The 72,089-nt window shown below is 45.3% G+C and overlaps 1 protein-coding gene and 1 long non-coding RNA gene across 3 annotated transcripts; both read right to left on the bottom strand.

The window, feature by feature from the left end:
* Positions 1–31,167: 31,167 nt before the first annotated feature.
* LOC124686039 lies at positions 31,168–32,822 on the bottom strand. Of its 2 annotated transcripts, XR_006997700.1 has the most exons (3): positions 32,643–32,822; positions 32,248–32,474; positions 31,168–31,497 (listed from the first exon to the last, which is right to left on the bottom strand). It is a non-coding gene; the product is annotated as an uncharacterized LOC124686039 (long non-coding RNA). The 2 variants fall into 2 exon arrangements; XR_006997699.1 differs by lacking the exon at positions 31,168–31,497 and having other exon boundaries at positions 32,086–32,474.
* Positions 32,823–34,070: 1,248 nt separating this feature from the next.
* LOC124686029 (preprotein translocase subunit SECY, chloroplastic-like) lies at positions 34,071–46,579 on the bottom strand. The gene is made up of 8 exons (XM_047220039.1): positions 46,374–46,579; positions 46,104–46,279; positions 45,337–45,722; positions 44,263–44,562; positions 44,085–44,174; positions 42,421–42,544; positions 42,139–42,302; positions 34,071–34,584 (listed from the first exon to the last, which is right to left on the bottom strand). The coding sequence occupies exons 1-8, from the start codon at positions 46,544–46,546 to the stop codon at positions 34,354–34,356; spliced, it is 1,644 nt and encodes a 547-aa protein (XP_047075995.1). The 5' UTR covers positions 46,547–46,579; the 3' UTR covers positions 34,071–34,353.
* Between the last annotated feature and the right edge of the window lie 25,510 nt (positions 46,580–72,089).

Genomic DNA, 72,089 nt, shown 5'->3' with positions numbered 1-72,089 from the left:
TTATTCTTACTTGATTACTTCGACAGATCCCTATAGCTCCCGAACGTTCGCAAGACCTGTCGAACAATGCTTCTGAGAGAAGGGAATCTTCGGTCCCTGTAGAATCCCATACCGAAGGAAATGCAAACCCAAAAGATGAACATGATGATCCAATGAATCCTGAAGCTTCTTTCATCGACCCTCAATCCTCTGCCGATGATATAAATGATACAGCGGGGTGGATCCATGATGAAGACGCATATCGTGCTGCCTTTGTTGATGCAGCTACGGAGAAGGCCGACGCACTGCCTTCAAAGAGATCATCCGGCGGCTTTGCCGACGAAGACGATCTTTACAATTTGTAAGTCCTTATTACTTTCTCTAGGATTAGATTCTGATGGGGTCCGTTTGTATTCGATTTTCACCTTGTCAGTTTCTCACTCTTGTAGTGAAGAGGGTTTCATCGAACCTCCTTCCAAGAAGGCTAAAATTTGCGCCAACAAGCCAAACCCGGCGGCCTCCGAGGCTTCGACTACTGCTGCAGCCCCCATGGCTCAAATTTCGACAGCTTCTTCCCTTTCAAAAGGGAAGGAGATTCCTTTGACTGTCGCGGCTACGACTTCTCCTCCTGATAAGCCTGTAAGCCTTTACTACTTCAATAATATATACATCTCCGGTAGCTCCCGAGTGGGTTTTTAAAACTTTCTGACGGTTAATTCCCCGTTTAATAATAATCATCCTTTCTTATTTCCCCAGGATTTGCGAGCCGTTATCTCTTCACTGGAGGCCTTCGCCTCCCAATATACTTCTCTTGAAGTTGACAAGTCCCAGCTACAAAAGGAGGTCAAGTCTTCTTCTTCAAAGTTGGAAGGCGCAATAAAAATAGCTGCCGAGGCACGCCAGGAGGTTGATTCCTTAAAGGATGAACTCGAGGAGCTGAAGAGGAAGCTGAAGGATGAAGAAACATCCAGGCTCACTGCCGAAGCTCGAATGATCGAAAAGGATGATCTTCTTCGCCAATCTGCTTTGGCTTTGCTCAGTAATTCCCATTTGGCTTTCTTTTTGATTTTTACCTTATTGACTCAACTTTTAGTTAATGAACTCTTCTGTTTTAGCTCCTTGCAGAAGGTGCCGACATCCCTGCCGAAGCTTTGGATAAACTCCCGAACAATTCTCTGGCAAATGCTTTGTCGTTGACCCTTGAATCTCACAAGCTTGTTCAGGACCTTCTTCACAAAAGGTAAGGGAGCCATGGCGAGGATGCATTCGATGATCTTCCCCAAGATTGACCAGAACAAGACCTTGGGGCAGCTGGTCGATGCTTTTGCCATCAACACAAAGGAGGTTATCGAGGTATTCAAACGTACTTCGCGCACCTACGGTTCCCTCCTAGCTTTTCAGCATATGATGGGTCACGGTTTCAAAGCCAATACTGAAGAAATGTCCAAGGAACTGCCGAAGGACCAAGATGGGTGATTTGTTGACTTGGGTGCCTTTAAAACCTCAGCGCTTAAGTGTGCTCGCCAGCTTCTTGAGTTGGTCTCGGCAAAGAAATCGTTCGTTGGACCAAGCTTGTCAAACCAAACCCAAGCCCCTTGATTTCATTTTTGTAATCCTGCTTGATTGAAACAATTTCCCGTTATAAGACCTCTGTGATTGTAACAGATTTCGTACTGGCAATGTTGCTAGTACCCTCTTGCTGTAACACTTTTATTTGCATGCTCCCGATGGGAGTAAATTCCAGTGTTGAACCCATATAATCCATCATGCTTTTGAATAAATTTTTGCAGGTTTTTCATGTGCCTTCGTTTACCGATGATTCTTCGGGTGCTTGTTCTGAGAATGATCGACTCCAACGCATGAAGGATCGAATTTCTCGGATGGAAAAGGATATGCACAGTACTTATGCTTTGGCTGCTATTATCAGGAAGAAGAACGAACTTGCGGCTAACGCAGAACGCTATGCTCTTGCTGAATTGCATAGAGCCACAGAAAGTTTGAACTGTAAGCGCCCTTACCCTCTTGCTCCTTATTTTCCATAAAAGGTATCTTCTCATCTTCCTTCGTTTCTCCTTCTAGTCATAGCTCTGAACCCAGCTGAGGAGAACAAGAGTACCCATGAGCACGTAAATGCGTTGACCCAACTATCATCTTTAGATGAGATTTTCTGGAAGGATCAATCAAAGGCTTCCACTGCCGCGAAGTTCCAAGATCAGGTCCAGCAGGTCCACCGTTTCTTCGACAAGTACTATAAAGGATTGAGAATAGTCTGGAAGACAATGTTCCCTTTGAACGGGGTTCCTCCCACGTTGTTGACTTTAATGTCAGAATTCAGTAATACCAGAAAGGTCCGAAGCTTGGTTCGAGCACAACTTATCGCAGGAGCTAAAGCTGCATTTGCCCTTGTTCTTGTACGTCATCCCTCAGCAGACTTGATGGCAATTGCCAATGCTGTAGGTGAATTAAGGCCGCTGTACCCAAAGGTGGAGGTTCCTGCCGCCATCGTTATCGAAAGGCTTGAAGAAGCCTCAACAGCAGCCGAAGAAATAGAGGCTCCACAAGAGTAGTTCAAAAATATGCTCCTGTTGTAAGGGGAATGCCCCGATACTTGCTGCATCCGAATGTTCGGATGATTAAGGTTAACCTAATTTATCGACAGGTGTATATATATGTACCTCCTTTGTGGCAATGCCGTTGGCAAAATTTGAAGGAGTAAATCTTAATTACTCATTTTACATATGTATTATGATGTATACGTATGTTTGTCGGTAGCAAATTATTTGAGTGATCAGCTCGTGTTGCGGGTCTTGCTAAACCCGTTGTACGTGCAACTTTGCTTTCAACCGATGCATGACTTGACAACAGCTCCCGAATAAATCGGTGGAACTAAATCTGCCGATGACTCCGTCGCTCTTTAGTACTTATGTAGTTTAAAGTACCGGACAAGGGTCGTTTTCATACGTGTTTCATGATCCTTGCTATTTTCGGTACTCTTTGAGGCATCTATAGCGAAGGATAAAGAGCAAGATTCCCGTCGATGTTGCATCATAGCACTCGTAATTTCAGAGGCTTTTTTGGGGTGCAATCTCTGGGCGTATTTTCATTTAAACCGATGTTCGCTGTAGTATACGAACAAAGTCCTTGATGATTTGGTTCGGGTGTCCCGAATTACTGCAATACTTCAGAGAAACAAAACTTGAGTCTTCATCAATAAAGTAAGCAAGAACTAAAGGGCTAAAAAGGGCCCTATTGAAAAGAGAAAAAACTAAATATAATGCTACCCATCCTTTTAAACAAGAGGAGGGTTCTTCTTATCTTCGAGCTTATCCGACGTGCCAGTGGCTTTGGAAGCGTCACTGGTTTCATCAGGAGTTCTTGCGGCGAGTGCCGGAGTTTTGTTTTCTTCTATAATGGTCTTGCCGTTAGCTACCGAGGTTTTTACTGTCGAAGCTTCTAGAGCAAGATCGGCCGGTTTCTTCTTCAGTTTCTTGACGCGTTCATCTTCCTTACTATCGAATGCTGAAGATTTTGAAGGGAAGTCGTCAGTTTCCTGTTTTAGCCCGAACTTAGCAGCAATCCTCTGAAACTCGCGATCACAATTATCTGAGCGTGAAAAACTTCCATAGACTGTGATGTTTGTTCCATTGTTCCCAGGCATCTTGAGCTTGAGGTACGCGTAATGTGGCACAGCCATAAACTTGGCATAAGCTGATCTCCCGAGTATAGCGTGGTACTGTGATTCCCAGTTTACTACTTCAAACTCGATCTTTTCCTTCCTGAAGTTGTTGGGTTTTCCAAAGACAAAGTTAAAGTAAACTTTGCCAAGAGAGTACGCTGGTAAGGTGGGGAGAATCCCGTGGAAACAAGTATCTGTTTCTTCTAGCATCTGATACGTCCCAAACGTATCTATAATTTCTTATGTTCCATGCTACTTTATTGATGATACTCACATGTTTTATACACATTATATGTCATAATTATGCATTTTCCGGAACTAACCTATTGACGAGATGCCGAAGGGCCGCTTCGTTGTTCTGCTGTTTTTGGTTTCAGAAATCCTAGTAAGGAAATAGTCTCGGAATCGGACGAAATCAATGCCCAGCATCCTATTTTTCCACGAAGCTTCCAGAACACCGGAGGGGGACCAGAGGAGGGTCATAGGGGGCCCACACATGGTGGTGGCGCGGCTAGGGCCTGGGCCGCGCCCCCCTATTGTGTCACCGCCTCGTCAGCCTTCCGACTCCGCCTCTTCGCCTATTTAAAGGTCCCTGACCTAAAACCTCGAGACGGAAAAGCCACGGTACGAGAAACCTTCCAGAGCCGCCGCCATCGCGAAGCAAAGATCTGGGGGACATGAGTCTCTATTCCGGCACGCCGCCGGGACGGGGAAGTGCCCCCGGAAGGCATCTCCATCGACACCACCGCCATCTTCATCAACGCTGCTGTCTCACATGAGGAGGGAGTAGTTCTCCCCCGAGGCTAAGGGCTGTACCGGTAGCTATGTGGTTAATCTCTCTCCTATGTACTTCAATACAATGATCTCATGAGCTGCCTTACATAATTGAGATCCATATGATGAGTTTGTAATCTAGATGTCATTATGCTATTCAAGTGGATTTTACTTATGTGATCTCCGGAGACTCCTTGTCCCACGTGTGTAAAGGTGACGAGTGTGTGCACCGTGTGGGTCTCTTAGGCTATATTTCACGGAATACTTATTCACCGAGTTATGATTTGAGTTGGATGTCTCTATGAAATTGTGGTGTGTTAGTACCTCCTATGAATGCTCACAGTGACAGCGTGGGGTGTTTATTAGTACTTGGGAATACATCTTTAAGGTTTGCCTACATGATGAATTAGTGTTCGTTATCTTGCCAGAGAGTAATTCAGGATAACATAGTGAAGTGCTTATATTTATATCCAATTATGATTGCAATGTTGAGAGTGTCCACTAGTGAAAGTATGATCCCTAGGCCTTGTTTCTAAGCATCGAAACTCCGTTTATTTACTGTTATGTTGCATGTTTACTCGCTGCCATATTTTATTCAGATTGTTATTACCACTCATATACATCCATACTGCTTGTATTTCACCATCTCTTCGCCGAACTAGTGCACCTATACATCTGACAAGTGTATTAGGTGTGTTGGGGACACAAGAGACTTCTTGCATCGTGATTGCAGGGTTGCTTGAGAGGGATATCTTTGTCCTCTTCCTCCCCGAGTTCGATAAACCTTGGGTGATCCACTTAAGGGAAACTTGCTGCTGTTCTACAAACCTCTGCTCTTGGAGGCCCAACACTGTCTACAAGAATAGAAGCACCCGTAGACATCAAGCACTTTTCTAGCGCCGTTGCCGGGAGGAAAGGTAAAAGGCACTTATACTCCGGTCCCAGGTAACTAAGTATTTTTCTGTTGCCGTTGTGTGTGTGCTCGAAGCTATTTCCTTTAGATCCTGCAATTGCATCTTTTTGTTTCTTGTTTACACTAGTAAGGCATAATGGAAAACATCTGTGAGCTTTTTGTACTATTTCCTGAGTCAAGACATGAATGGTTTAATGCGAAAATTAAAAAACCTATGGAACCTTATTTGCATGCTGGTAGTAATATTAGTATGAACGCTTTGAACACCATTGTTGATAATGATATAGAAAATGCTAAGCTTGGGGAGGTCGGTTTTGATGAGAATGATCTCTTTAGCCCACTGGGTATTGAGGAGAAAGTTTATGTTGATTATGATATGCCTCCCATTTATGATGATTATAATGATAGTGGTCTTTTGGTGCCACCTACTATGGAGAGTAAATTTTATTGTGATTATACTATGCCTCCTACACTTGATGAGAATAATAATGATAGTTACTTTGTTGAATTTGCTCCCACTACAACTAGTAAAATTGATTATGCTTATGTGGAGAGTAATAATTTTATGCATGAGACTCATGATAAGAATGCTTTATGCGATAGTTATATTGTTGAGTTTGCTCATGATGCTACTGGATATTATTATGAGAGAGGAAAATATGGTTGTAGAAATTTTCATGTTACTAAAACACCTCTCTTTTTGCTGAAAATCTTGAAGCTGCACTTGTTTTATCTTTCTATTCTTGTTGCATTATGCTTCATGAATTTGTTTATTTACAAGATTCCTATGCATAGGAAGCATGTTAGGCTTAAATTTGTTTTGAATTTGCTTCTTGATGCTCTCTTTTGCTTCAACTACTATTTCTTGCGAGTGCATCATTAAAACTGCTGAGCCCATCTTAATGGCTATAAAGAAAAAACTTCTTGGGAAATAACCCATGTGTTTATTTTACTACAGTACTTTTGTTTTATATTTGAGTCTTGGAAGTTGTTACTACTGTAGCAAACTCTCCTTATCTTTATTTTATTGCATTGTTGTGCCAAGTAAAGTCTTTGATAGTAAAGTGAATACTAGATTTGGATTACTGCGCAGAAACAGATTTCTTGCTGTCACGAATTTGGGTATGATTCTCTGTAGGTAACTCAGAAAAATCTGCCTATTTACGTGAGTGATCCTCAGATATGTACGCAACTTTCATTCGATTTGAGCATTTTCATCTGAGCAAGTATGGTGCCTCTTTAAAATTCGTCTTTACGGACTGTTATGTTTTGACAGATTCTGCCTTTTTATTTCGCATTGCATCTTTTGTTGTGTTGGATGGATTTCTTTGTTCCATTACCTTCCAGTAGCTTTGAGCAATGTCCAGAAGTGTTAAGAATGATTGTGTCACCTCTGAACATGTGAATTTTTGATTATGCACTAACCCTCTAATGAGTTTGTTTCGAGTTTGGTGTGGAGGAAGTTTTCAAGGGTCAAGAGAGGAGGATGATACAATATGATCAAGAAGAGTGAAAAGTCTAAGCTTGGGGATGCCCCCGTGGTTCATCCCTGCATATTTCAAGAAGACTCAAGCATCTAAGCTTGGGGATGCCCAAGGCATCCCCTTCTTCATCGACAAATTATCAGGTTTCTTCTGTTGAAACTATATATTTATTCGGTCACATCTTATGTACTTTACTTGGAGCGTCTGTGTGCTTTTATTTTCGTTTGTTATCTTAGTTCTCTGAATAAATTCATGCTTGTGTGGGAGAGATACACGCTCCGCTGTTTCATATGAACACATGTGTTCTTCGCTTTATCTTTAATGTTCATGGCGAAGGTTGAAACTGCTTCGTTAATTGTTATATGGTTGGAAACAGAAAATGCTGCATGTGGTAAATGGTATAATGTCTTGAATAATTTGATACTTGGCAATTGTTGTGCTCATATAGATCATGTTTAAGCTCTTGCATCATGTACCTTGTACCCATTAATGAAGAACTACATAGAGCTTGTTAAAATTTGGTTTGCATGATTAGTTTCTCTAGAGTCTAGATATTTTCTGGTTAAGGTGTTTGAACAACAAGGAGACAATGTAAAGTCTTATAATGCTTACAATATGTTCATATGTGAGTCTTGCTGCACCGTTTTTTACTTGAGTTTGCTTCAAACAACCTTGCTAGCCTAGCCTTTGTAGGATAACGTTGCATAGAAAACAAAAAATTTCCTACCGCGAACACGCAATCCAAGCCAAGATGCAATCTAGAAGACGGTAGCAACGAGGGGATATCGAGTCTCACCCTTGAAGAGATTCCAAAGCCTACAAGATGAGGCTCTTGTTGCTGCGGTAGACGTTCACTTGCCGCTTGCAAAAGCGCGTAGAAGATCTTGATCACGATCGCTTCCGGTGCCACGAACGGGCAGCACCTCCGTACTCGGTCACACGTTCGGTTGTTGATGAAGACGACGTCCACCTCCCCGTTCCAGCCGGGCAGCGGAAGTAGTAGCTCCTCTTGAATCCGACAGCACGACGGCGTGGTGTCGGTGGTGGTGGAGAAATCCGGCGGAGCTTCGCTTAAGCGTGCGGGATGTGGTGGAGGAGAGAGACCGCTAGGGTTTGGGGAGAGAGGGGGAGGCTAGGGCGCCGGCCAAGGGCAGCCCTAGGTGGTGCGGCCAAGTGTGTGCAGCCCCCTCCCTCTCCTCCTCATTATATAGGTGGAAATCCCCAAGTGTTGGTATCCAAGTCTTCGAATAAGACCCCAACAATGAAACCTCCCATATGTAGGGAAACCTACCCAAGGTGGGAATCCCACTTGGGGTGGGATTCCCCCTTCCATGAGGGGGTTGGCCGGCCACCCTAGGGGAGTCCACCTTGGACTCCTCCCCTTTAGGGTTGGCTGGCCATGCAAGGTGGAGTCCCTCCGGGACTCTACTTTCCATGGTGATTTCTTCCGGACTTTTCTAGAACCTTCTAGAACCTGCCATAAATGCACCGGATCATTTCCAAACTTGGAATATGACTTCCTATATATGAATCTTATTCTCCGGACCATTCCGGAACTCCTCGTGATGTCCGGGATCTCATCCGGGACTCCGAACAAATATTCGAACTCCATTCCATATTCAAGTTCTAGCATTTCAACATCCAACTTTAAGTGTGTCACCCTACGGTTCGTGAACTATGCGGACATGGTTGAGTACTCACTCCGACCAATAACCAATAGCGGGATCTGGAGATCCATAATGGCTCCCACATATTCAACGATGACTTTAGTGATCGAATGAACCATTCACATACGATACCAATTCCCTTTGTCACGCGATATTTTACTTGTCCGAGGTTTGATCTTCGGTATCACTCTATACCTTGTTCAACCTCGTCTCCTGACAAGTACTCTTTACTCGTACCGTGGTATGTGGTCTCTTATGAACTCATTCATATGCTTGCAAGACATTAGACGACATTCCACCGAGAGGGCCCAGAGTATATCTATCCGTCATCGGGATGGACAAATCCCACCGTTGATCCATATGCCTCAACTCATACTTTCCGGATACTTAATCCCACCTTTATAACCACCCATTTACGCAAGTGGCGTTTGGTGTAATCAAAGTACCTTTCCGGTATAAGTGATTTACATGATCTCATGATCATAAGGACTAGGTAACTATGTATCAAAAGCTTATAGCAAATAACTTAATGACGAGATCTTATGCTACGCTTAATTGGGTGTGTCCATTACATCATTCATATAATGATATAACCTTGTTATTAATAACATCCAATGTTCATGATTATGAAACTAATCATCCATTAATCAACAAGCTAGTTTAAGAGGCATACTAGGGACTTCTTTGTTGTCTACATATCACACATGTACTAATGTTTCGGTTAATATAATTATAGCATGATATATAAACATTTATCATAAACATAAAGATATAAATAATAACCACTTTATTATTGCCTCTAGGGCATATCTCTTTCAGCCTTGTATTGAGAGGAATTCTTCTCGTGCATCCAAATCCTTGAGCCAATAACCATGCCATTTGTGTCCACCATACCTACCTACCACATGGTATTTCTCCGCCATTCCAAAGTAAATTACTTGAGTGCTACCTTTAAAATTTCTATTCTTTGTCTTTGCAATATATAGCTCATGGGACAAATAGCTTAAAAACTATCGTGGTGAAGAATATGTACTTATGTGTCTTATTTCTTAATAAGTTGCTTGTTGAGCGGTAACCACGTTTCTGGGGACGCCATCAACTTTACCTTTGTTGAATATCATGTGAGTTTCTATGCATGTTCGTCTTGTCTGAAGTAAGGGTGATTTTCATGATCATATGGTTTGAGTATGCATACTGTTAGAGAAGAACATTGGGCCGCTAACTAAAGCCATGATTCATGGTGGAAGTTTCAGATGTGGACAACTAATCCTCAATCTCTTATGAGAATATTAACTGTTGTTGAATGCTTATGCATTAAAGAGGAGTCCATTATCTCGTTGTCTATGTTGTCCCGGTATGGATGTCTAAGTTGAGAATAATCAAAAGCGAGAAATCCAATGCGAGCTTTCTCCTTAGACCTTTGTACAGGCGGCATAGAGGTACCCCTTTGTGACACTTGGTTGAAACATATGCTATGCAATGATAATCCGTGTTAATCCAAGCTAATTAGGACAAGGTGCAAGCACTATTGGTATACTATGCATGAGGCTTGCAACTTATAGGATATCTTATACATAACACATATGCTTTATTACTACCGTAGACAAAATTGTTTCTTGTTTTCAAAATGAAAAGCTCTAGCACAAATATAGTAATCAATGCTTCCCTCTGCGAAGGGCCTATCTTCTACTTTATTGTTGAGTCAGTTTGCCTATTCTTTCTATCTTAGAAGCAAACAATTGTGTCAACTGTGTGCATTGATTCTTACATGTTTACTCATTGCACTTGTTATATTACTTTGTTTTGACAATTATCCATGAGATATACATGTTACAAGTTGAAAGCAACCGCTGAAACTTAATCTTCCGTTGTGTTGCTTCAATGCCTTTACTTTGAATTTATTGCTTTATGAGTAACTCTTATGCAAGTCTTATTGATGCTTGTCTTGAAAGTATTATTCATGAAAAGTATTTGCTATATGATTCATTTGTTTACTCATTATCTTCATCATTGCTTCGAATCGCTTCATTCATCTCATATGCTTTACAATAGTATTGATCAAGATTATGATAGCATGCCACTTCAGAAATTATCTTTGTTATCGTTTACCTACTCGAGGGCGAGTAGGAACTAAGCTTGGGGATGCTTGATACGTCCCAAACGCATCTATAATTTCTTATGTTCCATGCTACTTTATTGATGATACTCACATGTTTTATACACATTATATGTCATAATTATGCATTTTCCGGAACTAACCTATTGACGAGATGCCGAAGGGCCAGTTGCTGTTTTCTGCTGTTTTTGGTTTCAGAAATCCTAGTAAGGAAATATTCTCGGAATCGGACGAAATCAATGCCCAACGATCCTATTTTTCCATGAAGCTTCCAGAACACCTGAGGGGGACCAGAGGAGGGCCACAGGGGGCCCACACATGGTGGTGGCGCGGCCGTGGCCTCGGGCCGCGCCCCTATTGTGTCACCGCCTCGTCGGCCTTCCGACTCCGCCTCTTCGCCTATTTAAAGGTCCCCGACCTAAAACCTCGAGACGGAAAAGCCACGGTACGAGAAACCTTCCAGAGCCGCCGCCATCGCGAAGCCAAGATCCGGGGGACAGGAGTCTCTCGTTCCCGCACGCCGCCGGACGGGGAAGTGCCCCGGAAGGCATCTCCATCGACACCACCGCCATCTTCATCAACGCCGCTGTCTCCCATGAGGAGGGAGTAGTTCTCCCCCGAGGCTAAGGGCTGTACCGGTAGCTATGTGGTTAATCTCTCTCCTATGTATTTCAATACAATGATCTCATGAGCTGCCTTACATGATTGAGATCCATATGATGAGTTTGTAATCTAGATGTCATTATGCTATTCAAGTGGATTTTACTTATGTGATCTCCGGAGACTCCTTGTCCCACGTGTGTAAAGGTGACAAGTGTGTGCACCGTGTGGGTCTCTTAGGCTATATTCACGGAATACTAATTCACCGAGTTATGATTTGAGTTGGATGTCTCTATGAAATTGTGGTGTGTTAGTACCTCCTATGAATGCTCACAAGTGACAGCGTGGGGTGTTTATTAGTACTTGGGAATACATCTTTAAGGTTTGCCTACATGATGAATTAGTGTTCGTTATCTTGCCAGAGAGTAATTCAGGATAGCATAGTGAAGTGCTTATATTTATATCCAATTATGATTGCAATGTTGAGAGTGTCCACTAGTGAAAGTATGATCCCTAGGCCTTGTTTCTAAGCATCAAAACTCCGTTTATTTACTGTTCTGTTGCATGTTTACTCGCTGCCATATTTTATTCAGATTGTTATTACCACTCATATACATCCATACTACTTGTATTTCACCATCTCTTCGCCGAACTAGTGCACCTATACATCTGACAAGTGTATTAGGTGTGTTGGGGACACAAGAGACTTCTTGCATCGTGATTGCAGGGTTGCTTGAGAGGGATATCTTTGTCCTCTTCCTCCCTGAGTTCGATAAACCTTGGGTGATCCACTTAAGGGAAACTTGCTGCTGTTCTACAAACCTCTGCTCTTGGAGGCCCAACACTGTCTACAAGAATAGAAGCACCCGTAGACATCATCATCCTCATCATAATTCTCATGCTTTTGATTGTCGAGGAATATCAGGTTTAATCCGCTTCCACCGTCCATGAAGACTTTGCTCATTTTAAACCCTCCAATTTGCGCTTCGACTACTAAGGCAGCGTGCCCTGGCTTTGGAATTGTCATCGGGTGATCTGCTCTGCTGAACATAATGCTCTGAGATGACCAGTCGATGTACTCAGGAATATTAGTCATGATATTTTCTGCCAGGTTGATTTCTTGGGTGAGCTTCTTCATCTCCCTTCTCGAAACACCAGTTCTGTGAATCATACTCATTTGTCCACGTGGTGGTGGAAAAGACTCGTTAGAGTTGTGGGGCTGAACCTGGTGCTGAGGTGGTGGTGGTGGAATTGGCTGCTGCTGCTGCTGGATGAGCTTCTGCATCTCAATGAACTGTCGACATTCTCTGAGCAAGTGACTTGACTTTTCCTTGCCGTCTTTAGGATCGATGTACGCATGTAGGTAGCAAGGGGCGTTTATCTGCTCAGCGAAGGGTAACTCGGGGGTCCTCGGAGGCCGTGGTTTGTAGTTGCCACGGTTCCCAGAGTTACTCCGATTGCCGTCCTATCGATCTTCTCGCCTGTCATCATACCGATCATCTCGTCGATCGGAATATCCCGCAGCTACCAAGTTGCTGTCATTGTAACTACGGTATTTCCTTTTCTTACGACGATCTCTTCGACCACCCGAATCATGCCTCGGCTGATCGTCATCTTCGTCGTCACTGCGTTGTCGAGGCCTTCGCACGTTGTCTTCGCCATCATCCCAGCTGTTGGCAATTTCCATTAACTTGGTTATTGTCTTCGACTTCTTGCGCCCAAGCTCCTCTATGTAGGTTTCACGTCGAATGCCATCGCTAAAGGCATCGATTGATCTGTCGACGGAAACATCTTCGGCAGCGTTCAGGAGTTTAGTGAACCTACCAATGTACGCACGCATCGACTCCTTCGGCTTCTGTTCGCAATGCCGTAATTCATCGATCCCAACAGGCCTCTTGTATGTTGCTTGGAAGTTTGTGACGAAAGCGTCTACCAGATCATCCCATGACTTGATGGAACCCTTCGGCAGGCCTCTCAACCAAGCCCGTGCCGAATCCTTTAGGTAAAGTTGCAAGCACTGCATTGCTGCTATTTGATTTCCTTTGTGTAGGCTCACAGTCTGCAGATAATCATCTATACAAGACCTCGGCTCCTGCTGTTTGTCATACTTAGCGGCATCAGTAGGAGTAGGTTTGAACCTTTTGGGTGGCATTGTCTCGCGGATCTTGTAACTTAAACAATCAGCTCCCCTCATCTCGTCGTCGTACTCCTAGCTTTCTTCCGAGGTGTCACTATCGTACTCCTCCCTTGCGGCTCGCCGTCGCCTGGCTTTGTCGATTCTACTCTGGGTGATTTCGTCTCGGGCGTCCCTTGAACGGTGCTTCGAGCCGCTGGCTTGGAGCGTGGATTTTTCCTTTCGTGGAACCAGATTGTCTCCCAGGATTGCAAGGCTTTCCAGGGCGCCCCGATGAACTTGAGCTATAGAACCTTCGGGTCGTTGGTTGATGAGGTATGCCGCGAGGTTGGCGGTTGCTCCTTCAACGGTTTTTGGCCTTAACATACCCGCAGTGTCCATAGTCATGAAGGGCTTGGATAGGTTTGACGTTATTTCTCTAGCATCGTCCTCCGAAAGGCGGGATAGCCTTGATCGATGCCTTCCTGCGCCTTGGCTGCTTCGGGACGCGCTTCCTCGTGAGCCCCTCCGTCGTTCACTAGATTGATCTGCTGCTAACAGACGTCTTTCGAGGGTGGCCTGCTCGTTCGACAGTCGCTCCCAATTTTTCTCCAAGATGGAGCGATAGGCATTGAGGGTCCCTGGTGCGTGTAGTTGACACGTCCGTTGGGATCCCCAAGAGGAAGGTGTGATGCGCACAACGGCAAGTTTCCCTCAGTAAGAAACCAAGGTTTAATCAAACCAGTAGGAGTCAAGAAGCACGTTGAAGGTTGATGGCGGCGGGATGTAGTGCGGCGCAACACCAGAGATTCCGGCGCCAATGTGGAACCCGCACAACACAACCAAAGTACTTTGCCCCAACGAAACAGATGAGGTTGTCAATCTCACCGGCTTGCTCGTAACAAAGGATTAGATGTATAGTGTGGATGATGATTGTTTGCAAGAACAAGTAAAGAACAATAGCAAGCAGATTGTATTTCAGATGTAAAGAATGGACCGGGGTCCACAGTTCACTAGAGGTGTCTCTCCCATAAGATAAATAGCATGTTGGGTGAACAAATTACAGTCGGGCAATTGACAAATAGAGAGGGCATAACAATGCACATACATGATATGATGAATATTGTGAGATTTAATTGGGCATTACGACAAAGTACATAGACCGCTATCCAAGCATGCATCTATGCCTAAAAAGTCCACCTTCAGAGTTATCATCCGAACCCCTTCCGGTATTAAGTTGTAAAACAACGGACAATTGCATTAAGTATGGTGCGTAATGTAATCAATAACTACATCCTCGGACATAGCATCAATGTTTTATCCCTAGTGGCAACAAGCACATCCACAACCTTAGAACTTTCCGTCACTCGTCCCAGCATTTAATGGAGGCATGAACCCACTATCGAGCATAAATACTCCCTCTTGGAGTTAAGAGCAAAAACTTGGCCAGAGCCTCTACTAATAACGGAGAGCATGCAAGATCATAAACAACACATAGGTAATAGATTGATAATCAAAATAACATAGTATTCTCTATCCATCGGATCCCGACAAACACAACATATAGAATTACGTATAGATGATCTTGATCATGTTAGGCAGCTCACAAGATCCGACAATGAAGCACATGAGGAGAAGACAACCATCTAGCTACCGCTATGGACCCATAGTCCAGGGTGAACTACTCACTCATCACTCCGGAGGCGACCATGGCGGTGAAGAGTCCTCCCGGGAGATGAATCCCCTCTCCGCGAGGTGCCGGAGGTGATCTCCGAATCCCCCGAGATGGGATTGGCGGCGGCGGCGTCTCGGTAAGGTTTTCCGTATCGTGGCTCTCGCATCGGGGGTTTCGCGACGAAGGCTATTTGTAGGCGGAAGGGCAGGTAAGGGGCGTCACGAGGGGCCCACACCACGGGCCGGCGCGGCCAGGGCCCGGGCCGCGCCGCCCTGGTGTGTCGCCACCTCGTGGCCCCACTTCGACTCTCCTTCGGTCTTCTCGGAAGCTTCGTGGCAAAATAGGACCCCGGGCGTTGATTTCGTCGAATTCCGAGAATATTTCTTTACTAGGATTTCGAAACCAAAAACAGCAGAAAACAAGAATCGGCTCTTCGGCATCTCGTTAATAGGTTAGTGCCGGAAAATGCATAAATACGACATATAATGTGTATAAAACATGTAGATATCACCAATAATGTGGCATGGAACATAAGAAATTATCGATACGTCGGAGACGTATCAGCATCCCTAAGCTTAGTTCCTGCTCGTCCCGAGCGGTAAACGATAACAAAGATAATTTCTGGAGTGACATGCCATCATAACCTTGATCATACTATTGTAAACATATGTAATGAATGCAGCGATCAAAACAATGGTAATGACATGAGTAAACAACTCGAATCATAAAGCAAAGACTTTTCATGAATAGTACTTAAAGACAAGCATCAATAAGTCTTGCATAAGAGTTAACTCATAAAGCAATAAATCAAAGTAAAGGTATTGAAGCAACACAAAGGAAGATTAAGTTTCAGCGGTTGCTTTCAACTTGTAATATGTGTATCTCATGGATATTGTCAACATAGAGTAATATAACAAGTGCAATATGCAAGTATGTAGGAATCAATGCACAGTTCACACAAGTGTTTGCTTCTTGAGGTGGAGAGAAATAGGTGAACTGACTCAACATAAAAGTAAAAGAAAGGTCCTTCGCAGAGGAAAGCATCGATTGCTATATTTGTGCTAGAGCTTCTATTTTGAAAACAAGAAACAATTTTGTCAACGGTAGTAATAAAGCATATGTATCATGTAAATTATATCTTACAAGTTGCAAGCCTCATGCATAGTATACTAATAGTGCCCGCACCTTGTCCTAATTAGCTTGGACTACCGGATCATCGCAATACACATGTTTTAACCAAGTGTCACAAAGGGGTACCTCCATGCCGCTCTGTACAAAGGTCTAAGGAGAAAGCTCGCATTTTGGATTTCTCTCTTTTGATTATTCTCAACTTAGACATCCATACCGGGACAACATAGACAACAGATAATGGGCTCCTCTTTAATGCATAAGCATGTAGCAACAGTTAATGTTTTCATATGAGATTGAGGATATATGTCCAAAACTGAAACTTCCACCATGATTCATGGCTTTAGTTAGCGGCCCAATGTTCTTCTCTAACAATATGCATGCTCTAACCATTAAAGTGGTAGATCTCTTTTACTTCAGACAAGACGGACATGCATAGCAACTCACATGATATTCAACAAAGAGTAGTTGATGGCGTCCCCAGAAACATGGTTATCGCACAACAAGCAACTTAATAAGAGATAAAGTGCATAAGTACATATTCAATACCACAATAGTTTTTAAGCTATTTGTCCCATGAGCTATATATTGCAAAGGCGAATGATGGAAATTTTAAAGGTAGCACTCAAGCAATTTACTTTGGAATGGCGGAGAAATACCATGTAGTAGGTAGGTATGGTGGACACAAATGGCATAGTGGTTGGCTCAAAGATTTTGGATGCATGAGAAGTATTCCCTCTCGATACAAGGTTTAGGCTAGCAAGGTTATTTGAAACAAACACAAGGATGAACCGGTGCAGCAAAACTCACATAAAATACATATTGTAAACATTATAAGACTCTACACCGTCTTCCTTGTTGTTCAAACTCAATACTAGAAATTATCTAGACTTTAGAGAGACCAAATATGCAAACCAAATTTAGCAAGCTCTAGGTGTTTCTTCATTAATGGGTGCAAAGTATATGATGCAAGAGCTTAAACATGAGCACAACAATTGCCAAGTATCAAATTATTCAAGACATTTTAGAATTACTACATGTAGCATTTCCCAATTCCAACCATATAACAATTTAACGAAGAAGATTCAACCTTCGCCATGAATACTATGAGTAAAGCCTAAGGACATACTTGTCCATATGCAACAGCGGAGCGTGTCTCTCTCCCACACAATGAATGCTAGGATCCATTTTATTCAAACAAAACAAAAACAAAAACAAACCGACGCTCCAAGCAAAGTACATAAGATGTGACGGAATAAAAATATAGTTTCAGGGAGGAACCTGATAATGTTGTCGATGAAGAAGGGGATGCCTTGGGCATCCCCAAGCTTAGACGCTTGAGTCTTCTTAGAATATGCAGGGGTAAACCACCGGGGCATCCCCAAGCTTAGAGCTTTCACTCTCCTTGATCATATTGCATCATTCTCCTCTCTTGATCCTTGAAAACTTCCTCCACACCAAACTCGAAACAACTCATTAGAGGGTTAGTGCATAATAAAAATTAACATGTTCAGAGGTGACACAATCATTCTTAACACTTCTGGACATTGCATAAAGCTACTGGACATTAATGGATCAAAGAAATTCATCCAACATAGCAAAAGAGGCAATGCAAAATAAAAAGGCAGAATCTGTCAAAACAGAACAGTCCGTAAAGATGGATTTTATTGAGGCACCAGACTTGCTCAAATGAAAATGCCCAAATTGAATGAAAGTTGCGTACATATCTGTGGATCACGCACGTAAATTGGCATAATTTTCTGAGCTACCTACAGAGAGGCAGGTCAGAATTCGTGACAGCAAAGAAATCTGTTACTGCGCAACAATCCAAATCTAGTATTCACTTTACTATCAAAGACTTTACTTGGCTCAACAAAGCACAAAACTAAGATAAGGAGAGGTTGCTACAGTAGTAAACAACTTCCAAGACTTGAATTCAAAACAAAAATACTGTAGTAAAAACATGGGTTGTCTCCCATAAGCGCTTTTCTTTAACGCCTTTCAGCTAGGCGCAGAAAGTGTGTATCAAGTGTTATCGAGAGATGAAGCATCAACATCATAATTTGTTCTAATAATAGAATCAAAAGGTAACTTCATTCTCTTTCTAGGGAAGTGTTCCATACCTTTCTTGAGAGGAAATTGATATTTAATATTACCTTCCTTCATATAAATGGTAGCTCCAACAGTTCGAAGAAAAGGTCTTCCCAATATAATGGGACAAGATGCATTGCATTCAATATCCAAGACAACAAAATCAACGGGGACAAGGTTATTGTTAACGGTAATGCGAACATTATCAACTCTCCCCAAAGGTTTCTTTATAGCATTATCAACAAGATTAACATCCAAATAACAATTTTTCAATGGTGGCAAGTCAAGCATATTATAGATTTTCTTAGGCATAACGTAAATACTTGCACCAAGATCACATAAAGCATTACAATCAAAGTTATTGACCTTCATCTTAATGATGGGCTCCCAACCATCCTCTAGCTTTCTAGGAATAGAAGTTTCAAGTTTTAGTTTCTCTTCTCTAGCTTTTATGAGAGCATTTGTAATATGTTTTGTGAAAGCCAAGTTTATAGCACTAGCATTGGGACTCTTAGCAAGTTTTTGTAAGAACTTTATAACTTCAGAGATGTGGCAATCATCAAAATCCAAACCATTATAATCTAAAGCAATGGGATCATCATCCCCAATGTTGGAAAAAATTTCAGCAGTTTTATCACGAGTGAGTTTCAGCTAGCTTTAGCAGCTTTCGAGCAATTTTGCACGCTTTGCACTAGGAGTAGTAACATTGCCAACACCAATTATTTTATTATTGATAGTAGGGGATGCAACAACATGTGAATCATTAACATTACTAGTGGTGGTAATAGTCCAAACTTTAGCTACATTATTCTCTTTAGCTAGTTTTTCATTTTCTTCTTTTTCCCACCTAGCATGCAATTCGGCCATCAATCTTATATTCTCATTAATTCTAACTTGGATGGCATTTGCTGTAGTAACAATTTTATTTTCAATATCCTTATTAGGCATAACTTTCGATTTCAAAAGATCAACATCAGAGGCAAGACTATCAACCTTAGAAGCGAGAATATCAATTTTATTGAGCTTTTCCTCAACAGATTTGTTAAAAGCAGCTTTGTGTACTAATAAATTCCTTAAGCATAGCTTCAAGTCCAGGGGTGTGTTCCTATTATTGTTGTAAGAATTCCCATAAGAATTAGCATAACCAGTTACCATTATTATAAGGATATGGCCTATAGTTATTACTAGAATTGTTCCGATAAGCATTGTTGTTGAAATTATTATTTTTAATGAAGTTTACATCAACATGTTCTTCTTGAGAAACCAATGAAGCTAATGGAACATTATTAGGATCAACATTAGTCCTATCATTCACAAGCATAGACATAATAGCATCAATCTTATCACTCAAGGAGGAGGTTTCTTCAACAGAATTTACCTTCTTACCTTGTGGAGCTCTTTCCGTGTGCCATTCATAGTAATTAATCATCATATTATCAAGGAGCTTTGTTGCTTCACCAAGAGTGATGGACATAAAGGTACCTCCAGCAGCTGAATCCAATAGGTTCCGCGAAGAAAAGTTCAGTCCTGCATAAAAGGTTTGGATGATCATCCACGTAGTCAGTCCATGGGTTGGGCAATTTTTAACCAAAGATTTCATTCTTTCCCAAGCTTGAGCAACATGTTCATTATCTAATTGTTTAAAATTCATTATGCTACTTCTCAAAGATATGATTTTAGCAGGGGGATAATATCCCAATAAAAGCATCCTTGCATTTAGTCCATGAATGAATACTATTCTTAGGCATTAGGCAAAATTCAGTCATAATATCACAATTAGCGTGAAGAGTTTGGTCACCTATAACAATTTTAATAGTAGGATCCCATAATGAAGGTTCAGAGTTCACTAATACTTGATCAAGACGGTTACGAAAATATCCATAATTTTCATTCAAGCGAGATGCACTTGTCTCAAGAGTGTTTAATCTATTATAAATGCTGATAAGGGCTGAATCAAAGTTATTAGCTGAATCATGTGATGCAACCAACTTCTTTATGGCATTAAAAGCTTGATCCCCATTGCAATGAAGGAAATCTCCTCCCACTATAGCATCCAAGGCATATCTATAGCGAATCATAAGACCAAAATAAAAATTACTAAGGAGCAAGCTTAGAGTCATTTGAGGTTCGGTTTTACGATAGGAAGTAAAAATTCTGGACCAAGCATCTTTAAAACTCTCCTCATCCCCTTGTTTAAAAGTGAAGACTAATTCCTCAGGTGAAGAAGTAACAAGTGCAGAACTAGACATGGTAACAAAAGTAAAATGCAAGTAACTAATTTTTTTGTGTTTTTGATATAGAGTGCAAGACAGTAAATAAAGTAAAGCTAGCAACTAATTTTTTTGTGTTTTGATAAAATGCAGCAAACAAATAAGTAAATAAAATAAAGCAAGACAAAAACAAAGTAAAGAGATTGGATTGTGGAGACTCCCCTTGCAGCGTGTCTTGATCTCCCGACAACGGCGCCGGAAATTTGCTTGATGCGTGTAGTTGACACGTCCGTTGGGAACCCCAAGAGGAAGGTGTGATGCGCACAGCGGCAAGTTTCCTCGCAAGAAACCAAGGTTTAATCGAACCGGAGGAGTCAAGAAGCACGTTGAAGGTTGATGGCGGCGGGATGTAGTGCGGCGCAACACCGGAGATTCCGACGCCAACGTGGAACCCGCACAACACAACCAAAGTACTTTACCCCAACGAAACAGATGAGGTTGTCAATCTCACCGGCTTGTCAGTAACAAAGGATTAGATGTATAGTGTGGATGATGATTGTTTGCAAGAACAAGTAAAGAACAATAGCAGCAGATTGTATTTCAGATGTAAAGAATGGACCGGGGTCCACAGCTCACTAGAGGTGTCTCTCCCATAAGATAAATAGCATGTTGGGTGAACAAATTACAGTCGGGCAATTGACAAATAGAGAGGGCATAACAATGCACATACATGATATGATGAATATTGTGAGATTTAATTGGGCATTACGACAAAGTACATAGACCGCTATCCAAGCATGCATCTATGCCTAAAAAGTCCACCTTCAGAGTTATCATCCGAACCCCTTCCAGTATTAAGTTGTAAAACAACAGACAATTGCATTAAGTATGGTGCGTAATGTAATCAATAACTACATCCTCGGACATAGCATCAATGTTTTATCCCTAGTGGCAACAACACATCCACAACCTTAGAACTTTCCGTCACCGTCCCGCATTTAATGGAGGCATGAACCCACTATCGAGCATAAATACTCCCTCTTGGAGTTAAGAGCAAAAACTTGGCCGTAGCCTCTACTAATAACGGAGAGCATGCAAGATCATAAACAACACATAGGTAATAGATTGATAATCAAAATAACATAGTATTCTCTATCCATCGGATCCCGACAAACACAACATATAGAATTACGGATAGATGATCTTGATCATGTTAGGCAGCTCACAAGATCCGACAATGAAGCACATGAGGAGAAGACAACCATCTAGCTACTGCTATGGACCCATAGTCCAGGGGTGAACTACTCACTCATCACTCCGGAGGCGACCATGGCGGTGAAGAGTCCTCCGGGAGATGAATCCCCTCTCCGGCAGGGTGCCGGAGGTGATCTCCGAATCCCCCGAGATGGGATTGGCGGCGGCGGCGTCTCGGCAAGGTTTTCCGTATCGTGGCTCTCGGCATCGGGGGTTTCGCGACGAAGGCTATTTGTAGGCGGAAGGGCAGGTAAGGGGCGTCACGAGGGGCCCACACCACAGGCCGGCGCGGCCGGGGCCCGGGCCGCGCCGCCCGGTGTGTCGCCACCTCGTGGCCCCACTTCGACTCTCCTTCGGTCTTCCGGAAGCTTCGTGGCAAAATAGGACCCCGGGCGTTGATTTCGTCCAATTCCGGGAATATTTCTTTACTAGGATTTCGAAACCAAAAACAGCAGAAAACAAGAATCGGCTCTTCGGCATCTCGTTAATAGGTTAGTGCCGGAAAATGCATAAATACGACATATAATGTGTATAAAACATGTAGATATCATCAATAATGTGGCATGGAACATAAGAAATTATCGATACGTCGGAGACGTATCAGTCCCAACCGATGTTCCGGGGGGAAGCGGCGTGTTGTTAAGTAGAGCTGCCCGGGCTGCTGCCCATTCTTCCTCCGCGATGGTGTAAATCGCTATTGTTGTTACTGGCACTGTTTTCAAAGTTATATCGTCTACTGGAGCGATGGGTGTGATCTCGTCCTCCTCCGTTCCCCGCGTTTCCTGCGTTATTGGCAGCATAGACTTGATGATGGGCTGTTTTCCACGTGGTCGCCCTGACAACGCTGTCGACACAATCCTCTCCCGACGAATATCTGGCACTGCAGATGAACAGTGTGTCACTTGATCCCAACCCGTGCCTGGTGTCATTGTTCAGGCAGTAGTACGAGGTCATATCCGATGATACGGGGTTATCGGACCCAACCGACATTGAAGACACCGACGGTGGAGACGAACTCGTCGAGTCTGTCAGGCCAGCCGAAAGATCAATCGATGACGATGTGACCGATCCTGCGGCCGGCGGGGGCGATTTCCTCGCTGATATGGGGATGAACGGCTCCAGCAACCGAAGAACTCCCTCCGCATTGACGTTGAAGTGGACGCTCCCGAACGTCATGTCCATATTTCCTTGCAGACCCGAGAAAGTCGAACGGGAAGAGTCGTTGTGCGGAGTGAACTCGTAGGAGCCAAATCGGATCGGACTCCCTGAACTTGGTGATGCTGGCGGCATCGACGAAGCTGCCGACGACATGGCTGGATCTGCCGATGATGGATCTTGTGCCAACAGGGTTCCCACAGACGACGCCAATTGTCGAGGGTACTCCTCGGCAATGCCCTCCGTTTGGAGCTTAGGGTAGATGGAATCCTGTAGGCTGACACGAGACATCGGTTATCAAACAAGCGGGGAAAACGATTTACCCAGGTTCGGGGCCCTCGATGAGGTAAAACCCTTACATCCTGCCTGTCTGATCTTGATTGTGAAAATATCGAGTTACAATGGGGTGCCAAAGGTTTCGGCTATGATCTCGTCGAGAGGCTAAGTTCTACGGGAACCTAGCTCTGGACTTATGGTGGCTAAGATTGCTAAGATTGTGTGTGTCCTCGGCAGCCCCTCTCCTGGCCCTTATATAGGGAGCCAGGTCTCGAGGGATCTGTCCGGGTACGACTAGGTTACAAAGGGCCCTAGTTATAGACTTTCCTTGTATTCTCCGCCTCTTCGTCTTGTTCTTCAAGGACTCTTCTTCGGCACCGACGTAGTAGTCCATCTTGCCATCGAGTGTCTTCATGGGCCTCTAGTTGGGCTGCATAGGATAGGGCAATAACAGTTACCCGAAGGGTAATGCCCACGTCAGGAGTGTTATGACCTACAATGTTTCTGTTGTACCACTCTGAGGATGTGATATTTGTGAAGAAGCCCCTTCATGAATGACATATCAACGACTTGTATACTACAACATGCAGTGGTATGCTGGGTCACCTCACACCTCCATACTCGATCACACATAAGATTGACAATGACTACGTCCTCTCCTTGTTACAGCGAGAGAGCAGAAGCAGTGGATCCTCGGGGAATCCCAACAACACGATGGTGTGGTGGTGGTGGAGAATTACATGGATAGGCTTCGCCAAGCGGCTATTGTGGGAGGTGGCTCGATAACAAGGGAGAGGTGGCTAAGTGGTTAAAGGGCATCCCACCCTTGTACCCCCCATCTTTTATAGGGCGGGGAACTGCAGCCAAGGGAAAAAATCCCCCCTCCCCTCAAATCATCTCTCCTCGATTTTAAGGATCTCGATTTGATCTCAATTTTATCTTACCATAAAGTGGCATCCACATGGGCCCATGAGACATGTGGTCCCCCTTATGGAACCTTCTATAATGTTCCCAATACGATACGTGAAAAATTCTGAACTTTTTTGAAACCCTAAAATAACATACCATATATGTTTTCTTTATCTCTGGACCATTCCGAAGCTCCTCGTGATGTCCTGGATCCAATCCGAGACTCCAAACAATATTTGATCTCCAACGTACTCTCTGATATTCTGTATCTATCCTAAGTGTCAAGGAACCTTAAGTGTGTCAACCTACGGTTCGTGAATGATCCAGACATGGCCGAGACACCTCTCCGATCAATAGTCAACAACGGGACCTGTAATAAATCCTACATATTCATCGATGACCTTGTAATTGAATGACCCATAAACATCGTGGCCAATTCCCTTTGTCACGCGATAATTTACTTATCAGAGATCTAATCGTTGGTATCTTTTATACCTAGTTCGATCTCGTTACCGATAAGTACTCTGTACTCATTCTGTGATATGACATCCTTGTGACCTAGTAATATGCTTGCAAGCTTTTTGGATGTGATCTCACTGAGAGGGCCCATAGTATATTTCTTTCATTTGGACGAACAAATCCCGCTCTTGATCCATAAGGCTCTACTATCACTTTCAGAATACCAAATGCCACCTTTATAATCACCCTATTACGGCATGGCGTTTGATGTCATAAAGAAGCTTGATTAACATGATCTCATGGTCTAAGAATTAGGTTACTTCGTCTTTGTGGGCTACAACAAAGTGAACCTTTGGGGAAAACTGCTTTCTTCTAGACTGACCTTTGGGGAGATTCTTGCCTTCAACACAAGTTCCCACATCTTCTCTCTTTTGCTAAAAGAACTGATATTTATGTAAGCAAAGTACTTCAGATGCATTTTCTCCAAGACCTATTTCATCTTCCCCTATCTCAACAAGCCTTTGCTGAGTTTGAGCAATTGGAGATTGTTTGTGATAATGCACAAACTGTGATCCAGGAACAACACTGTGACACTTGGAGCTACATTTGGGGGACAAAAAATTCTCTACAACTAATGCTTACAAATTTATGATGGGAGTTCAACATGCACCAAAGTTCTTTACTTGGATCTAGGAATCTTCCTGTCAGCCAAAGCATAAATTGTTTTTATGGTTGCTCCGACATGACAGGCTAAATACAAGGAATCTCCTAAGGAGGAAGAGTTGCAATTTACAATCTTATAACTGTACAATGCAATGCAATCAGGAAGAAACTTTAATACACCTTTTCTGGTGTTGTCCCTTTGCCCAGCAATGTTGGAATTTCATCTGCCCTCAAAGATCTAGTCAGCAATCAGTATTTGGGGCCTTCTATGACATCAAAGAAAAGCTAAACCTGCCTTTTGCAGTAGAGATAATCATGCTTGCTGCTTGGGCTATTTGGATCATCAGAAATAGGAAAATCTTTGAAGATCAACCTCCTACTTTAAATGCTTGAAATCTGTCTATAAACAAGAGCTTCAAATGCTATCTTACATAATGAAGAAGAAATAGGATGCTCCTGTCAAATCCTGGCTTCATCTTATTTTCTAAGTTCTAGTTTAGCTTAGTTCTCTAATCCTGGCTTCATCTTATTTTCTAAGTTCTAGTTTAGCTTAGTTCTCTGTTTTCTTCTTCTTCCTTCTTCCTTCTTCTTTTTCTTTTTCTTTTTTCCTTTTGCTCCCTATACATCTTTTACAACTGTAAAGTCTTTTATTTATTTTAATAAAAATTGCAGTGGGGTTTTACCCCACTGTTCAACCTTCAAAAAAAAAAAACAAAGTGAACCTAATGACACTATCTTATTGCTATGCTCACTTTGGGTGTGTGTCAACATATCATTCTCCTAATGAAATGATCCCGTTATCAACCAACATACAATGTTCGCGATTAAGAAACCTCAATCACCATTTAATCAACAAGCTAGTTAAACGAGAGGCTTACTAGTGACTCTTGTTTGTTTATAAAACACATGTGTATTAGCATTTCCGGTTAATATAATTATAGTATGAGAAATAAACATTCATCATAAACACGAAGATATGATAATAACAACTTTATTATTGCCTCCCAGACATATCTCCAACAACATCTCCAACGGTTGTGCTCTCTAAAACGGTAAAACTGACGATCGTGTCGGCTAACGTGACTTGGGTTTCGGCCTCCTCCAACCCGATCACACACATGATTGCCCCCTTCGGTGGTTTACACATCTACATTGACTTCACCAGCTCCGACCCTAGCTTCGACTCTAGCTTCCATACGCCCGTCTCTGCCTCGGATTACGTGGGTTCATGCGGATCTAGATCCACTCTGTCTGCAGATGCAACCGAATTCTAGATCTGCAAAAAACACCCTTCTTGCCCATGTGGCGGAGATCAAGGTGGAAGACCAATCGGGGTTTGTTTATCTATTAAGGGTTCAGGTTCCCAGTCATCACTACTTTGTTGGTTAAGTTGGTTCCGACTTTGATCCAATGAAGCCAACAACAAAAAAAGAGGTGACAACCCGCTAGACAAGGTGGATTACTTAGACTATAATAATGACAACGTTTCCACTCCTATAATGGAGGGTAGAGTTTTCGAAGGCGGGAGCAATCACGGATATGATGAGATGGATGAGGACTCCAATGGAAACTCCTTCCACCAGAGCATCGAGGACATCCAGAAGGCGGTCTACATCACCATCCATGAGATAGGCGAATGTGTAATTACCGCGAAAGAGGGTGATATGTCGCCTCCCGAAGATACCAGCATGGTGCCACCACCCACACCGACGACTGAAGATTGAGGAAGCCAGTCCATCCCTCCGAATAGGAGAAAACATGTGGGAGATCCGACGGAAGAGGAAAACATTCACATCTATGAGACGTTTGCCACCCCAATTCAGACAACCGATCCGCAGGAGCTCGAACACTTGTGCTAGATATTAAACGAAGCGGGACGACACTATGTTCAACACATCACGCACGTGGTGGACAACTAGCTCAAGCTGAAGCAATGAATTCTCGTCCTAGGAACATCATACAGAAGGAAGAAAGATATCGCCGCGAAAAGAGCAAGGAGGATCCGACCATCCGAAAGTATTTGCAATTTCATGCTGACTGTACACCCAAGTTGGACGATTTCATTACTCCAGTAAACCCGGGCGTGGGGGCTCTCATTTCTTCCTCTCCTCTCTCTCCAACCCGCCATTGAGAGTCTCTCCCATGCCCGCGCCCCTGGCTCCTCTCCCCCTTCTCTCCGGCGGCCTCGTCGACCGGAGACGACGGAAGAGAGGAGTCCAGCTTCTCTCTGTATATAGTAGTAGTAGTTGTTGTATGCTTAGGTCTAGTGTTTCCCATGTGGATAATGGCGTGATGCCGTCGGGGGTCTCGTCATCGGAGCTCATGAGCGACGGCCGGTGGCTGGTGGTGATGATGTTGCTGTCTGCGGCGCTCTAGAGGATGGAGCCGAATGTGGCCGGCGATGCTATCACCCCCCCCCCCCCGATAAAGCTCGGTTGCGGCTCAGATCTGGTGGATCTTGCCAACCAAGCCCCAGTCCGCTGCCATCAAGGTGATGGTGCTATCGGTGAGGCTTGCTTTGGTGAGTGCTTCAGATCTGGACGATGGAGAAGTTAAGTTGCGGACGTTTCCAGGAGTTCACAAGCTCGGGACATACGATGGTGTCATCCATCTTGTCTGTGCTCATCTTGGCCGTTGAGCGGCCCTCCTCAGCCATGTGCAGGCTGCCCTTCAACCTCGAGGCAATATGTTGTTGCGGAGGCCCTTCTCTGCTTCGTCCTGGCGACTCCCAGCGCAACGTCCCAAGTGGTGCGTCCCCGGCAACGGAGTTGCTGGCTAGGATGTGAAGCAGAGCTCTGCTGTGCAGTGGAGAAAGACTCGATGGCTTTTCTTCTATATGTTTTGGGGTCCTTTTTATAAAGTTGCATGTCCTATTAGTTATTGTCAAGTTCTTTTGGACCTCTGTGTAATTTGTATGCCCACCGCTGGAATGGAATGCAGCTACTAGGTCCTTCAGGACCTTTCCCTGTTTAAAAAAAAGTAAACCCGAGCGAAGCTTCAAGGATTGGCCATCCTCACCAAGATAGTGAGGATAATCTCGTCTACTGCACCCTGTTTGACAACATTGCCACCGCCACAATGATTGTCCAATAGAATCCCTCCCATGAGGTGGTCAAGCGTGCCACATCCCTTCTAACAAAAGGGTTGCAGCAGCAGTAGAACCGGGCCACACCATCCTTGGGCAAGCTCACCACCGCCCTGGATTTTGAACCTGGGTAACTCGTGTGTCTCGCCATCTCGTACACTAGGTCACACCCCCTCTCTGTGCCATGAGATACCCTCTATGGCTTATCCATCTATGATACCACTGCGGTGGGTGGGGAAGCGACGACATTAACTTCGCAGTGTCATTCATGGCAGCCTTGTGAGGGGAAGACGAAAAATGGGGTGGTATGTTGGGTGCACTACCCCAAACGGACCAGGGGAGGACATGGGTCTCTGGTCTATCCGCGGGGCACCCCAAACATAGCAAAACAAGCACTTTCAGTGTCTAGAATAGGGTAGCCCGGTGGAAATGCCCTAAAACTAGGTCCAGAGATCATCACAGAAAGATGATTATAAATTTATTTCCAAAACTAAGAGCTTGTTTTGATTAATAAAAAAATAAAGAGAAATGACTTCCTATTTTGAGTCCATATTAATTCATTTAATACAAATTAATGGTTAAAAAAATAGGATTTTTCTACTATTTGACTTATGTTCCAAAGGGACAACTTAGATTACTAGGATCTGTTTCAACCTTAACTTTTTATGCAAAGGTATTTTTAGACGTTATGCAAAGGTATTTAGTGACATGACGACAATTGTACTTTCGCTTGTGTTCTACTCCCTCCGTTCTTTTTTAATTGACTCGGATTTAGTACAAGTTTGTACTAAATTCGAGTCAATTAAAAAGGAACGGAGGGAGTAACTTCTATGGATTGTCTTTATTAGGGCTCTCTACATTTAATATTCATGTGAATTAAACGCATTAGCCCATAAACCTCGTGATTCTAGGTTTAGTTAAAATCAATGTAAAGTTGAAAATATATTTTATGATGATCCCAATATAATAGATTTAGATGCTGATATTTTTTCCTACATATTTGGTGAAAATTTACAAAGTTTGACTTAGACTAAACCTAAAATGCGAGGTAGTTGTGAACGGAGGGAGTACATATTTTACTGTACTATTATGGGCATCTTCTATTCACGTGATTCTCTCCTCTTTGTGATGGCCATTGACCCTCTCCACCACATTCTCCGTAAAGCAACCGAGCAAGGCCACCTCCATAGACTCCGGGGAAGAGTGCCCACGATTAGAACCTCCTTATTTGCCGATGACACGGCCATCTTTGTCACTCCCAATAAAAATAACATTGACTTCTTGGCCGCTACGCTACATCACTTTGGGGATGTAACCGGCCTTGTCACCAGTTGTGCCAAAAGCCAAGTGGCTCCCATTCGTTGCGATGACATAGACCTTGACGACATCCTCCAAGCCTTCCCGGCTACTCGCACTACTTTCCCTATGAGGTACCTTGGCCTACCCTTGTCGGTCACTCGCCTAAGGAGAATTCATTTCCAACTCTTGGAAGACAAGGTTGCCTCTAAACTTGTGCCTTGGCTTGGAAAGCACGTCACCATGGCCGGCCGAACCACCCTTATCAAGGCGGTCTTGACAAGCGTGGTTATCTACTTCATCACCGTGCTTGATGTGCCAATGGAGGTCCTCATGAAAATTGATAGCTTAAGAAGAGCTTTCCTATGGTCGGCATGTGACAAGGTATCCGGAGGGAAATGTAAAGTCAATTGGGAGATGGTGTGTAGACCCAAAGAGAAGGGTGGTCTTGGGATCCTTAACCTCAAGAAGTTTGCTGCAGCTCTTAGGTTGAGGTGGCTATGGCATGAATGGAAGAACGAGGAAAAGCCTTGGGTTGGGCTTGGGAACCCATGCACTCCTCATGACCATGATCTCTTTGCAGCGGCCACTAAAGTAACTATTGGAGATGGAAAGAAGGCCTTCTTTTGGGAGGCGGCTTGGCTTGATGGAATGAGACCCAAAGATTTGGCTCCACTTCTCTTTGCTCGTTCAAAAAAGAAGAAATGCACCGTGCATAAAGCTTTAGGAAATGATTTATGGGTTTCCCAAATAAATACCCATGATGGCCTCTCCTTTGATCACATTGCCCAATTCTACAAGCTTTGGGAAAGACTTGCTAATGTTCATTTGGACCCTCAAGCTCAAGACACAATATCTTGGAGCTACTCGGCAAGATCGGCCTACAAAATGCAATTCTTGGCCCTCACTTCATCTCCGATGCCTTCGTTGGTTTGGAAGCCTTGGGCCCATCCGAAGTGCAAGATCTTTGCTTGGTTGGTCCTTCAAAACCGGGTTTGGACGGCGGATAGGCTTGCAAGGAGAGGGTGGCAAAATTGTGGCCTTTGTAAGCTTTGCAACCAACACCAAGAGTCGGGAGCCCACCTTCTTTTCAAGTGTCGGTACTCAATCCGGGTGTGGTCCAACTTAAAGAATTGGCTTGGTATCGATGATCTTGACCCAACAACTTAGCATGACTTCCACTCCGTCAAAAGGTGGTGGGCGGAGGTGATCCACAAGAGAGGACAATCAAGGAAAGCTTTGGTCTCTCTCGCAATGCTTGTCTCTTGAGAAATTTGGAAAGAAAGGAATGCTCGGGTCTTCCGTAACAAGTCCGTCACCATCGCTATGCTTGTGACAAAAATCAAAGATGAGGCAAATTTGTGGCGTCTAGCCGGTGCCAAGGCTCTAAGTAATGTAATGCCGCGAGAGTAGTTGCTTGTAATATTTGGTCTTGGCTTTTAGCCGAGACGGGTTGTAAAACTTCTAAAATCTTCTCCTTAATCAATGAAAATGGCAAATCTTTTGCCTTGTTTCAAAAAAAAAATATTATTGTGTTTTTCACATATCATCTTTCCTATGATGGGCATCTTCGATTCAACAGGATTCTCAAAATACAGAAATAGGAACAACGCGTGATTAGAGTGGTCAATCCTACATGATAAAAAAAAAAAACTCTTGAGTTTTTGACATCACAGGAATAGGAGTACAAGAATTTGTCGTAGGTATTGTTTGACATAGTACAAAGAGGCAGGAAGGCTCCCCTGCCTCCTCTGATTCATGGAATTAGGATTTTTGGTCGTTTGATTCACAGGTTTGTAGCCTTGTAGGTCCGAGGGCTGTGCATGAGAATGGACCACCATTTGGCCATCATATTCACTTGGCTATTGTCTCTTGTCAACATGTTCTTCACAGTTCATATTGCCACAGGATTCTGCACTGCATATGCTGATCCAATCTCCGAAGTGCTTGGCAAAAACGAGCTCGTTACAGATCCTAACAAGATTGTAAAGAGATACATCAGTGCAAACTTATTCACTGACATAGTAGCTGAATTGCATGTTCCACAAGTATGACCTCTTTCATATCAATATTGCACAACTGTAATCAGAATAATGAAAGTACATATGTCATCTTTTTTTTCTGCATGTTGATTCTTTTCATGTGGGTATCATCAATGACCTTCAGAGACATATTACTGCCCCTTTCTTTCTCGTGATACTAGTCCAATCTGCATCAGATTATATATCATAGTTCTGAAAGGAATAAACATTATGAAGACAGTGGGCTTTTTGCCAAAATTGGTTGGGGCGAGCCATCTATAACCTAGTTCTTTATATGGTCGCAAGGCATGTAAGTCATGGTGGGGACTCCAACAGCTGGCATTTGACACTCGTTCTATCTACTTGCATTATGTCTGGGAGAAGGCATGCTGGGAAACAGAATGCTCTAGAGAGAACATGCCAGTGAACAAAATACCCTGTAAGTTCCTTGACTGTCAACATGCCACATCAAGTGGCACTCAAAATTGGGATAATAGTACAAATGTCTTCATAAATTGCAGCATGATAGAAATAGTGTCAATATTAATTATGGCATATTCATTTGAAGAATTGAATAATAGAGTGGTCACAACATTATTCTCTGTGAAATACTTATACTCCCATGTGGTGGGAACTCCCAACAGCTGACATTTGTATCTCACCACAAACTCGATACATTTTGACAGTTCCAGTATAGCAGTACCTGTAGAAAATAATTGTTGTATTGTGGTCGTACAATATAAAAACTTGTCCTTGCCAACTCTTCCATACTGTTTGCACTATTTGTGGAAGATCTCCCATGATTTCACATAAATAGAAATGTTCCTCTTTGTGTCAGCACGTACAGTAATCTGTTGGTGACTATTTCCTTCATTGGTGAAAACCTATTTGCATAGGGTAACCCTTCTAAGCACTGGTCTGTTCGCTCCGCTAATAGGAAACATGCAGGTAAGTTGAGTTGTCAAAAAAACATTTTGTTAACTTTACTTATTTACAACAGCAATATATTCTCTGCAGACATGAAATCTCTTTCTACAAATGCTGAAGACTGGAGAATGTGGCAAATGGAAATGGAGGATTGGATCACAGATCAAATACCTGATGATTTGCCGAATCGCATTTGTAAATTCTTCAAATACAAGTGGATTGAAACAAAGGGAGTTGAAGATGATATGATCCTGAGAAGCTACCAGCAGATCTTCATCAGGACATAAAATAACATATATGCCTTGATTTTGTTCAACGACTAAGTGGCTTCCTGATTATTCCTAATAATTCCTGCAATAAGGACCACCATCTTTTCTACGTAGTGTCAATGTTAACATTATAGAACAACAGTGAAGAGGCAATCTAACATAATGCAAAACATAAGGTATCTTCATACGAAATTTTAGATTCCATTCTTTTCTGCAATGAACCAACAACTACACAATGCTATCTGTGAGCGCATGTCCTACTTCCTTTATACTTAAGGCACCTACAATATCGGTAGGGAGATCCTTTAGAATTAGAGGTCATGCTCTTCGTTATCCATGCAAAAGCTGGAGAGTTCCACGACAGATGGTGGCAGGAATGATTTCTTCAACATCATCATCCTAGGACCAGGCGATTTCTGTAGTGAATAGTTGCTTAAATAGGAATTACTTCCCAGCTCTGGGGTCAGCTGTCCAACATCAGCACGAACTGCTAAAACAATAGCTGAACTGGAGACATTCTCCCGCAAAGCTGATGACCTGAAGTTTGTGGCCAGGACATTCAGAATGATGCATCGGAAGAACTTGCAGCGCACATTCCAGGTCTACTCATACCAATGGAGGACATGGGCAGGGCGCTTCATCCAATCTGCATGGCAGAGGCACCAGAACTGTCAAAAGATGCCCCAAGTAGGTCTGAGCGCACAGATGGAACAGCCTGAGGAGCCTGATTTCTAAGAATATGATCTCTGGAGTAACACGTACTCTGCATTCATATAATCAAAGGATGTAAGTAGTAAACCTGCTAGTTAACTTACTGCCTAAACATCAAATTGTGATGTTAGCCTCTGTATGACTACTATAGCTCAGATACTGGGAATTCTATTCATAAATAGTGCTCCCATGCTTATGTTGGTTTAGTGTTACCTGTGCTTACATATGTTACAGACAAGAAGAATCTTACAGAAGGTGAGGCCAACTCCACAAATAACATGATGAGTAAAATATAATGAGATAAACAAGGTTGGCTTGTGTCAAACATGGGTATTGAGATAATAATAAAAAATGAGCAGTTCCAATGAAACTCCAAGATTAAAAAAACAAACAAATGGAAAGAGATGTATCTACATAAACAAGGTGAGAACAAAATGTGCGCACATGCGTAAACTGGCATGCCAATATGCCAGCTTATTTGGAGTTGCAATAGTAGCATACACACCAAAAATGAAATAATTGAGTCAAGTTAAAGAACATTTTCCTATCTCCTCAGCCTCTCTACTGACACGTTGATCACTCAACCAACACTTTGATTTTTAAATTTTAAGAAGCAATATGAAAGAAAGTTAACAAATCCCTTTTCCGGGGTATAGAGATGACATCAAATCACTCCACAACAGAAATATCCATGAGATGTAGCTTCCACAGCTTAAACATTTGAGCATCTTTTTACATATTGATGCATGCTTTCTGAACCCTGATCCTCTAGAAGAGATCTAAGTGGTATACACAGAAGAAGAAAAGGACAACAAATAAAATGAAATGCTACCAAAAGATACAACAATCATTTATACGAGATAACATTGAAGTACACGTTCAAGAATGATCAGTGAGATCAATTATTGGTCAGAACTTTTGACATCATAGAACTCGATGTTCTTATATTTCTGAGAAATTATTTCTGCCTGAACTTTCCGAGCAGTGTCGGTTGCACATCCAACAAGGATAAGCACTGATGTACCAGCGAATCCCCGAAATGCTGTCAAGTGAGAGATTTGTTCGACCACAGATGGTCCAGCAGCTAGTACAGCCAGAAAGGCAGATCCTAGGACAGAGATACGACTAAGAACCTGCAATTAGATAAAATCTTTTTAGTGCAAGACATATCTGAGATATGGTGGGTGGCATCACAATGGATTTCATTTGCAGTACTGGTTGTGCTTCAGTTGACTAGATTTCTAATCAAAATTGGACTTCTAAGATCAAAATTTCCAAAACCAGTGTATGGGCAGAGTACAACATGCTTTCTCACATGCATTATGCATAATAACTAGTTTTGTGAAGTAGGGGAACTAGACATTTCAATATCAGTATCAGTTCAGGCGTAAGGCCTACTGATCTCCAAAACTATTAGTACAGTTTTCCTACTTAAAATGAGAAATGTATTGATGTCCAAAACTATATGTAGTACAGGTTTCCTACTTAAAGTGAGAAATGTACTGATCTCCAAAATTATAAGTAGTACAGTTTTCCTAGTTAAAGTGAGAAATGCTATCCAATTGTTTGAATATGCACGTCTAGGCTCCTCCAGACCTTTAGATCTGAGACCGGTGCAATAATAAATTTATGAATACGAATAATCTAGAAGGATAAAAGTATCGTTTATAAAGTACGTAGCATTTATCATCTTATACTGGGTTCTGAATCAGCCGATTATACCCAGATTCATAGCAAGGACTAGCATTCGACTGGCCAGTATGGATAGGATATGGAACATTTGTTTCTTGATTAGTCCAAGCTACGAATGAGTTTCAAATATTAAGCTGTATCTCCCACTAGTTTTGCAAGTGAACAAATAAATCATAAATTTATGCTAGATATGAAAACAGAATAAAAAAAGTCACTGGAAAGACAAGTGCAGGTGAGCTTCACAAGAACCTATCTAAAGAGCAGACAACAGGTCCTTGTAGTGATTTATTAAAGAATACGCAAACAAGCGTTTGCATATATTTTCATCATGTGGAAAGCAACATAGACACAAGAGTTTGGGCCATGGAACAAGCTACCGCATGTCCAAGCTGTTCACACAACCAGCCCAGCAACCACAAACGCAAACTAATCCAGGCCTCACAGCTGCTCACACAACCGATGGTGAAAGGAGAAGCGCCAGCGCTGAACCTCTGCCTTGGCACTGTCCACAACAGCAATCAGATCATTGCTCACCACTTGGATGATCCATTCATTCATCTAACGCCGAATTGACCATGCTACCAAAGCAACCATTGAGCCGAAGTCTTCGTCATCACTTCAGCTGTACGTTAGGTGTTCTATCACCATGCCCAGTGCAACGAAGAATGAGGCTCCAAAGCTGTCTCGACCACAGGCCCCTGATAAAGGGGTGCTCTGCCATCCTGCTCAAAGGGGGGAAACAGCGCAGATCGTGTGACTTGCGAATGGTGGCACTCAAATCTATCCACCGTCCAGCAGCAGTGTTGTAGGGCAAGCTACAGTAAGAACCGACACTTCAATGATTCCTTGCCCTTCCACTCAACTTTATTGGGCTGAAGCGCCACAATTTACACCACCTCGGGGTTCCTTTCTCTGAGGAGGCCGTGGCTGTGGGCTGGGCGATTATGGATACACTGAATGACCGAGCTCCAGGCTCAGATGGCTTATCAGACTGATTCTTCAAAGTTACCTGGTCCATAATCAAGGCAGAACTTCTCAAGGTCCATAACCAGCCGATCATCACTTTCGTGGAAAAGATGGTGATGCTCAAGAGGTTACGGACTTCTGGCATACTAGCCTCCTTCACAATGTTGCCAAGTTTGTTCTCGATTCTCTTGTTGAGATTGTTGCAGGATTTCAAATTCTTGTTCTGTGTGAACTAAAGCGCATTCTCGAGGGGCATCGTATCCACAACAATTTCTTATGTACAACTCGCTGCTAAGGTATTACACGCAAAGAAGTTGCTGAGGTTGCTATGTAAGGTGGACACAGCCTGAGCCTTTGATATTGTGCCGTGGCCCTTTCTCTTTGATGTGCTCTCCCATTTGGGGTTCAGCCAATTTTGGAGGAAGGAACTGGATCGCCATCCTCCTAATCAGTTATGCATGTATCCTCCTCAATAGTAGTGGCATATCTAGCGGGGGTGCCAGGTGCCATGGCACTTCCTCTAAAAGTATAAAACTTCTCTTACCTAGTAGTATTTGGACTAATAGTGGCTACATACAAAGCATAAAAGGGGAAATTTTAATCTTGGCACCCCACTGATTTTGTCCTAGATTCGCCAGTGCTCAATAATGTCCTGAGGCAAAAGTTATGGCATGGCCAAGGCTTGAGGCACGGGGATCCACTCTCTCCGATGCTTTTTATTCTCACTATGGAGGTGCTCCCCCCCCCAATGAAGAAGGTGGATGAGCTCAGGCTGTTTGAGCCAATTGGTCATGTCAGCATTCAGCACCGAATCTGCAATGTGGTGATGTTCATGTTTTCCCCACTAGGAAGGATTTGGACACGGTCAATTCTGTCATGAACGTCTTTGGTGTGTTGTCGGGGCTGCGCATAAATGTGAGAAGTGTGCCTTCACTCGCATCTGTTGCCCCAAGGATAAGACCCCGCTTTCCCTGTCGGAGTTCCCTTGTGTTGTCAAGCATTTCTGATGCAACTACCTTTGTTTTCATTGGTCATTCCAGAAGATGCGCAAGCAAGACTTGGAGACTCTACACGAACAAGGTGGTAGTGATGCTCCCTAAGGGCATCTCCAACGGGGCGACCCATCCCGCGCCCGCGCGTCCGGATGGGTCCAGCCGGACAAAAACCCGGCCCAACGCGGGGACGCACCGCAAAAGCGGACGGCCGCGGCGTCCGGAACGACGCAAACCCGGCCCAAATCTGGGCCGGGTTTGCGTGGCCGCGGATGGCACGCGGCGTCCTCGCGTGTCCGCCCTGTCCGCGTGGCTGGCCCACCTGTCGGTGCCCCAGTCCTATTAAATGTGGACTGGGGAAGGGACGGTCCCTATCCAGTCCCCACTTTCCACTCCGGCCGCACGCGCGAGCTCGAAGCTTCCGCGCCGCCATGGCCCCGAAGCGCGAGTTCGAGCCTTCCGCCAACGACCACGAGGCCGGCAGCAGCCCGGCAAGTCGCGCCGCCGGCGTTCGCAATGGGGCCGCCGGCGCCTCCCGGACGCGAGCGGATCTACGTCACCGTAGCGGTGGCGCGGATGTTCGGGACGCCGGCGTCCCAATGCCGTGTGGGACGTGCACCTCCCCACGGCCGGCACTCGAGCCCGGATCGGGTTCCGGTGCCGCCCATCCCGGCGTCGAGCCGCGCCCGCTACGCCGAGATCCGGAGGCGCCGCGCTCGGCTGCCGGCGGACCTCCGGCAGGACCCCGCGTAAGGCGACGCAAGTCCCAAGCGGGACTTGTGGTTCGAGGTGGAGCACGATGCGCGGCGGCGCACATGCTTCACATCCGCGACGGCGCGGCCTCGCGCGCAGCCGAGCACAGCGCGCTAGGCGGGCTGGCCGCCGCCCGGCGGCCTCTACATCAACGAGCCCGCGCCCGACCCTGCGCCGCAGCCGCAGCCCCGGGAGGAGGAGAACGACCCGGAGCTGCAGGCGGCGCTCGCGGCGTCCCGCGAGCGAGCGAGGACCTCGACGAGGCTGGCCAAATGGCCGCACCTCGCCGAGACGCTGCGCACCTCCGCGCCGCGGAGAGGCGGCCGGGAAGGCCCGGGAGGACGCCCGAGGCGGACGCGTGGGCCTTCCTCGAGCCGGCGCGCCGTCGGGGAGGAGGCTACGCGTCGGCGGCGCTCCGGGAGGAGGAGGAGGCGCCGGGCCGCGCGCCCGGCGGAGGAGGAGCGCCGACCACGCGAGGCCGCAGCGGAGGAGCAGCTCCGACGGAGTCCGCGCGGAGGGCACGGCTGCGCAGGCCGGCGAGCCCGCCGAACGCGCACTCCGCTCGGGAAAGGGCGCGGTGGGAGCCCCGGCCGGAGTCCCGGTGCCCTCCGGCGTGTCGAGCCGGAACGGCGCGTCGCCGCCGGGGGCGTCGTCGTCATCGACGCCGACGATGACGAGTACTACCGGGGGTAGTATCGCCGGCGGCCACCGTGCTCGCAAACCCTGTCTAGGGTTTCTTTTTTTTTTTTAGTTTAAAGCCCATATAGGGCTTTCTTTTGTGTAAAAATTGCCCAAAATAGGGCTAAGTTTAATTACCCACTAGTTTAATTTTATTTTTGGCTGTTTTCCATTTTTATTTTCATATGCGGTGCGTCCGCGCGTTGGGCGCAGCGTGCGACCCAAACGGACACGCGGACGCGGGGCGCTGTCCGGGTGTCCGTTCGGCCACCCAAACGGCCCAAAACGGACGGCCCAGCGCGTCCGTTTGGGTCGCCCGGTTGGAGATGCCCTAACTGGAAAGCTATCAGGGCATCTCCAACGGACGACGCATTTAATTGTCCGCGAGCATCCGTTTGCGTCGCCCCGCGGACGCGAAAATGACCGTTTTTGTCCGCGCGCGCGTTTGCCTCTCGGGGTGGCTCCAGCGGGGCGACGCATTTTTTTTTTCTACTTGTTTTTTTTCTCTTCTCCATTTAAACATAGTTCCAAACATTACATATTGGAACATGGTTTTACACAAACTAATACATAATTGGGAACATGGTTTACCCAAACTAATACATAGTTTGAACCATGGTTGACACAAATAAAAACATTGTAAAACGGGAAAGCCAGTAGTGTTGGTTCCGTATGTTCGCTGCCAAGAAAGAAAATCTCAGGCACTCCCAGGTCCAGCTGGTGACGGTACCCCTGTTGGTTCTTTCGAGGAAGAACAACCAAAAACCTTCACTACTAGCTTCAACTGGCCTGTAGTCATATTCGCTGCAAAGAAAGAACACTCTAAGTTTTAACTATCGGTGTCCAAGCCGGATTCGCCGGTGTGGTAGTGCCTGCGGCAGGCTGTGTCGTCAAACACCTTGACGATCATCTTGCCGTCCCCCTCGTAGAGGAAGGTGAGCTGGCAGCCGGGCTCGAGCGCGAGGTCGCGGGCAAACTTGTCCCACCCTGTGTGCAGGTACATCTTGCCCTGCCCGTCGAACAAGACCTCGACAGGCCACCGGCAGAAGTTGCAGCTGGCTTCCCGTAGCTGCAAGTGCGTCAACTCGACACCATCAATGAACTTGTCCGGGAGCCGCTTGATGCCGAGTGGGTCGTCATCGATACGAAGGAGGAACTCGAAGCAGCGCTCCTCCTGCGAAGACGAGGAGGGCACAGGCGACGGCGACCGTGGGGCCGTAGCTGCTCCACCACGGCGGCCCCGGCCCCGGGGCGCCTAGGCCCACGGCCTCGACCGCCTCGCCGGCCACCAGGACCCGCCATGGACTTCCTCGCGGGCCTGGCTGCGTCGCAGGAAGAGCTAGGAGGCGCTACGGTGGAGCTTGTGGCGGCTAGGGTTTGTGTGGAGTGGATGAAGAAGAGAGCGCGCCCTCTTTATATAGGCCGGAGGCAGGCGACAGCCGCGGGACGCGTGGCGTCGCCATTACTGCGTTGGCGGCGTTGGGCGGCGGCCGCTCGGCAGGCGAGGCATCGCCATTAACGTGGCGCAGACTGCCGAAGCGACGCAGCGGCGCCATCGCTGGCGCACCTGAGAAGACGCATCAACGCAGGGTCGCTGCCATGTGGACCCGACGAAACGTCCGCCAGACGCGAGCGGACACTTTGCGTGTCCGCGCAACGTCCGCAGAGACGCATCCGAGGCGCATATTTGGGCCAGGTTTGTATCGCCGCGGACGGCCCAGTCACTTTGCCTCGCCCCGCTGGAGCAGGGACCGACGCATTTTTCGGCCCGGCGGACAAAAACGGTCGCTCAGCGTCCGTTTGCGTCGCCCCGTTGGAGATGCCCTCATGCTCACCAAAGGGGGTCGACTGGTACTCGCAAAGATGGTCATGTCCCCAATTCCGTTACCATATGCTGTCACTTGCGATATCGCCATGGCTGGTCAAAGCAACCGACAGGTGTCATAGAACCTTCATTTGGCATGGCACGGATGTGGTCATGAGAGGCCATTGTCTTGAAGCATGGGGAAGAGTGTATGCCCCCTTTGAATATGGAGGTCTTAGCTTCCTCGAGCTCAGGCTCCTGGGTATGCTTTCTGCATTGCATGGACCCATCCATAACCTGGGTCAGTCTCCCAATGCAGCATGAGAGGGCTATCCAGGAGATGTTTCATGCTGCCTCCAAGGCGGTGGTTCGCAGTTGAGCAGCTGACCCTTTTCTGGATGGGCCACTGGATTGATGACATGCCGATGAAGTCCATTGCCCTGTTCCTTTGAACAACAATCAAGTCTTAGGTCGGTGCCACCGGAACTTTTGCCCAGAGCCTGCAGGATACCTCTTGGGTCAGTCTGGCACGCTTACCATGCCAATCTTGGTGGAAAACCTCATGCTCTGGATCCGGGTTAGACACTACTCTTATTTCTAGAAAGGAGGATGTGTTTCTATTCCCAGCCTACAGTATTCTGCAAAGTTGGCAAATCGTGTCTTCTTCCTGGCTGATGTTTTTTTCCTTACCACAAATCCTTCATACTCATGGCTCAGAATAACACCAAACCCATTGTGGTACTCGAAGAGTAGCTGAGCCTTCTTCTCGTGCTAAATGACTGTGCAATCACCATCCTTGAGGGCGGGTATCATGTTTTGCGACTGCTGTGAATAGCAAATTGGTTGAAGGATGTAGTGGAAACGTCACATTGTTGCAACCAATGGATCTGAGAGTGCCACCTCGCCCTGTCCGTTCAAATGAATGAAAGCCCCAAACATTTGCACTTAAGGGACGTCCGGAGGTTGAACTCTGCATCAGAGAGCAGCATATCCTCCTGTGCCTTATTAAGTCAGAAAACAAGCTCCTCGTTCACCAAGAATATAGATAAATCTACCCAAAAGTACCTATGGCTTCATAAGAAAAAGGGGCTGTGGCTTTGGTAAAAAAAGGACTTGTGGCTCGAACCCTGCAGGGTGTTTGCAGTGTTTCAAATGACAGGAGGTGGCAATACGGCAGACAGGATCAAGTGATCAACAACATCAATATGACAAGTTCAGTGAGCCTCAACCGCCGCAAGGAAACCATGTAACTTCAGCCAAAAATTCTTGAAGTGGAATCTGCACACAGCTTCACATGATCAGCAGATTGGAGGTAAGAGAAGGTAGTGGTCTAACACTGAGGTTGAGAGCACTTGGAGGAAACAATCCGGATAAAAAACATTATTCTTTAATCTTTTTCTTTAGTCTAATCTGCTCAAGAAAGCCCGGGGAAGCTGAAGCGGAAATGCAATTCTCGGGTGAGGGAAGGGGGAAGCTCCAGGAAGGCTTCGCTCGCTCGCTCAAAAAGCGTAGTGATTTATAAAAGGTTTACAGTGTGTTATGGACACTATCCTTGCCACATGTTGAATATGGTACCCGAGCAACTAACACTTATAAGATTACAAGAATAAGAGTAGGCGGTTGTCGACAACTCTTTCCCACAAAGCCATTGCGCATATTAGGTTAGCCTAATGTTAAAGCTACCACATTACAAGAATGAGCAAATGAGTTGGAGCTTATGCACACAGTATATGCAGTCATGCACTATTCCAAAATTTAGACAAAGAAAATGCATCTTTTGTGATGAAAGAGTAACAACTCACTGTTTTAATAAAGGCAGCTGTATTTTTTCCTGGCCGCACAAGCGGTATTGAAGCACCTTGCCGCTTCAATTGCTCACTAAGATCATCAGGATCCAATTGAAGAAAAGTGTAGTAGTAATTGAAAAAGGCTATAAGCATCACATTAGTTGGAAGATAGAAAGAACCTGCAGCAGATATTTAACAGAATGAGATTAATCATAATCAATAGGTACTTTATGGCATTCCAATTCTCCCTAAACTAAATATCAGTTGCAAAATAAACTAGAAAACCTCTCAGTTTACCTCCTGGAGTTAGGGCTATCGCAGCTTTTTTAAGAATTTCTAAACCAGTGAACCGTGCCAAAGTAGCAGGTAAAGCCAATGAAGATGTAGAAAATATGATAGGCATGACACCGGAACTATTGACCTGCTCATAATGGAACTGAAGTTAGTACTACTTCCTTCCATAATTTGATAGGTAAGTGATAAAACAAGTGAACATCAGGAAAACAGTGAGTATGAAAGACAGAACAGAGGTTAGAAGAATCGTGAGTACTAGTGTTTGATCTTATTCATTTGCTAATGAAGAAATAAATAGATGTTTTGCACAGTCCAACATGCTCCAAGTCTTTGTTGGTTCATGTATTCACTACCATTGTTATGCGCATGTGGTCCAGTTCCATGCATGGAACAGGTTCAACTCCCCAGGGGGCCTAAGTATTGCAACCAAGTTTGTTGCTTCCTTGATACTGAGGGGTCCCTCCCCCTCTGGTCTCCTTTTTTTCCTTTTTCTTCTAATGCATGCGACAGTTAGAAAATGTTTTGAGATTTCAAAATTTTCATCTCAAACATCACAAATATAGAGGCAAGTGGGCCAATATTAGGGTGCCCTCTACCCTCTTTAGTTCAACAAAATGAACTAACTTTTCTGATGACATCATCATTTTGCAAAAGTTAGTTCAACTTTTTACAATAAAGAGGGTACCCTAATATTGACCCACTTGCATCTCTAATCACAAAGGTTTGGGGAAACCGATTAACATAAAGCGACTAACAAATTATATAGGAGTTCAAATCTAAACTTAATGTGCTGAACTGAGTCATTAGAACAAATATGAAAAAATGAAGAGAACGACTAGCCGGTTAAGAAGTAAGTGGGAAAGGCGCCATCAAGTGTGGGCCGCAGGAGATAACGTTGGCGTGTGCATGAGTTAAGTTAAGCGTGTGTGGGTGGCTTTATAAGCCAGAGGGGTGTGCCTTCTGTATTCGGCAAAACTTTGAATGAACAAATTGATCGAGATCATCCTCTTCCCCACTTTTCATCTCTCCGCCCGTTGTATCCTTCTATCAATTGCTAGATCTCACGCCTTCGAGTCCGTTGGCAAGGTGGTGTTATGATTGGGAGTTCCCTTTTATTGATATGCCATTACTTATTGCATAAGATAACTTATTGCATAAGATAACTCAAGGGTCCCTCCATGCAATTAACGCTGATTGAAGGTAAGTTTCGACTTTTTGACCCAAAAATGTTAACCTTGTAAAATATCCATCAGACTATAGTAATGGAGCATAGTGTTTTTCGTTACACCTATCAAACCCTCACGAAGACCTCGCTGAGTCAGCGTACCTCAACAGACACCTCCCACAGATCGCCATAATGCATACACATATATTGTAAGAGCTGCCTTAAGAATAGACTAGAGGGTCCTTGTGTTCCAAAGTATTGTTTTGTGCGCATGTGGTGAATGTACTGCATATCTGAATTCTTGTGATTATGGTCTTGCTTCTCCTCTTAATGAAAAGATGTGCAAACACTTTGTTTGCATATTCTCCAGAAAATCATATACGTCTCAGGACAGTACTAAGAAATCGAGTTAAAGCTTTGAAACAATTGACAATTTCCTAACTGCAACTGCTGTAGCAAGAGACAAACAAAATCAATCCATATGTGTAGAAGGAAGCCAAACCTTGAAAGGTAGATATGCAGAACGTTGGGGCCCTCCAGCTCGGCTGCTGTATCGAGAAGCATAGTTCAATGGTATTTTTCTCTCAGCTTCCTAAAACCACACAAATATTCTGAACTATGAAAATAGCATACGCAAATAAATTTATATGCAGCTTGAAAAGTAATGTATACTTGCTCACCTGGACATAGACAATCCCAAGAACTAAAAAAAAGAATGATAATATGATTGTGAGAAGTCCAACATAATTCCCCGCTTGAAATCCCTCCGCGACTGTCCTTCCGAATGATGCAGGCAAATACGATATTATACTTGTAAATATAAGAAGAGACGTTCCATTCCCGAGTTTCAACTCAGATATTGTTTCACCAAGGAAAGTTGTAAAGACCGATCCCAGTGTCAATAGTGTCACAGATGTTAGTACCCATTCTGTGCTGAAGTCATTAACATAAGGACGGAGAAAAAGAACTTGTCCAATAGCCTAGCAAAAAGTACAGATTATATTTGAAGCGGTCGGGAAGATTACAAAACAATTACAACTTACATTCAAAAATGAAATTATACCTTCATAATCAATAACTCTGCAATACTAGTGTATTAAAATTTTAAAATGCAACATAGATACAACAATATAGCATTCTCCCAAATTATTGACAACAGAAGCTTCAATCTTAATTCACTAATACCAGAAATGTTTTTTTTGTTATTTGTGATCTTCAACAGCATAGTTACTAACATGAAGCACATGTGCATCTCAGCATCAGGAAACAATTTCTGTTAGTGTTCTAAATTTTCTTTGCCATGCCGAATATATGTCAACGATGCACATAAAATGTATAATTTCAAAAAAAAAAATATGAAAGTGTCAAATTCCTTGATAGTGCAAGAAATATGGTCAAATTGTGTGGCATGTTTAACAAAATCCAAACTGCTAAACATGGTATTCTGTTAAGTAGCATTGTCAATTAATATAGCATGTGATCACAAAACAATACAGAGCTGTATGTTCATTTGTCCAAACAAGAGTAAGTCATACACAAGACAATAGGTGCCCCCATGGAACCGTGGAAACCTGATGTACCAAACAACTGAACAAGGAACTTGCATGTATCCAGGCAGCGCTCTTTGGCACGTTTCTGAATCAAGTATATTGACATAAAAAAAAATCCAGCAGCTGCTCTTGTAATTTAAACTAGTCAAAAAGTTATCTTGACAAAAATATCCAAGAACTGCTCAGATATTCCAAGAATCTAACCTGGACAATTGCGAAACCAACCGATGCATATCTTGTGTACTGAAGGATCTTCTTTCTACCTGCCTCCCCTTCTTTTTTCTGAAGATCTTGCAATTTTGGATAAAGCTGAGCAAGAAGCTGAAACACAATCTGTGCATTGATAAATGGAACAATGCCAAGGGAGCATATTCCAAGCCGGCCAATGCCTCCACCAGAAAAAGAATCTAAAGTGCCCAGCAGACTGTTCTGGTCAAGATTACCAGCAAAAGCTTCCCGGTTCACTCCACCCAAAGGTATATACACACCAAGTCGAGACAAGGCCAAAAAACCAAGGAGCTTCAGAAACTTCCCAGGTAGAGGGCCCTTGAAGAAGTCACCAATGTCAATAGTACTATCCTCCATTGCAGCTGCTCAAATTGGATTAAAGTGCATTATATAGATATAACTGAATAAACTAAAGTGAACTCGAGCGGCAAATTAGCTGTTAAATACTATTAATACAGTGGTTAAAAAAACATAGGCATAAAATATAGTCAAAATCAAAGCTTACTAAGTTTGACCAAATATCACAAGCAGTGGAGTGACACTTTTTCATCAACTAAACTAAGATAGCATGTGTGAAAAGTAACATACTTGTATGGTAGTAGCATATAATTAATAATGCATACATAAACACATACACAGATCCATCTAAAGCATTGCCCAACCAATAATAGATTACTTTTGCCATAAATAATACTCCTACTACGACTAGATAGGTGGGGAAGGGATTATTTTCGAATTGCAACCTGCTGCTCCTCGGCCATAGGATGACTTGTCCTTCCTGGAGCCACTGGAGCTCCCGAACACCGGAGACAGGATGCCGAAGAATGTCGACAAGGGAGACTGATAATCAGAGCTGGAAGAGTCCTCCTTGTAGAGCCCCAGAGGATCAAAGGCTGGGCCAGCCGTCTCCAACGTACACCTACACGAACACAAGAGAAGAGAACCCAATCCAAATTAAAGAACACAAGCCCAGTGGTTGTATCCTTTGCCATAGGGAGGCGCTAATTTGCTACCTTGGGGACAAGACAAAGGCAGTTCTTCCTCTCCTTGCCGTTGCCGTGCGGCGCCCCCGAAAGTGGAAGGAGGAGGCTCCTATGGTGAGGTAGCGAAGGCGGAGGGGAGCGGAGATGGGAGGAGGCCGCGAGGGGGCGGGAAGGCAGCATTTCTGCGGTGTCGCCGTGGCCATGGTGGCGCGGGGACGATGGCGGAGGAAAGGAGATGAGTGGGTGATGTGGGTTCTTTTGAGGCGATAAAACGAGAGGAAATGATGAGAAGGATGGATGAGGCTTCTGGCCCAGTAACTTCCACTTGAGCTGTCGTAGGCGATTTAGATGGGCCAGCCCAGTAAGAAACTCTGTGTTCTGGTTTTCGGTTTTCTGAATATTCTAGAACTTTCCAGCTCGGTTTTCCATGGTTTTCTGATTTCCATTTGGGTTCCCTGGTTTCTCCGGTTTCTGTTTTTTTTTGTCTTTTTAAATCTGATTTTTTAAATTTTGAACAGTTTATAAAAAATTGAATATTTTCGAATTCGAACATTTTTCAAATCTGAACTTTTTTAAAATGTGAACAGTTTCAAAATTGAACATTTTTTTTAAATTCGCACACTTTCAAATTAGAATGTTTCCCAAGTTCGAAACTTTTAAAATGTGAACATTTTTAAAATTTAAACATTTTTGTATTTTGAACATATTCAAATTTTAAAAAAACTAGTTGAATGCCCGTGCGTTGCTACGGTTTTTTTTTTCACATTGCATCAATACAATAGTTGTAAAAAATCACGTGTATCAAAACCACAAGATATTCAGAAAAACTAATAAGATTCTAACCCGTCTGAAATATATTTAACAACCATGTATTTGTCATCGTTTGAATATGCAATAAGTACTCCAATAATTAACTACTTTATATTAAATAAATATCCTCCTCGATACTCCTTAGAGTATGTCGTACAATGTATGGAATATTTTTGACTGCTTTATTTTGATGGTACTTGAGCAAGCGTACCAAAAAATTCTTCCTCAGGTCGATAACATTCTGTACAACAATACTTGTCATTAGCATGTATAGTTTTAGTGAAAAATAGAAAGTACAACGTAAAGTACCCACCGTGCATATTGGATGAACCAGCTCTTTACCATTCCATGAGAACATAATATAAAAAATGAAATAACCAGATGCTTTTCTGTAGATAAATATGTCTCGTTATTATCTTAATTACCGAAGAAAGTAAAACATATGGATTTTTTAGAGATACTCACATGCTTGAACTTTGCGGAATATCAGTTGGCGACGTGCGTGGCCAGAAAAATATATCGGTATCCCAACCAGGTTGTGCTAATGCAAGTGCGTCGGTTAGGTAGATTGAAATTCTTTGTAAGATCAATTTCATCTTATGCGATCGAACCATTTTACCCTCTTACGATGGCGGCATGGACCAAGGATCAATAACATACACAGTGCATTCATGCTTATCGATGGAGAACAAGTAAAAGTGACCCCCGAATGCATAAGGAAGAAAAACCTGCAAAAGGACAACCATTAGAAACACATGTAATGTGACACCGTTGGATAAGTGAATATATTTACCAAGTTGCGTGATGCGATTTTGTAGTCTATCCTAGGCCAACTTTGATCAATGTAGATGCATCAGATAATAAAATTATAGATGATAAAGATATATCTGTTTGTCCTATCTTTGAAAGTGGTATGCTCTCCTGATAAAAGAGCATGCTCAGTGATCAATGTAGATGCATCAGATAATAAAATTATAGATGATAAAGATTACCAATGCTTGTAGCTGCGTTTTTTTTGTTCACGAGCTATCCGCAACTTCTTTAGGTGTTCTTGATTTGCCTCAGGAGACAATCGAGCATACAAACTCAGCTTCTTGCCACTGCCTTGTTTTGCTCCATTATTTTCATTTGCAGATTCTTCGGTTATATCTTGAAATGGGATACGTTCCCCTTAGAAGGTTGATCAACATTATTCTGTTTCCTCATTTTTACCAACAGGAGAACATGAACTTGGAGCGTCAACAGAGCACGGCAGCATGATATGATGGGCGATTTTGATATGATTGACGGCTAGGATGTTCCGAATGTTTGATGTCAAAGTGCAAACCATCCCCAACTGCAATTTAATAGTAAAGATTGAACATTTTAGTTTTTGAACGTTTTGTTCTGAACATTTTAACTTTCGAACATTTTTGACATTTCTTTTGAACATTTTGTATTTTGAAAAAAATGGTTTTGAATAATTATCGAATCTGAACATTTTTTGGATTTGAACATTTTTAATTTTTTTCTATATATTTGAACATTTTCAGATTTTGAATATTACTAAAGCCGGTGCTAGTGATGGTCGAGTAAAAAAAATCGAACAAACAGTTAGCGGACAAGTCCAAGTTGAGCGGTGCTCTAAAGAGAATTAGGCTGGCCCACCCTGTATCATTCGACGCGAAGGCGTGATCCCCTTCACCTTAAGTGTGAAATAGGGGAACCCGCTCTCATAGCCTTGGGAAGCACCTACTTTAAATTGGGCTCCAAAATAAATAAATGTGCAAGCCAGGGCCGGGTAGAATGCCTAATCCTATACGTCGGTGCTTACCAAGCACCGCACACCCTGGTCAGTACAAGGTCCAGCCCATTTTCGTTTTCTCTTTTTGTTTTTGTTTTCTGTTTATTCTTTTCATTTTTCTTGTTTTCTATTTTTCCTTTTTCTGAGATGGGGGTGACGCTCTCCGGAACCTGAGGGTTCCGGTCAGCTGAATCTGGTTTCACGAAGAGAAATTTATAAGTCCGGAAAGGCGGATAAAGTACCTCAAGAACAAGGAGATCATCATCGCTGCTAGAGCCATTGTCCACGTTCGAGGCAGAAGAGTTACCGGGGCGAGAGGTGTGAGTCCGGCCCATCTTGTGCTTGCTGCCTGAGACGTAGGGGTCCGGATCCTCCTTATCTAGCCGGCGCTTGCGGGAAGGCTCCGCTACCTCCTGAGAGATGCGGGGAAAGCGCTCAAGGGCCTGGAAGAAATAAAAAAAGCAAGTTAGTTATACCTCAAAGATTTACCGAAAACATCAACCCGGTTTCCCAAGTTCTTACTGCAGCAGAAGGGGGGTTCCTGCGGCTAAGAGGCCGGAGGCCCCAGGACCAGTCCGCTGGCATCTCAGTTTGGCAGATTTGCTTGGCCTTGAGGACCACAGCAGATTTTCTCAGGCCGAAACTGGTGATCCTAGTTGGATCCATACGACCGCCCATCTGGCCTATCTTATGCACCCGGCGCTGGAGAGGAAGAACCCGGCGTGAGACGAAGGCGCGGATAATATCATCAGAACAGATGTCGGTGTCCTTGTTAAGTTGCTCCATGAACCGGATAATCCGGTTGGTTTCGACATGCGTGTTCCCCGGAATATGCTTCCAATTGGCCCGCGAGGGCGCACCGGGAAGATATGTCGGAAGGTTGATGAGAACGGCGTCGCCGGTATTCTTGACATAAAAGAAGGTTTGTTGCCATGCCCGACATGACTCCAAACCGGAAAACTTGTAGAAGGAAATCCCCTGGCGTGCGGTAACGATGCAAGCCCCGCATTGAACCGGAGGCTTGGGCTTTGGGAGATTCCTGTCTTGGATCGAGTTGATCCGAAGACTGAGGAAGCGGGCAAAAGCTTCGATGGTGGGGAGGAGGCCAATATAACCTTCCATGAAGGAAACATAGCAAGAGAGGTAGAAAATGGCATTGCCAGGGAGATGATGAGGCTAGAGCTCGTAGAAATCTAAAAACCGGAAGAAGTTAGACGCCGGGAGGCCAAAGCCGCGCTCAAAATGGGCGGCGAAGACCACATACTCTCCGGCCTCGGGCGCGGGCTCCAACTCGTTGCCGGGAATCCGGTAGGCCACCTGCACCGGTATCCTCCGGGAGCGGTACAGCCAGTCGATCTCCGCTTGTTTCACGTCGGAGCCCTTCCAGGCTCCGCGGGTGTACGAGGCCAGGTTCACGCCGGAACCTTGGCCGGAGCTGCTAGCCTCCTGGCCTCGCCCGGTATCAGCTTCCGGGGCGGCGGAGGTTTCCTCCATCTGGGATAATTCTGCGTCAAGCCCATAGGATTCTGAAGATCCCGATTGCTCTTTCCCCAAGGAAATCGCGTGCCGGGAGTCAAACAAACCAATGCCTGCATGAATGTCAAACATAAAGGCTAAACTGTAAAAACAAGATGATATGTAATAGTCAGTCTTAGTCGGCTGACATGTACAACCGTGCCCATATCACTGCTTGATCAATTCCTACAGGATTTTTACACGGCACGCAGAACACTTCCATTGCGCTTTCATATCTCGTTTCCCATGGTAGTCCTAGAGAAGGGAGGCGAAGGCCCAGGAGCTGCAGAGCTCGTGAGCGCCAGCGGCAGAGAGGCGTTTCTCCGGCCGGCCGAGCTTGATCTCATTGGCATGGTCGGTGTGGAGGCGCCTCTGCCTGCTGTGCCGGCCGGCGTGTCACTGTCGGCGCAGGCCGAGTAGGAGCCGAGGCAGCTGTTCCGGTGCCACTACTGCCGGCGCCAGTTCTACAGCTCGCAGGCACTCGGTGTGCACCAGAACGCGCACAAGCGTGAGCGCACGCTTGCAAGGCGCCACGCCGGCGTGCCGCTGGCACTGGAATGGGACGACCGCGCGTTCGCCATCCAGGGCGCGGCGGCACCGAACGACCTTCCAAGGTGGTTGCGTACATCGAACGTCTGCAGGACGACGGCGGCGGTGGCTGGCAAGGACGAAGGGGAGCGGCGCTGGATTGGTGACCGGAGTGTTGCGCACTATGGTGATGGAGATCAAGAGCTGCCAAAGCTTGACTTGACACTGAAGCTGTAACCGCGGTCCGTAGGTACGCATGGAGGCATACGCGTGTGTACTGTGTAGTTAGTTTTCGTTGCTAAAAGGATGGCATGTGGAAGAATAAGCTACTCGTGAGGGGTATATATAATACTAGTAAGCTTTGGCGCCGTGGACTTACCTTTTTTTGTATGAGTTCTATGTTAAGTTTGTTTTGAGAATATGCTTGCTGGTTTGTGGAGCCATTAGTTGTTCTATTTACAATTAGTTATAAGTAGTATGGTTGCATATATTAGTTGATGCCGACAATATATGTTTGTATAGGGTCACATAGTGACGGAAGCTGCATCACGGAGGCATACGTAAGTCAATGACCTAATTTTGACTACTATCTATGTCTATAAATAGACATCTAAGATTTGTCTAAATCTAAATGTATCTAGATACTATTTAGTGTCTAAATACATTCAGATTTAGACAAAGTTCACCTATTCATAGACTGATAGACGGAGGGAGTACTATTGTCATAGGCAGTTGATTCCCTGTCGGTACATGTTTTTACAGTACTATGTAGTGGGCGAAACACACATTGAACTGGATTTGCTGGCGGCATTAATCTCATTGCTTCTACCATAGATAGATGGTTGTGGACTTCCTTTTGCTCCTGTTTCATCAGTCATCAGCATTGGTGTCTTCTTCGTCTCATAAAATAGCTTAGAGCATCTCCAGTCGCGTCCCCCAAACCGTCCCCCAAAGCGCGCCGGATCGAGCGTTTGGGGGACGTGTTTTGTTCGTGCCGCGTTTGGGGGACGTCGCTCCCCAGCCGCGTCCCCCAAACACCGCCCCCAATCAGAAATTCAAATAGATGCATTCAAAAGAGATCGTTCCCGCCGGTTCGTCGCGATCAGAGTAGCGGCGATCGATCAAAGTACCTGGGCGCGCGATCATATTACGGACCGGTGGTGCATGCAAATTAGAAGAAGGGGTTGGTCGACGGCGTCGTGTCCTGAGTCGACGCAGGCCCGTCGAGCACGACGACCTCGTCGCGATCTGCCTGTTCCCGTGCATGGTGCGTCCGCTCCGTCGCCGACGCGGAGGCCGACGCAGGTGTAGCGAGTAGAAGACGCGTCGGCCTGCTCTTGCTGCGCTGCCGCTGCCGCCGATGCCGATGCCGCTGCCGGGGCCGCCGCGTCCGCCGCCGCCATTTTGGCTTCGATGTCGTCGAGGATCTGGCCTTTGAAGAAGTTGTGCGCCGCTCGCGTCCGGGGAGACATTCCCTCTGTCGACGTTCTCGGCGGGGACATGTCGTCCCTGCGTTTCTTGAGCTCCGGCTTCTCCTCTTGCCTCTTGAGCAGCTCGGCCCACCTTTGGTCGGCCTTCTTGTCGCGGGAGATAAAGGTCGAGGAGACGTCGGCGAGGCATTTCGTGATCGACGCCTGCGTCTTCTCGGACGACGCAGCGTCGGCCAAGGCGGCCTTGGCAGCCTTGTTGCCGATGGGACGCCCCGCCGACGTTGCCGGCGGCGCGTCCCAGATCAATGGCGTCCTTCCCCTTGGACAACGACAGGCGCGTCAACTTCCATTTCTCGTTCGCTTTGAGCTTGCCATAGCAATGCGTCAGCGCGAAAGACTTGTGACCTTCCGAGTACTTGGCGTACAATTCCATAGCCCGATCAAACTAACCAAAGGAAGCGAGTCATTTCATCGAACACAATGTGGGCGCTACGGATTATGGAAGAAACGAGTCGTACCAGTTGGCCGACGTCGGCGCCGCTGTCGCCTCTGGTCTCTAAGTCGTGATGGTACCCATGGAAGGAGTTCACCGACGCCTGGATGATGGCCCATCGCGTCGACATTGCCTTCTGGCTCCTCTTCATTGGCACTTTCCGGTAGTCGCCGTTGATCGGCTTGCGCTCATCGAACTCGGCCTTGATCCTCGCCCAATACTTCCCGCCTTTTTGGTTGGCGCCGATGATGGAGTCATGGCTCACCGTCGCCCACGACTCGCACGGACAAAGATCTTCCGAACCGTCCACTTCGGGCCTCGTGTGCCCGACGCCTTCTTCTTCTTCTTCTTCGTCCTCACGCCGTCCGCGTCTACCTCCACGAGATCATCGTCACCGGCACCCTCGTCGTCCTCTTCCTCGCCGCTCCTCTTCCTCGCCGCCCTCTTCGTCCTCAACGTCGTCCTCCTCGTCGTCCTCCACCCCGTCCTCTTCCTCGTCGTCCTCCTCCTCAACCCCGTCGTCCTCCTCAGCACCGGCGCCGTCGTATTCGAGCGGACCCCTGCGGCCGGTGAAAGGGCCGCCGTCCGGACCGGGTCCCGGCTCGCGTTGCTCGTACGCCGGGGAGTAGAGGTTGTTGGGGTTGAAGCCGCCGTGCGGCAGCGCATCCTGGTAGTGCGGCGACAAGTTAGGCGTCACGCACCGGGAGTGGCGGAGGGGCCGTCGTTGTAGAAGGCGGCTTGCGACGGAGAGAAGACTCCCGGAACGTACACCGGCACGTTCGTACTATATGGGCTCGCGTTGGTGGCGGCGATACACCCGGCGATTATGCGCGGGTGCTGGCGCGCCGCCAGAGCCTTCTTCTCCAGCTCCGCCGCCCTCCGTCCTTTCCGCTCCGCCGTCGATAGCTTCCGGCGCAGGCAATCTTGCTGCCATTCATCTTCGGTCATGCCTTCGGGCTTCTTCTTCGCAGCCGGCGCCTTCCGCGGCTTCGCGAACGGCGCTTTCGCCCCTATCGTCGCATTGCCCGGCGGCTTCTTGGCCGCTTTCTTCGCCATCTTTTTGGGGGCTGTCGGCGGCGCCATGGAATGGGGAGAGGGTAGCGGCGGCGGGTGCACGGCGGGAGGGAGAAAGAAATCGGCGGGATAGGAGAAATGAATCGGCGGCAGGATATGTTTTGGGAGGCCCGTGCGCGGCGGTATAGGCGCGATTTGGCGGGAGCGGCGGGATTCGGCGGGAGTGTGAGACGAATTTTCCCCGTGCCGCCGACGGGTCGGGCCCGCGTCGGTTGGCCTCGCTCTGCGTTGTGTCCGGCGTCCCCGGTGCGTCCCCCGTGGGACGGGGACGGGCTCGGGGCGCCGGACACCGTATCGGGGCGCGCCGGACAAAAAAGGGCTTTGGGGGACGCGGCTGGAACGCTTTTTTTGTCCGGCGCGCCCCAAATCGCTTTGGGGGACGGTTTGGGGGACGCGACTGGAGATGCTCTTACAACCAAGAAGAGGTGCAGTAGAAGAGTCTTCATGACACATTTCAGGAATCTGAAGATATGGGGCAGGGACGCCGAAGAGCATGGACCGCTGCCGGCCATGGAGTGGATGAGGAACCTGCTTATGCTGCTCGTTCTCGTCAAACACTATGACCCGGCAGTCGGGGAGGTTGTTTCCAATGCCAATAAGATCCATGGTGCAATTGGGATCTCTAAGGTAAATTAACCAGACCGTACATATCTCTAGGATCGTCTAGGTGTAGATCTAAGGCCGGGTGCTCACTATCTCTGTAAAGAATGCACTGGTACTGTGAGGTTTACCTTCTCCTGCGATGGTGGCGATGGCGACGACGATAGCGTGAGGTCGAACGAGAGGGGTGGCGGCGGAGCTTCCCGTCGGCACTGCACTAACCCTAATCGGTGGGTCGTCTGGTGGGGTGAGTGGCAGCTCAGGGCAACCTCGTACCAAGTGCCACTGGCCCCCACCACTCTATATAGTGCGAGCGATAGGGGCCCACCAACCGGCGAACGGTTGGGCGCCCCCGATCGGGGCGCGGACGAGGTCAAGGGTCGTGCCGCAGCCGTTGGGCTGCAGTGCGGTGGAGATCAATCCTAACATTCTCCCCCTTGATCTCAACTTTTCTTTTAATTTTATACTTTCACTTTATTCGTTTCATTTTGGATCAGTACATAGGGCATGTTTCATCGTCACAGCTCTATTGCCGATAGAATCAGACAGCCACAATGCACTTCTCTGTTTTGAAACAAATTCTTTTACTTTTGGGCCTCTTATGATCCAGGATAGGTAAGACTTTCCCTTAAACCCATGCCGGCTACGTGCTCCTTGAACACGTCGGGTGGTAAGCCTTTCGTTAGCGGATCCGCAAGCATATCTTTTGTCCTTATATGCTCGAGACTTATAATTTGATCCTGGACCTTGTGTTTCACAACATAATACTTAACCTCAATTGGTTTCGTAGCTGTACTCGACTTGTTGTTGTGAGCATAAAATACTGCTGGGCTCATTGTCGCAGTACATCTTTAGTGGTTTGTCAATACAATCTACCACTGTCAAGTCGGGTATAAATTGCTTTAACCATAATGCCTGCCCCGTGGCTTCATAACATGCTATAAATTCTGCATACATCGTGGATGATGCAAATATCGTCTGTTTGGAGCTTCTCCACGAAATAGCTCCCCCTGCGAGGGTGAATACGTATCCAGATGTGGATTTTCTATCATCTTTATCCCCCGCAAAATCTGCATCTGAATACCCTCTTATTTCTAGGGAATCAGATCTTCTGTATGTTAGCATGTAGTTCTTTGTGCCTTTCACATAACGCAATGCCTTCTTTACCATTTTCCAGTGTTTGAAACCTGGATTTTCTTGATATCTACCGAGCACTCCGGTGATAAAAGCTAAGTCAGGGCGAGTGCACACTTGTGCATACTGTAGGCTTCCAATAGCCGAAGCATATGGAATCGCTTTCATTTGATCGAGCTCGTACTGATTTTGGGGACTTTAATGTTTCCCAAAACTGTCGCCCTTGACTATAGGGGCAGGTGTGGCACTGCACTTATGCATATTATACTTACTTAGAATCTTTTCTAAATAAGCCTTTTGCGATAGTCCTAATACTCCATTGTTCCTATCTCGGTGAATCTATGCCCAAAACATATGACGCTTCACCAAGATCTTTCATATCAAAATTTGAGGACAAGAACTTTTTTGTCTCTTGCAGTAGACTAACATCACTGCTGGCAAGCAGAATATCATCCACATACAAGATTAGGAAAATATATTTTCCACTTTTAAACTTTGCATAAACGCAATTATCCTCAATGTTTTCTTTAAATCCAAATCTCTTAATTGTTTCATTGAACTTTAGATACCACTGTCTCGAGGCTTGCTTTAATCCATAAATGGATTTCTTTAGGCGGCATCCCATTTCTTCCTTGTCTTCCATGATAAAATCCTTGGATTGTTTCATGTAGACATTTTCTTCTAAATCCCCGTTTAGAAATGCCGTCTTTACATCCATTTGATGCAATTCTAAATCAAAATGTGCAACTAGTGCCATGATGATTCTGAAGGAATCCTTACATGAGACCGGAGAAAATGTCTCATTGTAATCTATCCCTTCTCTTTGTGTAAATCCTTTGCCCTCTAGAGGTGGCTGTTGTTGCTCCCTTTCATGCTCAACAAATGGTTCATTCGGCTCCTGACGGACAGGTTCCGAACTTTCACTCATCGTTGTCATGGGTGGAGTCACAACAGGCGCTTGCACCACAATCGCAGGAATCGTCGGTACAGGTGCACATGGTAGCGCAAAAAAATGGCTCCTGAGTCATCGGATTAGGTGCATGCACCCTCTTCTCCTCAAGATCAATTTTCGGAGCTACCATGCTCCCCTCATCATTTCGTCTTCTAAGAAGACAGCTTGTCCCGTTTCCACAAAACTTTGTGTATTTCTCTGGACAGTAGAAACGGTAACCTTTTGACTTTTTGATGGCGTGTATTTCACACGTTCGTTGGGCAACCCCAAGAGGAAGGTATGATGCGCACAGCAGCAAGTTTTCCCTCAGAAAGAAACCAAGGTTTATCGAACCAGGAGGAGCCAAGAAGCACGTTGAAGGTTGATGGCGGCGGGATGTAGTGCGGCGCAACACCGTAGATTCCGGCGCCAACGTGGAACCCGCACAACACAACCAAACTACTTTGCCCCAACGAAACAAGTGAGGTTGTCAATCTCACCGGCTTGCTGTAACAAAGGATTAACCGTATTGTGTGGAAGATGATTGTTTGCAGAGAAAACAGTAGAAACAAGTATTGCAAGTAGATTGTATTTCAAGTAAAGAGAATTGGACCGGGGTCCACAGTTCACTAGAGGTGTCTCTCCCATAAGACGAACAGCATGTTGGGTGAACAAATTACGGTTGGGCAATTGACAAATAAAGAGAGCATGACAATGCACATACATATCATGATGAGTATAGTGAGATTTAATTGGGCATTACGACAAAGTACATAGACCGCCATCCAACCGCATCTATGCCTAAAAAGTCCACCTTCAGAGTTATCATCCGAACCCCCTCCAGTATTAAGTTGCAAAACAACGGACAATTGCATTAAGTATGGTGCGTAATGTAATCAACAACTACATCCTTAGACATAGCATCAATGTTTTATCCCTAGTGGCAACAAGCACAACACAACCTTAGAACTTTTCGTCACTCGTCCCGGTGTCAATGCGGGCATGAACCCACTATCGAGCATAAGTACTCCCTCTTGGAGTTAAAAGCATCTACTTGGCCGGAGCATCTACTAATAACGGAGAGCATGCAAGATCATAAACAACACATAAGCATAACTTTGATAATCAACATAACAAGTATTCTCTATTCATCGGATCCCAACAAACGCAACATATAGAATTACATATAGATGATCTTGATCATGATAGGCAGCTCACAAGATCCGACAATGATAGCACAATGGGGAGAAGACAACCATCTAGCTACCGCTATGGACCCATAGTCCAGGGGTAGACTACTCACTCATCACTCCGGAGGCGACCATGGCGGTGTAGAGTCCTCCGGGAGATGAATCCCCTCTCCGGCAGGGTGCCGGAGGCGATCTCCAGGATCCCCCGAGATGGGATCGGCGGCGACGGCGTCTCAGCAATGTTTTCCGTATCGTGGCTCTCGGTACCGGGGGTTTCGTCACGGAGGCTATTTGTAGGCGGAAGGGCAGGTCAAGAGGCGGCACAGGGGGCCCAAACCACGTGCCGGCGCGGCCAGGGGTGGGGCCGCGCCGCCCTAGGGTTTGGCCACCCCGTGGCCCCTCTTCGTCTCTCCTTCGGACTTCCGGAAGCTTCGTGAGAAAATAGGCCTCCGGGCTTTAATTTCGTCCAATTCCGAGAATATTTCTTTACTAGGATTTCTGAAACCAAAAACAGCAGAAAACAAGAATCGGCACTTCGGCATCTTGTTAATAGGTTAGTTCCGAAAATGCACGAATATGACATAAAGTGTGCATAAAACATGTAGATAACATCAATAATGTGGCATGGAACACAAGAAATTATCGATACGTTGGAGACGTATCAGCATCCCCAAGCTTAGTTCTGCTCGTCCCGAGCAGGTAAAACGATAACAAAGATAATTTCTGGAGTGACATGCCATCATAAACTTGATCATACTATTTGTAAAGCATATGTAGAGAATGCAGCGATCAAAACAATGTGTATGCCATGAGTAAACAAGTGAATCATAAAGCAAAGACTTTTCATGAATAGCATTTCAAGACAAGCATCAATAAGTCTTGCATAAGAGTTAACTCATAAAGCAATAATTCGAAGTAAAGGTATTGAAGCAACACAAAAGAAGATTAAGTTTCAGCGGTTGCTTTCAACTTGTAACATGTATATCTCATGGATATTGTCAACATAGAGTAATATAATAAGTGCAATAAGCAAGTATGTAAGAATCAATGCACAGCTCACACAAGTGTTTGCTTCTTGAGGTGGAGAGAAATAGGTGAACTGACTCAACATAAAAGTAAAAGAATGGTCCTCATAGAGGAAAAGCATCGATTGCTATATTTGTGCTAGAGCTTTGATTTTGAAAACATGAAACAATTTTGTCAACGGTAGTAATAAAGCATATGCATCATGTAAATTATATCTTATAAGTTGCAAGCCTCATGCATAGTGTACTAATAGTGCTCGCACCTTGTCCTAATTAGCTTGGACTACCCGGATTATCACCGCAATACATATGCTTTAACCAAGTATCACAAAGGGGTACCTCTATGCCGCCTCGTACAAAGGTCTAAGGAGAAAGCTCGCATTTGGATTTCTCGCTTTTGATTATTCTCAACTTAGACATCCATACCGGGACAACATAGACAACAGATAATGGACTCCTCTTTTAATGCTTTAAGCATTCAACAACAATTAATTCTTTTCTCATTAGAGATTTGAGGATGTTTGTCCAAAACTGAAACTTCCACCATGGAACATGGCTTTAGTTAGCGGCCCAATGTTCTTCTCTCACAATATGCATGCTCAAACCATTCAACTCAGTGTAGATCGCCCTTACTTCGTACAAGACGAACATGCATAGCAACTCACATGAAATTCAACAATGAGTTGATGGCGTTCCCCGCAAACATGGTTATCGCACAACAAGCAACTTAATAAGAGATAAAGTGCATAATTACATATTCAATACCACAATAGTTTTTAAGCTATTTGTCCCATGAGCTATATATTGCAAAAGTGAATGATGGAATTTTAAAGGTAGCACTCAAGCAATTTACTTTGGAATGGCGGGAAAATACCATGTAGTGTAGGTAGGTATGGTGGACACAAATGGCATAGTGGTTGGCTCAAGTATTTTGGATGCATGAGAAGTATTCCCTCTCGATACAAGGTTTAGGCTAGCAAGGTTATTTGAGGCAAACACAAGGATGAACTAGTACAGCAAAACTCACATAAAAGACATATTGAAAGCATTATAATACTCTATACCGTCTTCCTTGTTGTTCAAACTCAAAACTAGAAATTATCTAGACCTTAGAGAAACCAAATATGCAAACCAAATTTTAGCATGCTCTATGTATTTCTTCATTAATGGGTGCAAAGCATATGATGCAAGAGCTTAAACATGAGCACAACAATTGCCAAGTATCACATTACCCAAAACATTTATAGCAATTACTACATGTATCATTTTCCAATTCCAACCATATAACAATTTAACGAAGGAGAAACTTCGCCATGAATACTATGAGTAGAAACCAAGGACATATTTGTCCATAAGCTACAGCGGAGTGTGTATCTCTCCCATAAAGTGAATGCTAGGATCCATTTTATTCAAACAAAACAAAAACAAAAACAAAACGACGCTCCAAGAAAAAGCACATAAGATGTGGCCGAATAAAAATGTAGTTTCAGGGGAGGAACCGGATAATTTGTTGATGAAGAAGGGGATGCCTTGGGCATCCCCAAGCTTAGACGCTTGAGTCTTCTTAATATATGCAGGGGTGAACCACCGGGTGCATCCCCAAGCTTAGAGCTTTCACTCTCCTTGATCATGTTGCATCATACTCCTCTCTTGATCCTTGAAAACTTCCTCCACACCAAACTCGAAACAACTCATTAGAGGGTTAGTGCACAATATAAATTGACATATTCAGAGGTGACACACTCATTCTTAACACTTCTGGACATTGCATAATGCTACTGGACATTAGTGGATCAAAGAAATTCATCCAACATAGCGAAAGAGGCAATGCGAAATAAAAGGCAGAATCTGTCAAAACAGAACAGTTCGTATTGACGAATTTTAAAATGGCACCAGACTTGCTCAAATGAAAATGCTCAAATTGAATGAAAGTTGCGTACATATCTGAGGATCATGCACGTAAATTGGCATAATTTTCTGAGCTTCCTGCAGGGCAGTGGGCTCAGATTCGTGACAGCAAAGAAATCTGGAACTGCGCAGTAATCCAAATCTAGTACTTACTTTTCTATCAACGGCTTAACTTGGCACAACAAAACTCAAAACTAAGATAAGGAGAGGTTGCTACAGTAGTAAACAACTTCCAAGACACAAAATAAAAACAAAGTACTGTAGGTAAAAACATGGGTTGTCTCCCATAAGCGCTTTCTTAACGCCTTTCAGCTAGGCGCGAAAGTGTGTATCAAGTATTATCGAAGGGTGGTGCGTCAACCTTATCATTCAAGGAGGAGGATTCTTCAATAGAATTTACCTTCTTACCTTGTGGAGCTCTTTCCGTGTGCCATTCAGAGTAATTTATCATCATATCATCAAGAAGTTTTGTAGCCGCCCCCAATGTGATGGACATAAAGGTACCTCCAGCAGCTGAATCCAATAAATTCCGCGAAGAAAAATTTAGTCCTGCATAGAAGGTTTGGATGATCATCCAAGTAGTCAGTCCATGGGTTGGGCAATTTTTAACCAGAGATTTCATTCTTTCCCAAGCTTGAGCAACATGTTCAGTATCTAATTGTTTAAAATTCATTATGCTACTCCTCAAAGATATAATTTTAGCAGGGGGATAATATCTACCAATAAAAGCATCCTTGCATTTAGTCCATGAATCAATACTATTCTTAGGCAGAGATAGCAACCAATCTTTAGCTCTTCCTCTTAATGAGAAAGGGAACAATTTTAGTTTAATAATATCACCATCTACATCTTTATATTTTTGCATTTCACATAGTTCAACAAAATTATTGAGATGGGCAGCAAGCATCATCGTAACTAATTCCGTAAAATTGATTGTTCATGACAAGATTCAAGTAAAGCAGGTTTAATTTCAAAGAATTCTGCTGTAGTAGCAGGTGGAGCAATAGGTGTGCATAAGAAATCATTATTATTTGTGGTTGTGAAGTCACACAACTTAGTATTTTCAGCGTTGGCCATTTTAGCAATAGTAAATAAAGCAAACTAGATAAAGTAAATGCAAGTAAACTAATTTTTTTGTGTTTTCGATATAGCAAACAAGATAGCAAATAAAGTAAAACTAGCAACTAATTTTTTTTGTATTTTGATTTAGTGCAGCAAACAAAGTAGTAAATAAAATAAAGCAAGACAAAAACAAAGTAAAGAGATTGAGAAGTGGAGACTCCCCTTGCAGCGTGTCTTGATCTCCCCAGCAACGGCGCCTAGAAAAGAGCTTGATGGCGTGTATTTCACACGTTCGTTGGGCAACCCCAAGAGGAAGGTATGATGCGCACAGCAGCAAGTTTTCCCTCAGAAAGAAACCAAGGTTTATCGAACCAGGAGGAGCCAAGAAGCACGTTGAAGGTTGATGGCGGCGGGATGTAGTGCGGCGCAACACCGGAGATTCCGGCGCCAACGTGGAACCCGCACAACACAACCAAACTACTTTGCCCCAACGAAACGAGTGAGGTTGTCAATCTCACCGGCTTGCTGTAACAAAGGATTAACCGTATTGTGTGGAAGATGATTGTTTGCAGAGAAAACAGAGAGAAACAAGTATTGCAAGTAGATTGTATTTCAAGTAAAGAGAATTGGACCGGGGTCCACAGCTCACTAGAGGTGTCTCTCCCATAAGACGAACAAGCATGTTGGGTGAACAAATTACAGTTGGGCAATTGACAAATAAAGAGAGCATGACAATGCACATACATATCATGATGAGTATAGTGAGATTTAATTGGGCATTACGACAAAGTACATAGACCGCCATCCAACCGCATCTATGCCTAAAAAGTCCACCTTCAGAGTTATCATCCGAACCCCTCCAGTATTAAGTTGCAAAACAACGGACAATTGCATTAAGTATGGTGCGTAATGTAATCAACAACTACATCCTTAGACATAGCATCAATGTTTTATCCCTAGTGGCAACAAGCACAACACAACCTTAGAACTTTCTGTCACTCGTCCCGTGTGTCAATGCGTGCATGAACCCACTATCGAGCATAAGTACTCCCTCTTGGAGTTAAAAGCATCTACTTGGCCAGCAGCATCTACTAATAACGGAGAGCATGCAAGATCATAAACAACACATAAGCATAACTTTGATAATCAACATAACAAGTATTCTCTATTCATCGGATCCCAACAAACGCAACATATAGAATTACATATAGATGATCTTGATCATGATAGGCAGCTCACAAGATCCGACAATGATAGCACAATGGGGAGAAGACAACCATCTAGCTACCGCTATGGACCCATAGTCCAGGGGTAGACTACTCACTCATCACTCCGGAGGCGACCATGGCGGTGTAGAGTCCTCCGGGAGATGAATCCCCTCTCCGGCAGGGTGCCGGAGGCGATCTCCGGGATCCCCCGAGATGGGATCGGCGGCGACGGCGTCTCGCAATGTTTTCCGTATCGTGGCTCTCGGCATCGGGGGTTTCGTCACGGAGGCTATTTGTAGGCGGAAGGGCAGGTCAAGAGGCGGCACAGGGGCCCAAACCACGGGCCGGCGCGGCCGGGGGTGGGGCCGCGCCGCCCTAGGGTTTGGCCACCCCGTGGCCCCTCTTCGTCTCTCCTTCGGACTTCCGGAAGCTTCGTGAGAAAATAGGCCTCCGGGCTTTAATTTCGTCCAATTCCGAGAATATTTCTTTACTAGGATTTCTGAAACCAAAAACAGCAGAAAACAAGAATCGGCACTTCGGCATCTTGTTAATAGGTTAGTTCCAGAAAATGCACGAATATGACATAAAGTGTGCATAAAACATGTAGATAACATCAATAATGTGGCATGGAACACAAGAAATTATCGATACGTTGGAGACGTATCACTTTTCAAGATAGCTAATAAAATGGCAGCTGACTGTTTTGGTATCTAACTTTGCGATATTTGGATTGAATACTTTGGCCTCAGCAGGACTCCCCCACACTTTCAGGTGGTTTAGAGAAGGCACTCTCCCTATCCATACCTCATACGGCGTTTTGGGCACCGATGTGCTTGGTACTCTGTTTTAGAATGTGAATAGCGGTTTTTAACGCCTCAATCCACAATCTCAATGGTAGGGTGGAACAGCTCATCATACTACGCACCATATCCATAAGGGTACGGTTGCGCCTTTCAGCTACCCCATTCTACTGAGGTTCGCCCGGCATCGAGTACTGGGCGACTATTCCAGTCTTCTGTAGACACCTCACAAAAGGTCCAGGGACTTGGCCATATGGAGTATGTCGACCGTAGTACTCCCCTCCACAATCAAACCTGACTATCTTTATTCTTTTATCATGCTGATTTTCAACTTCAGCTTTGAATATTTTGAATTTATCCAACGCTTCTGTTCTTTATTTTTTTGGATAAATATAACCATTTATCGGGAGTAATCATCCGTGAATGTTATGAACGAATCATAGCCATTCACACTTTTCACAGGAAATGGTCCACATATATCGGTGTGAATTATTTCTAGTGTTGCTGTGCTTCGATTTGCACCCTTTTTAATTTGCTTTACAAATTTTCCTTTAATGTAATCGATGCACTGTTCTATGTCTGAGAATTCTAATGGAGGAAGAATATCATTTTTAACGAGTCTTTCTATTCTTCCCCCTCGAAATGTGGCCTAAGCGACAATGCCATAATTTCGATGATTCATCAGTTCCTTTTTTTTCTTTTTGTTCTTTGTCCGACGCGGACAACACCTTTTCTTTTCACTGACATTACACACAGACAACACCAACATAAGCATTATTACACCATATGGCACACTTGCCATGTTCTTCCTGTCCATGTGTACTTTTCTGTCACCAGTTGCTACAGCAGCTGGGTCGCACATATCTTTGAAGAACCAGTGAACTGGCTCTTTATTCTTTTAACATACTTCCTTACGGAAGCACACTCTGCAATTGAGCCCACAATAGCGTTCTCAATTGTATTCTTTATAAATGGCACTTAGCCACTTTTTATTCTGCCATGCAGAATCATCTTTCTTGTCATTTCTGACTGGATCTTTTGGTCTGACCGGCTGTGGGGAACCCAGTCCACCTCAGCACAAATCGACCTTCTTTCTCCATTCAGTGTAGTTTTCACCTCTGAGGGTTGGAACATCCTTGATGCAGCTCATCAAGTAGTACCCTCCTTTAAACCACAATGAAATGAGATTAATAACAATTGCATGCAATAATCCAACGTTGGTCAAAATTAGAACATACAATTGTTTGTGCAATTAAATCTATATCACTGTTGGGCAGAAATAGAGATAAATGCACCTCTAATTGCAACAAAACATGATCATGTCATTAATAACGTTGGTCCAAAAAAAACATAACCATATTTGTCACAATAATCACTTTAATCATTTCTTTAAAATTTTGATTATCACTTTTGCATTAAAATGCATCTTTAACTATTTGCAGCGGAAACTTTGAATTCATTAAACTTTAAAACTTTCGGAAGCATCTCTGATACTTTTTATTTTCTAAAACAAATATCTCGTTGGTTCAATTTGCTCAGAAAAAATCTTGACAAAATGCTTCTTTTACTATTGCAGCGGAAACTTTGACTTTAAACTATTAACTTTTCAACTTTTCAGAGGCATATCTTTCACCTTTAATTTCTGAAACAAATATCTCATTGGTTCAATTTGCTCAGAAAAACTAGACAAAATTTAGTCAAAAAACTGTCCTAAATATGTCAAAAAAACCCTCTGAAATAACAATACTAATAGAGAAACTGGGCGCAGGCCAAAAGACCGGCCCATGTCTTCGGCCTGGTCGACCAGCCTCGGCCTGGCACCGCACGCAGCCTACGGCCTGCTCTCGGCCCGTCACAGCGGCCCACGCGTGACCCGGCCTGCACTGTGCACCGGCATGCTCCTGGCCGTCGGATGGGATCCGACGGTCGAGCGCCGTTTTCGCCAGGTCAAAATGACCTCCGGCCGAAAACGCCCCGGAAAACCCTAATCCCACGCCCCTCCGCTCCGCGTCGTCTGCCGCTCCTCTCTGGCGGCTGCGCCGGCGCCGGCCGGCAGCTCCTCGCGCGCGCGCGCCCGGCAGCTCGCCGGCGACGGAGGGGGCCTTCCCCTTTTGCTCCTTTCTCTCTGCCTGTCTCTGCACTCCGGCGGCGGCGCGGAGGCTGCACCTCCCGCCCGCGCTCGCGGCCCCGGTGGCTCGCCGGTGACGGACCTGCACCTCCCGCCCGCGCTCGCGGCCCCGGTGGCTCGCCGGTGACGGACCTGCCCACCCCTTTCTTTCTCGCTGGGAGGCAGCCGCTCGCTCGCCCGCGCGCATCAGGTGGGCGGCCACGAGCCCCTCCCCCTGCTCTTCTTTTTCGTTCTCTGCCTCTCCCACCATGAAAATACGACGGCACACGACGGAGAGGAGGAAGGAGCGGCGCCCCCCATGGTCCTCTTGCCGGCGCGTGCGTCCACCCGAGGGTGGGCGCACCGCCGGCAAGCGGCTCATGTGGCGGCGCCCTTTGCTGGCAGCAGCAGCCGGTCTGTGGAGTGGTTCTTTTTCCGGCGAGCCCGTGGCTCTGCCCGGTTATCTCTTCTTTCCCATTCCCCTCTTTTCATTGTTAGGGTTAGGGTTCTGCGGGGTTGATCTAGGGTTTCCTTTCTGTTTTCCTTTTGATTTCTATACCGAGCGCAAGATCTACAGCTCTAGATGGCTCTGATACCAATGTTATATCACTAGGATCGTCTAGGTGTAGATCTAAGGCCGGGTGCTCACTATCTCTGTAAAGAATGCACTGGTACTGTGAGGTTTACCTTCTCCTGCGATGGTGGCGATGGCGACGACGACGGCGTGAGGTCGAACGAGAGGGGTGGCGGCGGAGCTTCCCGTCGGCACTGCACTAACCCTAATCGGTGGGTCGTCTGGTGGGGTGAGTGGCAGCTCAGGGCAACCTCGTACCAAGTGCCACTGGCCCCCACCACTCTATATAGTGCAGGCGACAGGGGCCTACCAACCAGCGAACGGTTGGGCGCCCCCGATCAGGGCGCGGACGAGGTCAAGGGGTCGTGCCAGAGCCGTTGGGCTCTGGTGCGGTGGAGATCAATCGTAACACGTACAACACCAGTCTTAATATGAGATCATTCTAGAACCAAATGACAGGTTATCTAAAATATTAAAAGTTGCTTCTAGGTGTATGAAACAAATAACCATAACCAATCACATGCTTAGGCATACATTACAAACTGTACAATATAGTAAAGCTTCAGGTATTGTTGGTCATTGTATTCAAATCTATTCTATTTGCAAGCAGCAAACATGTGCACCACACTACTGGGAAAGAGATCTCTAACACACTCCGGTAGCAAATGAAGCAAGAATATGACATGATTTGTAACACACAGGAGATAGCAACATGTGACGAAGCTGTTCCAGCCGCCATCTTGGAGCTCACAAAACTGCATGTCATGGCCTGCAAGCGAACGGATTTTACTTTTTGCAAGACGACAGTCTAGAGCAGGAAATCTAGCAGTCACTGAAAGGCCCTGTGCATCAATAAATAGTCTGAGATGCATGTTAAGTAGGTAGTTAACAAAAGGAACAAAAGGGAAGATAAACTGCAAACTAATCTATACCAAACACTACTGGTCTGGGAGGCCCGACGGGGCGGGTCTGACCAGGCGGCGTTGGAGGACGCCGGCTCCGGCCCAGGCCGGCGTGGATCCGTCGTGGTTGGCGGCGAGGCGTGCGCTCACGGCGGTGGTGCCCTTCGCCTCCGTCAGCCGACGCTGTGCTGTTCCGGGTGGCGGCGGCCGATCTGGGCCCGCGGGCCTAGATCTGGGTCTGGCGGGCCTGGCCGATTTGGGTGGTCTTCTGCTCGTGCGCTGCACGCAGGACCTCCTCTGCTACCTTCCGTCGCGGCTGGTGGTCGTGCTCGGATTGGACCGGCAGCGCTGGTTTTTCGCGGTTCGCCCGTTCGGGCTTGTCGGAGCTCGGTTGAGCTTCCGGCGGTGGGGTGTCGTTGGGACGACGTCCCCACGCTCTGGAGTCGTTGGGGCGACGTCCTTGCTAGCCATCTGGGACGTGGTTCTTGGGCTGGCTCAGTACTGCAGCTTCTCCGGCGGCTGCGGTCTGTTCTCCCTCCGACCAATTTGGTCGTGCTTGTGCGTGTGTGCTCCCGCGCTGGGGATGGTGGACTTCGTGGTGCCGCCAATCTAGGGTCTTGGACGCCTAGAGCAGGGTCTGGCCGAACCCTCCGCCAGCCAGCACGTGTTTCCTGCGGATGAGTCAAGTTGGGGCTAGCTCATAGTGGGACTTAGGTTAGAGGCGCGGCAGTGATCTCCGCCTTGTTCGCTCTACGTCCTCGCGACGGCGTCCGGATTTTCTATCCAGGTTTGGACCTCGGCGAAAGCTGCGCATGGCTCGGCCTCGTGCCGGCGACGGCGTCACCTGCGGGTGTCGCTCCCTTGTTGAAGGCGTCCCGATGATGGCCCTCCTGTTCGAAATGATGGATTCCATCCCTCCGCCTCAATCTGCTCCTCTTGGAGGCCTCGCTTCGTGTAAGCTTCTCTGGTAGTGCCTTGTGGAACACCGTGTGACCTCTCGATGGTGTCGCAGCCCTCTCACAACGTCGGCCTGGCTGCTTTTACACGGTTTGCTGCGGTAGCTGATCTCCTTCCTAGCGCCTTGGGGGGCTTTGCTAGGTCGGCGTCTGGTCGCAGTTCTTGCCGGTGTGCCTATCCCAATACCGGGGGATGATGTTGTGTGTTTGGTCTGGACCTAGCCTCGAGCTCCATGGGTGGTGGTTCTCGGGTCCGGGTGAAAACTTTGCAGGTCCTTCTCTCGCCGACGACGATGACGCACTCTTGCGCCATTCACCTTCTTGGAGGCGTCGCCGCAAGACCCCCCCCTCCTTTGGTTCCTCAAGCTCTGCCAGGTGGCCGGCCCGTCGCTGAGTTCCCCCTTGAGTTGCAGTCTTGGTGCGGTGGAGGTTTGTTGGCGTGGACATGGTCGCGATCCCTCCGGTGCAACAGAAGACAAGGCTCCCTCTTCCTGGATCATATGGCGCTTCGGCTTGCTTTTCTGTGTTGTCTTTTGTTGCGGTTTGGGTTGTGCGCTTGGCGCGTGTGTGTTGTAATCTTGGTGTAACTCCTGGCCGGTTGATGGCTTCGTTAATTCAAAGCCGGGCTCACTTCGAGCCTTCCGTCTAAAACACTACTGGTGAGATTTCAATGTTTTATATTCTTGTTAAATATTCCTCAATCAACTACGAATTGAAGAAAAAAATTGCTATGGAACATGGGAAATAAAGACATGGTGGCCAAATTGTAAAAGCAAAATAAAAATATGCAAACAGTAAAATATAGCAACTTCCATTCTGATGTCCAAGGCAGGCATCGGCGTCATGCTCTAATGCGAAGATGGTTGAAGCCCGATAGGGAAATCAATCATCACTTGTGGAGCGACACAAATGGTAAAACAAAAACACTGACTTGTGTACAAACGAAAATTCATCTCCTACGGCTATGGGAAACATTATTATTCAAAATGATTTATTGAGAGAAAATGACGGACAAATAAGGTACTGACCTAAATAAGCTCATACATGTTAGCAGCTGCAGAGATGGCATATCTGTGCCGCCGCTAGACAAAACTGCCCTAGAGCAGCAGGTAAAGGGCGTGCCATAGGATAGAGGGGAAGATCCTCCTATTTACAATACAAAAGAAATCTCACTTTTATTGGAATAGAGTTACGAACCAAAGCGTAAAAAGACAAACAGCAAAATAAACATATTTAGGATACTTGTCATCACAAAGAATCAGCATCCTGAAGTTCACAGACAGAGTGTGCATTATCACCACAATATACATTGAGAAAGAGTACTTGAGACGAACAATACCTACCCTCGTCAGTATCAAGCCTGGCAAAAGCTGCGGCATGTGTAGTCTGCAATCACTTCACTGCCATCAATAATGGAATGGTGGTTATTTTGTTATTTTTCAGGTAAAAGTGAGTGTGAAATATTTAACATTTAGAGTTTAAATATCCTAGAATGCAACAGGAAACCAATCGGATACAATTCAGCAAAAATAACTACACTCTATCTCTGAAATAGTCAAAATGACCAATTTAGATGGATCCAAAAAGATGGATAACAATCTCGGGTACTCGGGTAGAACTTACAGGGATTCAGTTATGCATAAGAGATGAAATAATAGATTGACATCACCGGTATGATCCATTTTTTGGCAGATGGTATGAACACGGTCAAATGTGTAGCAATTTTAGGTACGTTAGAGAAAACCACATAATTTATTGCATTAGCCAAGTTGTTGGTAGGACAAACAATTGGCTGATGTGCTAGGAATGAAGCATTAAAAAAAAGTCAGTAAATGAGTTATGGATAGCATGAACAACAGGGAATGTAGCTAGGCCGTGAGCAAATCAGATAACCAAGGCTCATTAACACAAACGGATAACCAATACCAGATAAAGGCTGTGTATAAGCACCTGCAAATAAACATGCTCATACCTGAGATAAAGAAGTAAGTATCTTAGCAAGCACGCGCATACACTACGTGTGTATTTTGAATTCTTTCATATGCCTTTCAGCTGCATAGTTTCAGTGAGAAGTGTTGGGTTTCCTTTTGTGAGACAACAAAAGGAAAGAAAACGTCATGGGCGTACCGGGAACTAAGATACCTATGTTTATAACAATGTACCGAAAACTGATATCGCCCATTGGAAATCGAACTTTCTGATATGACACATTTACAGTTGAAGATGGTGAAAAAAGGGTAAGGCGCAACCATGTTTTTGAATTTGAACTCGATATTACATGCTCCGAGAAATTATCTAGGTTTATTCTCCGTTGGTGTACCCAATCGATCCTTGTGCATCCAACTTTAAGTGCTTTCACTACTTCAGAGCCTCTACGGCCTACCATTCTATTACTGTTGGTTTTTTAACCTGGTGCTGATATTTCTCAATCAAACCGTGTGTTTAAGTGCAGGTAGAAACAATTTCAAGTTTGCTCTTTGCTACTCTATCGAATCCAAGTTCTTGTATGTCACATAATTTATCTTTGTGAATAGTCATGTATTCGTATGCATGGTAATCAAAGGTCATTACAGTCTGACATAATAATACACAACAATAATATATGTTGTATGTGCTCACCTAGGATTAATATCCCCAGTTGTAAGATTACAAAAAAGCAAGAGAAATGTACATTGAAATCCCAACTCACTGTTAAACAAATCTCTAGGCACAACCAAATTCACAAAAAGAAAGGACATGGAAAGACAAACTACCTGACATCATCTGAAGAAGAACCATCCTGAAAATGGAGGATAAACATAGCTAAAGGATACAGGTAAAGATGGCTCAACGGAATTAGGATCAGAGGAATGACCTATTTGCCTACACAGATCAACAAAGAATTAAATGGAAGAACCAAAAAAAAAGGGAACCAGTAGCAAAGGAACACACACACCATCTTCATATCCAGCAGGTCACTCGTAGAGACGGAATTCAGATTGGAGCATTGACGTCAGGAGGAGGCTGAGCACGCAAGGGAGAAAACAGGGCAACCACCAATCCCCCAACTGGCAGACGTAGCAAGCAAACAATTCAGTGCCATCACTGACGGCAAGAGCCGCACAACCCAGCAGCCTCGCGGACGGCAACGATTCGAATCCCAGCAACCTCCCGGTGCTTGGGACAACACCATTGCAGCACAAATCTGGAAAATTCATGGGAGAAAACATTAGCATAGGTGGAGCTGACCAAGGCGCCATCGCAAGTATTGAGGAGGTTGTCAGTGGGTGGGATACATGAGGGGATTGGGGAGTTACCCTCAGCGGCAAAAGCAGAAAAATCACCCAGAAGATGCCCAATCACCGATGCAGCCTTAGTCTATGAATCAGGGATCGCTCATGTGCGCCCCGTACATCGAGCAAGGAAGCGAAGGTGCAGATACAATAGTTAGTAGGCAGCGGAAAACGGCCGAACCCGGGATTGCCGCAGCTGCCGCTCATGTGATCCGATCTTCTGAAACGCCCTCCGAGTGGAGGAGCAGCCGGCGGCGACTTTGACACCGTAGCGTCCGAGCGGCGTCCGTCGGTCTGTGCCCGAACATTAAAACGCCACCACCTTCGCGAAGCCCTCCGCCTGGACGACCGGCGCCCACCACTCCGTCGCCAGCGCTCGCCACCGCTTGCTACCGTGCGGCCACGCCCTACGGCAGCGCAACGACGCCGCTCAATACGGTTATT

The sequence above is a fragment of the Lolium rigidum genome, chromosome 1 (assembly GCF_022539505.1).
Source record: "Lolium rigidum isolate FL_2022 chromosome 1, APGP_CSIRO_Lrig_0.1, whole genome shotgun sequence".
Taxonomy (NCBI): Eukaryota; Viridiplantae; Streptophyta; class Magnoliopsida; order Poales; family Poaceae; genus Lolium; species Lolium rigidum.
This window is presented reverse-complemented; position numbering and strand designations above follow the sequence as displayed.

Bases quoted from the DNA above. Each gene is read 5' to 3' on its own strand.
- LOC124686029 (XM_047220039.1), bottom strand. From the start codon at position 46,546: ATGGCCACGGCGACACCGCAGAAATGCTGCCTTCCCGCCCCCTCGCGG. The intron at 45,723-46,103 runs GTTGCAATTCGA...CAATTTGAGCAG, and splicing joins CTATGGCCGAGGAGCAGCAG to CTGCAATGGAGGATAGTACT. The intron at 44,175-44,262 runs GTGAGCAAGTAT...GTGTGGTTTTAG, and splicing joins TTGGGATTGTCTATGTCCAG to GAAGCTGAGAGAAAAATACC.